The 72,089-nt window shown below is 38.5% G+C and overlaps 1 protein-coding gene, 1 long non-coding RNA gene and 1 pseudogene across 2 annotated transcripts; 1 reads left to right on the top strand and 2 right to left on the bottom strand.

The window, feature by feature from the left end:
- Window positions 1–7,212: 7,212 nt before the first annotated feature.
- On the bottom strand, window positions 7,213–14,104 carry LOC115977892 (ABC transporter C family member 10-like). Its single transcript, XM_031099920.1, has 11 exons — window positions 12,038–14,104; window positions 11,500–11,820; window positions 11,317–11,403; window positions 10,522–11,109; window positions 10,279–10,443; window positions 9,561–9,855; window positions 8,734–8,948; window positions 8,328–8,633; window positions 7,972–8,035; window positions 7,662–7,901; window positions 7,213–7,574 (listed from the first exon to the last, which is right to left on the bottom strand). Exons 1-11 carry the CDS (start codon window positions 14,102–14,104, stop codon window positions 7,450–7,452), a joined length of 4,473 nt encoding a protein of 1,490 aa, XP_030955780.1. The 3' UTR covers window positions 7,213–7,449.
- Window positions 14,105–17,803: 3,699 nt separating this feature from the next.
- LOC115978427 lies at window positions 17,804–18,529 on the top strand. The gene is made up of 2 exons (XR_004088713.1): window positions 17,804–17,976; window positions 18,221–18,529. It is a non-coding gene; the product is annotated as an uncharacterized LOC115978427 (long non-coding RNA).
- A 16,803-nt stretch (window positions 18,530–35,332) lies between these two features.
- Window positions 35,333–71,361, bottom strand: LOC115963133 (annotated as a pseudogene).
- Between the last annotated feature and the right edge of the window lie 728 nt (window positions 71,362–72,089).

Genomic DNA, 72,089 nt, shown 5'->3' with positions numbered 1-72,089 from the left:
AAATAGACCAGGTAGAACAGGGACCATTGGTGTGGATAGACCAGGCAATCATATATGCCGTATACTAATAAAATTCAATCTTTATCTCAAAAAAAAAAAAAAAAAAAGATTCAATCTTTATCTCAAAAAATTAAAAATACTCAAAGAATCATCCAGCCATTATAAAGGTTCAATCATTATCTCAAAAAATTAGAAATAAAAATTCAGATAGACTCTAACTTGCATCCAGCCATCAAAACAACCATATAAACTCACCAAGACAACAATATAAATGCAGAAAAATTATCAAACATCAAATAAGATAAGCATAAACAAGTTTTATGGATATACCTCTATTTGGCAAGATAGAAACAGAGATGTCTTCTCTGAACCTTCTGTGAAGCTTTTTTTTTTTGGTTAAAATCTGTGAAGCTTTGAACGTGGGCTAACTTTGTTTCACTTTTCCCTCTAAAAGGTTTTTTTTTTTTTTTTTTTTTTTTTTTTTTTTTTTTTTTTTTTTTTTTTTTTTTTTTTTTTTTTTTTTTTTTTTTTTTTCTAGTGCACTGCTATACCTCTACCTCTGTTTCTCCATTTCCCTCCAAAAAGTTTTTTTTTTTCCGGTTGAGTTAAACAAATCCTCTAGTTTAAGAGTTTAACCCCAGTTAAGTGTAGTGTTCACATTTTAAATGACGTGGCAGGTATTTGGCCGTTGATGATTTTAAAAAAAATCTTGTTCGTGAACTAGAGCCTCTCCATTTCAAAGGGAAATGGAGAGGATCTGGATCCATATTTTGGTGGCCTTCTGGATGGGAGAGAGAACTCACTTATATATTTTCATTTAAAAATTAGTTATTATTACTTTTAAGGCTTGTTATAAAATTTTGGGATTTTTTTTTTTTCAATGGGAGGCATTGGAACCCTTTTGAAAATGTTTGGAGGGTAAAATAATTATATTACATATTTTCATGCATTGTGTGGGTTTGCGACTGATAATATCTAAAAGCTAAAACGTAGTATTTATTATTACAACGCTCATTTAGAGTCACATCAACTAGCATTTTGGTCTACATTGGTCCACTTCAGTCCAATTTGGTCCACAATGGCCCTTTTTGTCCACTTTAGTCTCATTTGGTCCACTTCGATTAATTTTGGTTCACATTGGTCTATTTAGTCCAATTTAGTCATTTTTAGACCAAAGATTCATTTTTTAAGTATTGGGCTCAAAAATTAATTTTTTTCCCCTTAATTTTTGGGTTGAAAAGTATGAAATTTAATTCTACTTGGGCCAAACTCTTTAATTTTGGACTTAAATACAAGCAACATAGACATTAGAAATTAGAGATGGCCTTAAAAAAAAATTGATAAATATTTAAAAGATTATCATAAAATTCAAGTTTCAATAATATAGGCATTATACTTAATTATATTTGGAAAGAAAAAAAAATTCTACAATTCTATACTTATATGATAATTTAAACTTAATGTAAGAAGTTACATGTGTTCCATGAGTCCAAATCTTCTGTCCTACTCTTTCTACTCTACAAATAAAAACATATCATATGCCCATCTATTTAATTAAAATGCTAGATTTATGTCATTTTCATATTTCAATTATTTTCTTATTTAAATTTATAATGAGACTTTGATTAAAAAAATCATCATATTCCCACCGCCATCACCGCCAAACTTTGCTGTAGTGGCTGTCTTCGTCAACACCATTAACGCCTCTGGTCACAGCCATTTGCCGTCGCCAAGCTAATACCACCGTTCACTGTCCTCTTCAATTTCAAACAAATTTCACCTCTACCAATGAAACCAACCACTTCGTCCCTCTCATACCCAATAAAAATCCCACCCAGCATCAAAATGAACGTTATATTAAGGTGTCTAATTCATATTATTCAAGCCTTCAAACCAGCCTTGTGGCTCTCCAAAATAGATCTCTTCAAGTTCAATCCCAAACACAGTCCCATATATATACAAGGCCAAACTCTCAACCCAGAAGCACCTCTTGATCACAGTCACCTTTGTACAACAAACTTATGGGCAAGGCTTCTTCATTAGCATTGCTGACAAACTCTCCAAATTGAATTCAGATTCTCAACGATTGCAGAGCAAAAAAGGTTTAGAACTTTCCAGTCTTGCAATTCAAAGATTGAAGTTTTCTGGAATTTTTCAAAAGCTAACTTTGATGTGGGACCTGAGCCAATCACTGGCTTTTTTTTTAATGGGTATGATAGGACGAAGTGACCAGACCATGGCCATAGGGGTTGATGGTGTCGGCAAACTTTTGATTGTGGTTCCAGTGATTGACTGGTAGTGGGAATGCGTAGAGTTTTTTATTTTTTATTTTTTTTATCTTAGAAAATTGAAATAAGAAATGGCATAAATTTAGCATTTTAATTAAATAAATGGACATATAACATATTTTTATTTATGAAGTTTTGAGTGGAACAAGAAAAATAAGACAGAAGATTTGGACTCATGTTCCATAGAATGGAGGAGTACATTTTAAAAAAAAAAATTCTTAGATATATTCAAATTAATCATTATTATTTATTGTTATTGAAAACAAAATATATTATATTTTCAATTTCATAAAACTTATAAAAATAGTGGATGAGAAAGAGGAGTACATAATGTCTGTTATCATAGTGGAGCAAAAAGAGTGGGCAAGACTGAGTAGTTGATTTAAAATTGAAGGTTGTGCAAACGTGCATGTAAAGAAGCTTTGAGTTTGATTAAAGGTGAGTTTGGAATTAGCTTTAAGCTTTAACTTTTAACTTTTACGTATATCTTTTTAAAACCTCATTTTTTTCGTTTTTTTCTCACTTTTTCAATTTTTTCAAAGTATAAGTATATTTTAACTCATTTTCATAAAAAAGATTTCAGTAATAATCTAGATTAAGTTGTTTCCAAACAGATATTAAGTCAAGTGAGCTTAGCGGGGAACAAATGCAAAATTGTGCATAGGCTGGCTCAAAGTTTTCATGGAGGTCATTTAAGAACTAATAGAGGTAGAACTTATTTCGATAAGTATATATTTGTTTGACCTCATCTTTTTTTTTTTTTTTTAAGAGATAATTACAATATACTACTAATCTCATAGCTCGAACCCTCCCCCTTAGACCTTCGAGCACTTTATGCATGAAGAAGTACCAATTCAGCTACCAAGCCCTTGAGCTTACTTGGACATTGCTTAAGATGGGTGAGTTGAACAGAGAGTTATAGCTCAAGAACAATTAGAGTTTGAAAATCTTAAGGTAAGGGGATCCAGGGCTTCTTTATTAGTGTTATAACTTCTAAATTCAATTAGCCGATGTCTTATATGATGAGTGTATATGCTATAACTTTTTTTTTTTAAGAGGAAATTTATTTTTTTTACCAATTCAGCATATTTATTAAGTTATTATCTATATCAATATATATCTAAAAGCTGAAGTGTAACATATATTGTTGCTACGCTCCAGTTAAGCCACATCAGTGCCATATAATAATTAATTTTCTTTCTTTCTTTTTTATTTTTATTTTTACCAATTGCCATTTATTGACTCTCTTCTTAAATTCAGATGTTACTTTATCTCCAAATCTATCATGTGTCTCTCCATTAACTCAAACTCTTGAGATGCCACTATCATATGAAATTCTTATAGTCATCGATACTTTTATCTCCAAATCTGTCGTATGTCTCTTCATTAATCCAGACTCTTGAGATGCCGCTATTATATGGAATTCTTATAGTCATCGATAGATTGCAAACTCCTCACCTCCTCACTTCTTCTTCTTTTTTTTCTTTTTTTTTTTTTCCTATAAATTTTCAATTGTTTTCTCTTTACAAATTGATCAGTATGGTCTTCAATGGGATGGTTCCTTGAGTGTTTTTTCCATTCTTTCGGTCATGGCTCAAGTCCGTCTACCAAAACCCAATCAAATGAGTGCAAGAGACAAATAGTGACTCTAAAGCTTGCAAACGAAACTGAAGCAAATGAGAGGTGAACATTAGTAGCCCAAGTCCAAAAGGTATAAACTCACAATGAGTTTTGCTATTTGTATTATTCTTATTCTTTTTTTATTTATTCCCATCTCATTACTAGAAAAAAAAAGTATTTTAATTTTGGGATTTCATAATGAACGCAATTGAGTTTTCATGGTCTCAAAACTTCTTTTTCTTTTTCAAAATTGATTTGAGTTGGGCATTTGATCATGTTTGTTATAAATTGTTTCATGGTTTCCCTTCTCTAGACTGTAGGATTGTTACACTCAATATGTTTGCTATATTGTATGATAATTAACTTCAATGTGATGTTTTTATTTTGGTCTTTGTTTTATAGTAAGAGTGTTATTCATTTTCATCAAAGAGAAATTGCTATAGTTCTCTTTTTCCAATCGTCTTATATGTCGAAATAAATTTAATTTTTATCTCTGTTTCATTTGTCAATTTCTCAACAGATGTCAATGATCAAGACTCGCAATCACTGGAGGCTTTTTAATCTATTGAAGGTCATACTAGGTAACCATTCTTTTCTTAGAACCTTTTGAAGGAAAGGTGAATAAATTTGTTGCTTTTCTTGGGTGGCGCTTGATAATTTTCTTTTTATGGTTCAATACACATCAGCTATATTAGATTTTCATTTCTTTATACTAATAATTTGTTGTTTATTGTTTAATTTGATTGTTGTTGTCCCAGAAATTGTGGGAAAATGGAAGAGAAAAGAAAGTAGAGTTTGAATCTTACATTTTTTTTTTGTTTATCAAACTTGGGATGTAACAGTTAATTTTTTTTTTTTAATCTTAATTTTTTAAAGGAAACTCTAATCCTTCAAAGTATATCAGTTTAAGTAGACTATTGTGTTGTGGCTAGAATTTTTGTTTTTGGGATCTTAGTTGGCCTGTTTGGTTGACGAATAACTTTGGGGATTGTTTAGCTTATGAGCAATTTCTTGGTATTTTAGGAGTGAGGAAATTCAAAGAACTGAATTATTTTTCAATTCCATTAGTACCTAGCTTTATGCTAATTGTTGTGCAGATAGAAAACTAATTGGCTCTTGATTTTTGAATACCTATTTATAATACTGTGTACATGAACAATAATTGGGTTTTTAATTTTAGATTTTGAATTAAGCTATTTTTTTGAACAACTTGATTTTCTTTTTATAATTTTCTCTTCTTATTATCTAGAATACTATGTACATGAGTTTTAGACAAAACTTAACAATACTATTTCTTTTGAATTTTACTATTTCTTCCCTCATTAAACATAATATGATATAGTTGATGTGTTCCAATGAAGGCATAAACAATTACTATTTTTGGGGCATAGCAACTAATACAATTTGATAACTTCCTGTAGCCATTTGAAATTCATTAACTGGAATGTTAATATACATCTTCTCCGAGGCAAGAACAATTGGCCGAGTTTAGCAAGTTTGCCACCAACTTTGACCACGTTATGGCAATACAGGTGACTCACTTACTTACAATTCATATACGCACTATTTTGATTTTATGTGGGAATTCAGAACAATGACAATTGAGTGATTTGTATATGGACACAATGATAAATGTTTGTAGTGGAAATGGGTGGAATCAATGGCACATTACTATTTGACAATTTGGTCTTTGATGAAATTGATATAAGTGAGGGTCTATTAAATTTGATCATTTTGCTGAAGTAAGGTTTGTTTAATATGTATTTTATTTATTTACCTTATTGTAAATAAGTTTTTGTACATGATGATTCTAACCTATAAAACTTCACTTTACTTTTTTTTTTTTTTTGGTGGTCTTATTCTTTTCTGTTGACAACTAACTAGACATCACTTTAGGAATTAAAGATTTAGTAATTGGTACAAATGTTTCACCTCAAAATCTAGAAGAATTAAAATATGATACAATCTCATCATGGGAAGAAAAATAGGAAATCTAATGTTGTGCTGGCATGTCCCTCCATTATTGGGTTACAAATATCATATCTAAAAAAAAAAAAAAAAACCCAAAATAATATAATGATATATTTGTAGAGATAGAGAGTTGGAAAAAACTTCTAGAAATAGTTCAATTTTTTAGGAAAAACTATTTTCAATATATTTTAGAGAATAAATTATGGATTATATTATATTACAAAATAATTATATATTCCCACATATCACGTGGGTCTACGACTAGTGTATTATAATATTTGAGGAATACACTTCAATTATTAATGTCATTAGAAAAATGTAAAAATTTAGCTATTGTCATATTGTTTGTGTAAATTAAATTAGCAAATATTAAATTACTTTTCTAACTTATTAGCATAATTATTCTTTTCACATTCTTCATTGTGTGTGAAATTGTTTTCAATAGATTTTATTTGAAATGAGTAAGTTTCGATCACAATTTTCCACAACTTTTTTGCCACAATTCTAAGTGGCAAATTGTGAGTGGTAACCATCACTTACCCATGGACCTAATATTTTTTTCACCAATCATACTTTGCCAAGTCACAGTTGTGGCAAGAAGTTGTGAACTCTTAGCCGTTTCCATTGAATATACTTACAAAACAAGTTTTGCACAAGAGAGCACTTAGAGAGTCCTTGTGGTCCAAAAGACCTCTCTCCTTTTCTTTTGTTGTTGGCTATTTGAACAACTGAGAGAGTTTTGTTCTTGATCTAGGGCCTTTGTTTTGCATCCCCATGAAATTGCCAACATCATAAAAGAACCATGCCAAGTGCTCGATCAAATACCCATTGTATTTGTATGTATTAGCCTACTTATGTGAATCCCAGTTTGAATGTTTGTGAGATTGAAACCACATAGCCAAATGAAAGCAAATCACTATACAAAAAGACTACACATGTTCTACAACTATTGAAGGCAAGTGGGTCATTTGTAGAGGTTGCATAGAGTCAAGGCTAGCAAAGGTTTTGTAAGTTGCTGACGATATATTTTTTTGTGAATTTTCTATGAGACTATTTGCATCCTATAATGATTTTTCCATTGGAAATGTTTTCATTTGTTTTCTACATCGTGACCAATCCTTATGTTAGTATCTTTATTGCTTTGAGTCTTTGACCGTTGATTTGGTTTTAATATAAATATATATCTGTTGGGTATATGATTTTTATTTGTTGTGTTTAACTGATAAATTTATCATTGTTGCAAGGTTAAACATTGGCCTTAAACAATATTTTTTACTAAGAAACAGATATATCAACAATTTCATTCATTTCAAATGATAAGACGATTCATTTTGAAAAATACAAGGACTAACTTGATGCATAAGATTCATTGAAAAAGAACATGACATTTGGGTGATGTGTTTAGGAACCAAAGGTATATTTCAACCCAATTACTAACAAGGCCTGAAGAAATTGCACATGGGCATTTCCTAGCAGCAGCTTAATTTTGTATTTCCAATCACATGATGCACAGTCTTGCTAGGAAATTGAGAAAACTATTATACCCAGTTGTTGCATCTAGTAGGCTTCGTTAGAAATCTTCTGAGTAAACGCTTCCACTTGCAGAATGAGACCAATATTCCTTGACAAGCTGACCAAAAAGTGAACCCTCCTTGTTCATCAGCTTTAATGGCTCATCATACTCTGCTATTTTCCCTGTTAATGCAAAGTAATATATCAAATCCACTATAATTGAAAAGACGGTATAGTTCTTTTACAAGAACGCAGGGATACATCACTCACCATCGCTGATAGCAAGCACCTTAGTGCAGTCCATGACAGTTGGTATCCGATGGGCCACTGTTATTACAGTGCAGTCTGTGAATTCTGTTCGTATAGTTTTCTGAATTAGAGAGTCTGTTGCATTGTCAATTGATGCGGTGGCTTCATCAAGCACTAGTATCTGACTTCTCTTAAGTAATGCACGTCCCAAACAAAATAATTGTCGCTGTCCAAGGCTCCAATTTGATCCATCTTGCATTACTGCAATGTAGATTATTAGTTGTGATTTTCTAACCTAAGGATATGAAAACATACATACACAATTTCTTACCTAAGGAATCCAGGCCCTCCTTTTTTCCACAAATAGTCTCTCGAAGTTGACATTTTCCTAGAACCTGTAACACAATATAATAAATACTCTTGAGTTAATTAGCAAGAGTAAGCAAAGTACAACTGTTATTAGTTCTTGGATGTCGGTATGATGGGAATTAGTTTCCTTTAACCACTACAAGTTGACAGAACATCGAAATTGATAACATTTCCAGCAACCTGCCAGATGACTATAAATATTGAATCCAGCTATTATTAAAAGAGTGTAATAATAAAAAAAAGCATCTTAACAAGGTAGATTGCAATGCACAATTCTCAGTCCATCCTAATAATTAAAACAGGTTATAAAAACCGTACCTCCCATATTTCCTCATCAGTATGATTTGATAGGGGGTCTAGATTGTATCTCACTGACCCACTAAAGAGTGTTGGATCTTGTGGTATGATTCCTAGACGTGATCTTAGATCATGAAGCCCAATTGTAGAAATGTCAATTCCATCTATAATGATCATTCCCTCAGTTGGCTCCACCAGACGAAACAAAGCACTAATAAGAGTTGTCTTTCCACTACCAGTGAGGCCAACGATCCCAATTTTGTGCCCTCCTTCAAAAATGCAACTTATGCCCTGAAGAACTAGCGGAGCATTGGGCCGATACCTCACCTGATTGATGCCATATAATAATAACAATTACATTTCCATAATTCAAGAACTTGTTGATGTATAGAGTAATACTCTCTGCAATTTCTTTTCTTTGGTTTACCTTCAAATCACATATTTTCACTTGTCCAACCACAGGCCAATTGTGCATAGGTTGGTGACCTTCTATTTCTTCTGCAGCTTCACTAGGAATATGCATGTATTGTTCTAGCCTTTCTACAGAGGTAATTGAAGTTTCTAGCAAGCTCCAGTTTAGGACAAAAAAAACAACATATACATTTAATGACAGACCGTATGACAGTGCCATGCCAACATATCCTGCCATCACATAGTAAATGTTGGTCAGAAAATACAGTATAGATAGATTTATAAACTAGCCTCCAATATCAGTAATATAGCTTGCTCAATTATATTTTAGAAGCAAAATAAATTGTATCTTGTACTACCCATCCCTGATTTTATAAATCCCAAATTTTGTAGCAAGTCGGGCATGTTGCTGACGCAAAACCAACAGATGCCTTTGGTTGACTAAGCTAAAGGATGTGAGGGTATAACCATAAAGAAGTCAAGTTTCGGAGTGACTAATTCATGCAAGGAATCCTAAGGAATGCCCAAATGATAAAATAAAAAAGATGGAGGAGCTTCAGTTAAGATGGTTTGTACATACAGAAGAAGCAGATCACTTCTATTACTGGGAGAGAGAAAATGGAATAATGGTATTTTTAGTTGCAGCCTGTGTTGTAATTGTTCCAAGTGTAAAGGCATGGGTTGTATTACTGGTTGGAGGGGTTGGATTTACATGTTGCTTATAAGAAATGCATATCTAAAGCTTAGAGAATTGATAATCATGAGATGTAGTAGCACCGCAAGAATTTAACTGAAACATATAAGATTATTATAATTCAATTGGGTTAAGTTGATATTACTAACCAGAGGCAGAAGCTCCAAGATGAAGCAAAGTCATGGAAAGTGCTGAGAATGAGAGAACAATTGCACATAGAATTTCCACACGTTGGATCAGCCACTCGTTTGTTGAAAAATTATGAAAGCATGGACTTGCGTTTCTGTCAATAAGGTTCAAGTTCTTTACAAAGAACCGCTCCTCCTCTCCAAAAGCTCTAATTGTCATGGCTCCAGCAATGGATTCAGCAAGATGGCTGACGATTAAAGACTTGGTTGTACCATCTGTTCGCATCAATTCTTTTGCAGAAGCAAAGTAGTATCTCTATATTTCCGAACAAAAACAGGTTCAGTATTTATTTGTTGAGAAGGCTGCAGATAATAGGAAAAGGAAGACACCTCTGGATGTGGATGGAGATTTCTATTTTGTAAGTATTTCATTATGACATCAAAGAATGTGGTAAACATTCAGAAACATAGAAAATCCAGAGTTTTAACTTATGTCAGTTGACAACCAGTGTATTAGAAAATACTAACATCTTAAATGTCAAGCTATTGGAAAACCAAGTACTAAACCACCAATTGGAGAATTGAGAATGCACTGATGCCACACCCTAAGTAAATACATAGATCATGCAATATGTCAAAATAATTACCAGAGGCATGGACAAGGGAATGTTCCCTTTCAATAAATATAAAAATTTTGTGAAAGAATCATTCTGTTAATTGTTATTGGTGCGTGTATTACCTGTAACAGTATGGTCAGATAAACCATGGGAATTATGAGAAACAAGATTGGCCAGGTTAGAAGAGCTAATATTGCATAGCTAGTGTACATAAGCATAGATGCCCCAAGAGCGAAACTTAATTTGAAAGCCACATCAAGGTCGATGATAGTCAAATCAGACGATACCTAAAAAAGTAACCATTAGTGTAAGCCCAACTGTGTTTTTCTTAAGGAAAGCATATAACTTCAGTTTTGAACTCTTACCCGGTTGAGAATCCTTCCCAGAGGTGTTGAGTCATAAAACGACATTGGCGCCCGGAAAAGAGAGGTCATCAGTGTAGAAAAGATCAAACGCGATGCCCCAAAACTTAAAGTAACTACATAAAAGGATCTAAGAAACAAAAAAAGTACTAGGATACATGCAATCACTGAGTAAACTGTGATAAGCTCCACTCTATTTACATGAGAATCCTGGATGTGAGCAGCTAACCAGTAGCTTTGAATAATTTGAACAAATATGAATATGATATGGCATATGGTTGTCAAGGAGAAGTACAAAAAGCCGTTGTTCTTATTCAGATACTGTATGTAAGGCTTAAAACCAGTGTCTCCAGTTTCTCTTTCTTCTTGTTTAATCAATTGATCTCCTAGAGATGACATTAACTGCTTCTTGCTATAATTCTTCTTAATTTCACTTTTGGAGGGTTCAAATTTTCTAAAAGAAGCATACTTGGCTTGTCTCTCAAAACCAACAGTGTCATGGTGTACACTAACAAGATTTTGAAATTCTTGACTAGAAGCCGCCAACTCATCATATTTAGAAGCTCTTAGTATATCCCCCTTAGTCATAAACTGCCAACAAAATGAAGTTTATTTAGTCCTAGAGTTTTTCACTACACTTCCAGCAGATAATTGAAAATGTTTAGTAAAATTAATGGAAAATGAAATCTCAGTTATTTTCAAGGTATCAGAACCATAGTGGTGAAAGTAACCCCAACCAAAATTAATAAATAAATGAAAGACACAGAGAAAACAGCACAATTTCACTGGTATACCAACCAAAACAGAATCAAATGCAGGAAGGAAGTCAACTTGGTGAGTCACCAACAAGACTGTCTTCCTAGATAGAGCTCCCATCACATATTCCTGGACACAAGGCATATTAGATTTTTCTTTCCTTGAAAAAAAAATGAATAAAAGAGTACTACTAGAAAAATCCTATTGGATGTTAAAAATAATTACATGAAATAGTGTGGTGGAAGTATGTGCATCAACAGCGCTGAATGGATCATCCAAGAGATATACATCTGCATCCTGATAGAGTGCACGTGCAAGTTGAACACGCTGCTTTTGTCCACCGCTCAGAGTAACTCCTCTTTCTCCTATTTCTGTGAGATCACCATATGGAAGCATCTCGAGGTCTTTTATTAGGGAACATATTCTAAGCACTTCTTGATATCTAAGAATATCCATGGGGGACCCAAACAGAATGTTTTCTTGTATAGATCCTGTCTGGATCCAAGATGTCTGAGAAACATATGCTATCTTTCCATAGGCAGTAACCTGAAAATATAGATCCAGAAAGCTTTATTAACACTTTTATCGTATAAGAATTATGAAATCTACATGTAATTGATGCATAAATAATTAATCGGGAAAATATCGTATGCTCTAGATATTAGTAAGAGGGAGACCTAAGTCTCATGAAAAATTTAAAATATACAATTCTCTACTTGAGGGCTTAGTCTACTCCATGGATAAGGAATAAATGATTACTTACCATGCCCTTGATGTTTGGCACCTCTCCAAGAATTGCAGTTAGAAGGGTAGATTTACCTGATCCAACCTCTCCACAAATAGCTACCTTTTCTCCTGGTTTCACAAACAAGTTAATGTTTCTTAGTATGACATTTTCTGAATCAGTCTCCCAAGATATTTCACTGGCCCTCATAAATATGGAGTGCTCCTGCTCTTTCCCATTGCACTTTCGCCTTGTATTTCTGTTCTCCAACTCAGGCTCCTCAAGAAACTTGACAATTCGGGTTAATGAAACCTTTGCTTCAATGAACACTCCTGCAACATCAGGGATCATCCTAATAGGCTCCTGAACAATGCGTAGACTTGATAGGAACATGAATACATTACTAGTAGAGAGTGGAATTCCAAGGAAGTAGCATGACCAAAAGGTGGCAGTTGATACTAAAATCTGAGATGACCAAAATAAAGACACATAATGCCCCTTTTGTGATAAAACTGGTAGTATCCACTTGGATTCTTCTTTCCTTAACACTTCTATGACATTCTTAAAATGTTTCTCCCAGGCATACAACTTCAAGACCTTCATATTTGCAAGAGCTTCTGTAATGGCCTTTAGCCTCTTATCTTGTGCCACCATAAGCTTGGTCTGATATTTATGCTGCAATTTGGCTAATGGAGAAGTTGCAATCACAGTCAGTATGATTACAATTAAAGCTCCAACAGTTGCCAGCCCCATAGCATAGTAAACAATAGATAAAGCAATACATAGCTGAATGATTGTTGACCATATCTGATGGAACCAGTATGGGAATTCACCTATTCTATAGGCATCTACTGTGACATAATTCATTATCTGGCCAGGAGAATGAGTAACCTTAGCAGCATTTGAGAGTTGCAGTTGCTTTTGATAAATAGCTGCAGACAAGGAGGATCTTACCTGGAGACCAATCAATCTGGTTCGGAAGAACCATTGCCTCTCAGAGAATGACTCTAAACACTTTGCCACAAAGAGTCCTCCTGCCAGTGCATAGCCCTCATATTTAAAAGCTTCTTTGCCATCTGCGATCTCAATGAAGGCTTTAAGAAACAATGGACCAGTGGACACTGTGAGGACCTTGATCAATGCAAAAAATCCAGAAATTAAAATTTCTCTCTTATGGCAGGAAAATATTACAGAGAACATTGAAGGAGATTCATATGTTGCTTTCTGTTTCTGCTTGCTTAGTTGCTTCTTAAACATTAAGTAGCATGTTTGAGCCTGGTCTTCCTGCCTTAACTGCGGAATATCATTTTCCTCAAGAATTTTCTCTTTACCCTGCTTCATTAATGGATTCAACCACCAAAATGTCATAGTACTAAGAAATCCAGCTTTTGCAAAAGGAGTAACATTTTCATTAGAACAATTTTCACCTTTGGCATTGTCGTCTTCACTTTGCAAAGGTGCATAGGAAGTATCATAACTAAAATATGGATCAGTTTCCACAAGCTTGTGTCCCCGAAAAGCACACAAGAGAAGCAGGACTGCTCCTGGAAGGGACAAAATATCCAATATCATCTCCATAGTTGCCATTTTGTCCACAATAATAACCCAAAGAGATGAAAAGTAGAGGAATCCAGCATACATGAAGGCTACAATCGAACAAAGCTTTGCAGTTGTGGTGTGCTGAAGGCGTACGCTGTCAATAATTACTGTAAAATCCAGCATCAACCATGTGAACCCTTGGAATAGCATTTCTAGCCATCCATGCAAAGGTAAGATGGTTCCTGTTGCATTGAGTTCCTTATAACATATCCAAAACCCAGATCCCAAGTAAGCCAAACCCAGACCACCATTAAAAATGGCTGAAAAAATCAGAATTGGAGAGAAGCGTTTAGACTTTAATGGCTCTATTCTCTTCCTTAAGAATGTTCTAAACAGTACCAAATATACAAACATGAGGAGAAATAGGAAATTAACAGAAATGACCAAACAATTGTTGATGCATGTATTTGGATCGATTATGGATAGAAAACCATAACTGCATCTCTTTCCAACTTCACTTGAACACTCAGAATTCCCACAGAATACAGTCCAGAAACCCTTTTCCATTCCGATTCTTTCAGAGCAGAAGCTTCTAACAAGAAGCCTTATGTTGTTGATAGGCAATCCAATTTATAGAGCCTAGAAGGAAAGAACAATTAAACCGGTGAATAATTTCAACAAGTTAACAACCATTTCTTACAATATTACAAATAGGTTTTCATCATAAATTTCACTAATATTAATCCTACAAAACTATTTTTCTTTCATGTGAAATACAACCTTTCCTTTTCATGCTAGCTAACACTCAAATATGGAGTTTGTAGTTTAGTTAACCATGTTCTGATATGGCACTTTCTAAATGTCCTCAAGAGTATAAAGCCAATTCTTGTATATTATCCTAGTTTCAGTGAAAGCCAATTCTTTTATATTTTCCTAGTTTCAGTTTATTGTTCTAGAAATCCTACTCTTATTTGTACTACAAGTACTGTAATCCAAGGACTAATCCTCCTAAGTTGGAAGAAAAAAATGAGAAAGGAAAATTTGTTTGAGATTCAAAAGACATAATTACCCCTATTACCTCGTTATTTCAAACTACAATAATGTAATAATAGAAATTTACTTTAATATCTTTTTACTTTTCTATCCTTTCTGACAAACACATGTGATAGAAAACTAAAATCTTTTATATCTTTCTATTAATCTTCTCAACATTTTTCACTCTCTCACTTTTCCATTCTTTTAGCTTAAGATTAGCTTAGGGATAATCTACTATGTATGCTCTTCAACCGATTCATTGTAACACATAGAATTAAGGGTCTGTTTGGTTGAGGAGATGAAAAAATGGGAGAATAAAAAATGGTAGAAGGATAGAAAAAATTTAGTTTTTTCTCATGTGTTTTGGTTGGAGAGATGGAAAAGTGAGGGAAGAAAAACTCTTTTATTTTGTTGAGAAGAAAAATGAGAGGATGAAAAATATAATTTTACAAATTTGCTTTCATGCCCTTATTGGATAAAAATAAAATAAAATAAACAAATTAGAGGGAAAAAATGGACAAACCGAAAAAAAAAAAAAATCAAAACGAAAAACAAAATGAATGAGAAGTACTAGGGAAAAAAAATAAAACCAAAGGAATTTTAAAATAAATAAATAAAAGGAAACAAAAAAAAAAAAAAAAAAAAAAAAAAAAAAAAGAAAGAAGAAGAAGAAGAAGAAGAAGAGAAGAAAAGAAGAAGAAGAAGAAGCAAGAAAAGGCCAAAGAAGAAAACACACCAAAAAAAAAAAAAAAAAAAATACCCCTTGGGTCAAGTGGGCTTTTTGGTTTTTTTTTTTTTTTTTCTTTTTCATTTTTTCCCGGTTTTCACTTCTATTTTCTCCCTTTGGTGGGCTCAGAAAAATACACTCGGATTCCACCCGTTTTTCCCTTTTTAAAGTCCATCGAACCAAATTCTCCAAAAAAAAAAAAAAAAAAAAACATTTTCTCTCTCCTTCTCTTTCCTATTTTTTCTATCTTTCCTAAAATTCACCCAACCAAAAAACCCTACTAGTCACACAAAAATCTCCAACATTCTCTCTCACACATATCCTCCTCCTTACCTTTTCTTAATTTTTTTCAAATATGTTTGAACGTTTCCATCCAGTGTCATTACCAGTCACGCGAAAATCTATTGCATTTCCCTAACCATTTGACTCGCAATGTATTTTTCTTTTTCTTTTTTTTGCATTACAAAAATTACATTGCGACAGAGAAGGAGAGAGGAAGAGAGGAGAAGCAAATTTTCAGATGAAGACAAACAAAAACTTAGTACAGATAAAGCTTGCATTAAACAAATATACACCTAAAAATCCAAAACATAAAGCTGAAAATATAAGTTGAAAGTATGGTTAAGAAGGAAAAAAGTTTTACCTCCTAACTAGTTTGGAGTAAAATTTCTCCAACCACTATATTTACATATGCTTGCATTACAAACCAAGCAGGACAGGAAAAAAGAAAAGACAAACAAATTGTATATTTGATTTGTAAGTACGGAACTCTAAGAAGACAATGATTAATACTTGATTTACAAGAAAACCAGAAAATCTCTTCTTACCTTAAGGGAATCAACCTTCTTAACTGGCTTGCCCTTGAACTAACATGCAAGAAACTTACGTCCTGTTTTGCACAAGCTGACACCTTTGTTTTGCAGTGCATAAGTGTTATGGCTAGCTCTTGTCATGTTATATATAAAACCACTAACCCAACAAAATTTTACAGATTTACAGAGTGTAAATTTTATGAACCACGAGGAAGACAATAAGCATATAATATGATCCACGCGGAGGATGTTGATCATTACATGTTAGCTGGCAATCTGAAAACGTTGGTGAATCCATGTGACTTTTATTCCCTGTTTGTCTTTTTCTTTTACCTTACTTTTGGATAAATTATAAATTATTAGACATGGTTGTCTTGTGGGATTTTGTTTTTTTGGTCTCGTGGAATTCATTTCTCTGTAGAACTTTGAACTCCTAACTCGTCAGTCTTTCTAGACAATATAATGACAAAAGAGATTTGGATTTCACAGATCACAATATTTGACTTCTCTTAAATATTCTAAAGCAAACATCTCAAAGACTGACGAAAAAGAGCCATTTCCATTGTTTAGTAGTGTGGAAAACGAGGCAAGAAATAAACGTGGATGCCGTATTTTATCAAAGTTATGCTGGCGAGTGCAGTTAAAATATTAGTTAATAATTCAGTTAAAAAAAATTTTATAAAAAAAAAAAATTAATATTTTGATAGTATTTTTTATTTGTCTAAAATGAATTATTAATCAATATCCATAAAAAATTAAACTTCCCCAAATGAAAGGAAAATTGAAGGCAAATGAGGGTGCGGCTGTGGGAGTAAAGAATGTATGAAAATAGGGTTAATTGTACTTTTCTTTTCCCCTTATAGGTCACGCACAGTGTCCCTCAAAATTATAAAATCAACCACTATCCTTCCTAAAACTATTGGAAATAAGCAAATAGTTCCTGTTGTCCACTTTGCTCTTATTCCATATCGAAAATTGATTAAAATTCACTCCCTCCTGTTAAGGGGAGAATTGCCAATGACCCCAAAGTTAAAGGGGAAAAAGTGTAATTCACCTCTTTTCACTACTAGTCTAATAGTCTAATAGTAGAACGTAGGTCAAAATTGAAAATTAACACTATTTTTCAAATAATAAAAAATTAACATTATTTTTCAAACAATATAATTAATAGACACTATTTTCAAATTATATATATTACTAACATCTCGGTTTATGATCTAATCGTATCTAATGTGCCGTTTTTCCCATGCGGCATCTACTTGGGAAGAGACTTGATATATATATATATATATATATATATTGACTGAAAAAGGTAGAATCGGTATATTAAAATGACCAAAAGTACAACAATATAAAAAAGGGTCCTGCTAACCACAGGACAAAGGACACTAATCTATATATATATATAAAACCGAAGCTTTTGAACCTCCCACAAATTTCCACATCAGCACAATATTAAAAAAAAAAATCAGAAACCAAAAAAAAAAAAAAACTTTTCTAAATCCCAAAAAATACTTAAACGCAAAATCAGAGTAGCCCTTATAAACATATTTTTCCAAAACGGCAAATATATTTAAAAAAAATTCTACCCCAAACAAAAGAAAACCCAATTCTCTTCTAAAACTAAAAAACTAAAACCCGTCCTGCTCTCTGCCTCTGTCTTCTCAGAAACCCAAAAAACAAAACTCTTTCCTTCCTCCATCCTGCTCTCTCTTCTCAGAAACCCAAAAAACAAAACTCTCTCCTTCCCCCAAAATCAAAATCCAAAACTTAGATGAGAAAGAAGTAAGCGATCAAAGGTAGAGCTGATCAGATACAAAGAGTCTCGCACCCACCTTCAAGCGCCTCCCCTTCTATTGCTGCGGGTACCTGTTCTCTCTTTCAAATTCATTCATTGTTATTTGAATCTCTCTCTAATTTTCAAAATTCTTTTATTTTGTGCTTTGCAGTCCTAAATTGACACTTTTTATTTTCTGGTAATTCTCCAACTTCTTTTTATTCTAAATTTAATCCGTTTAGTTTAAAGTTAGGGTTTTCAAAATTTCAGTTATAGTGCGTGGTAGGTGTTTGATGCTGGGTCTCAGTTAATAAATCCTTATTGTTTGTTAGGTAGAGCTGATCAGATACAAAGAGTCTCGCACCCACCTTCAAGCGCCTCTCCTTCTATTGCTGCGGGTACCTGTTCTCTCTTTCAAATTCATTCATTGTTATTTGAATCTCTCTCTAATTTTCAAAATTCTTTTATTTTGTGCTTTGCAGTCCTACATTGACACTTTTTATTTTCTGGTAATTCTCCAACTTCTTTTCATTCTAAATTTAATCCGTTTAGTTTAAAGTTAGGGTTTTCAAAATTTCAGTTATAGTGCGTGGTAGGTGTTTGATGCTGGGTCTCAGTTAATAAATCCTTATTGTTTGTTAGGTAGAGCTGATCAGATACAAAGAGTCTCGCACCCACCTTCAAGCGCCTCTCCTTCTATTGCTGCGGGTACCTGTTCTCTCTTTCAAATTCATTCATTGTTATTTGAATCTCTCTCTAATTTTCAAAATTCTTTTATTTTGTGCTTTGCAGTCCTACATTGACACTTTTTATTTTCTGGTAATTCTCCAACTTCTTTTCATTCTAAATTTAATCCGTTTAGTTTAAAGTTAGGGTTTTCAAAATTTCAGTTATAGTGCGTGGTAGGTGTTTGATGCTAGGTCTCAGTTAATAAATCCTTATTGGTTGTTAAAAAAAAATAAAAAATCTACCAGCGAGTGTGAAAGAGAGACAAAGACAAGTCTTTTGATGTCGCAAGAGTTGTGATCTTTATAATATTTGACTGTAGCATCAGTAATTGGCACTAAGTTGCCAAGTTACCATCCTTCCTAGAATCTTCTCCATTTTGTTTCTCTCCAGCAAAAGATTCAATGTTTGATAAATATTGATATAAAGCTTCCAAAGTATTTTCACGATCAGACAAACTTAACCAAGTTGATCATCTGTTTGGGTGTTGAGGAAAAAAACAACAGTGAAGCAAAAGTAAATGGAAGCACAATCAATTGTGAAGGTTCCTTTTAGATACCTTTGTGAATTGTGAATTTTGCTTTGTTAATTGGGGATATCTGTATACTTGGGTTTTATATATCTATTTATATATAGGTTTGGCACAAAGTTTTCACATTATTGGACCCGACCCAAAACTCACCAGCAATAAGTATGCATATGGTATGTCCTAATAATTTTACTTCTATTATGTAATATGTTGAAGAAGGATTCTGCAGATGCAGTTAATGCAGAAACTGATATTGCTGTTGAAGAGCTATAAGCAGGGTGCTGTGCTACATGTAGTTCAATGTTAGGTAGATATGCTGCAAGTAGTTTAGTCTATTAAGTGAGCATGTGATGTGCACGTGACTTTGAAGTTAGTTAGTTATCTTTCAGTTAGTTGGTTAAGTACTCTGTTGATGTATATAATCAGATGATAGTGACCAATAATATTCAGATAAGCATTTTGCATCATTCTATTTTCCTAATTCCAAATCCTAATATAATACATATGGAAAAAATAAACTTATGGATTAAGTTTTGGGTTTGTGTTAAATGAGTTACTATAACTTAACAATGTATTCTTTGGTTTGCATTTTATGTTAGCTTTTGTTCATGAACTTCATGATCTCTAACAATTTCTCTTTCCAATTTCTGGGGATTGAGGTGAAATCAATGGGATTTGGGAAGTGGGTCTGTTTAATTTCCTGGATTTCCGTTGAGATTTGTTGCTGAGGATTTTTGTCTTTTGGGTATTTCTTTTGTTTTGATTTTGATTTGGAGAGACTTGGAATGGTGAATTGGTTGACTTGGAATGGTGCATTGGTTGTTTGGCACTGCATGTGTTTGTGTCGTTAATCTATTTGCTATGTATTGGACAGCTTCTTATAAGTTGTTTGAAGTGCACGAATTTCAGCTATACCATTTCATGATGCATTATGATCATTTACGTTTCATTTGATTTTTTATCACATAGAGGAGAAACTTTTTACTATAATTAATCTCTAATTTGTTTTAATTGGAACTCTTACAATACAAATATGTAAGTAAGTACATATATGTAATTGCAGGTACAGAGCTACAGCCATGCTTAGCATGCCATCAACCTCATTGAAATTTATGTTGCATAAAGGATATAAGAAAGTTGTATTGTTTTCACCTTGCAATGGCAAAGACAAGATTTAGCAAAATAAGTACAGCCTCCAAAGTTTTATTCAGCAAAAATATAATGTATTTTGATTGGTTTTGATTGGTTTATCATGTCAGGTAATTCTCCCAATTCTTTTCAAATTTGTTTTCCCAAATTATATCTGTTTGTCTCTCTATTTGTTTGTAAACTCCACCATTGAATCTCTGTACACCCCTATTTTTTCCTCTCTTTTTTCCATATGGATTTTTCTTTTATTTCGTTTGGTTCCCTATTGCTTGATTATTTTTCATGTTTTTTTTTGTTTGATGGGTTTCCTTTGGTTTTGGAGGATTGCAAGGAACACAACCTAGAAGGTTTTAATTCTTCTACTATTCCGTTTTGTTCCTTTTTCTACTATTAAATCAAAAAATCGGAACAAAGTTCTCCATTGTTCTATGGTTCATCATTTTAAGTTGTACTATGTTTTTTTTTTTTTTAATTTAATTTTTTTAATGAAAAAGTTGTACTATGTTGATAAAACAAAGTTTAGAAATTTAGTACTTTTATTGTTAATTGCTTCTTCGCTGAGATGTAATTGTTCTCAACTCTATAGGATTCTCTTCTTTTTTCTTTTTTTTTTCTTTTTTGGTTATGGTTTTTTTCCCTAGCCTGTGTTTATATTAAACATGTTGATGAAAGGGTGATTATTTACATTTAAAGCTTTTTTTTTAATGAGAATCACAAAGACATCTAAAACTGAAAAAGAAAGTTTAAACTCCTAGAGTTTAATTTATAGATTGCTTAAGTTGAACTTTATGCCCTAAGACTTTGGGGTTACACATCAATTTTTTCATCTTTGTTGAAAATCTGAGTTGGATCATATTTTGTTCCTGAACCTATTACTGTTTTAGAATCCAAATTTTGGATTGGAATCATGCTTTTCTATATTACTTGCAATTAATTTTTTAACTCAAATTTGTAGTTGGATTGTCATATCTTTTGCCTCACAAAATGTTAAATGTTGCAGGTGGTTTCTTTTACCCAAATTTGTGTTGTGGACTTTTATTATTGCCCATAATCCATCCTATGATCCTTGCTTGACACTTTTGAGGTTAGAAGAAAAGGAGAGAGCCCCCCTTTTTAAATTTTTTTATTTATTCCGTAGCTATTTTCAACCAGACAAGACTTGGTTTTTGGGCATTAATTGCAAGGCCATGAAAGTTCTTAAATTGAAGGATTTACATTGGCAACTGCTTATTCTTAACTTAAATTTGTTAAGATTCTCATCCCTTTTTTAGTCAATTTGTATTCTCCTTATATTTTCCCCCATTTTGCTCTTGGTTTAACATTCTGTACTATTATGGGTTAAAAAAAAAATTATAATATGCTTTGAGCCAAATTATAAAAATTATCCCGTGCATCGCACGGGTTAGCGACTAGTACAATATTAAAAAGCCACAGGACAAAGGAAACACAACTACAATATTAAAAGTCCCATGCCGCCCAACAAAAACAATATTAAAAGCTACAGGACAAAGAAAACACCAATACAATATTAAAAGCCCCATTCAGCCTAACGTGTTTATTGATTAGCAACTAGAGTTTGGTACTCATGCAGAAGAGTTGTGGCCCCACGAATTTGAATTAAAATAATGAAAAGGTAAAATTTGAATTAAAATAATGAAATAAAAGTATAAAGCTATAAGAGCATCTCCAGCAGTCTCTCCAAATTTTTGCCTAATTTTTACCTGTTTGGAGAATGAACAGTAACATTTAGCTTTTAGCTACCCACTTTTTCAAATACACTTTCCAACAGACTCTCTATCACATTCTCTATCTCATTTAAATATTATATCTTCATTCATTCTTTATTCTTTTTTTATCATCATTTATTCTTTCTATATTCATTATCAACAATTATATTTTTTAATGAAAAGTGTTATATTCACAACATTTTTCGCAATACTTTCACAAGAATCACATCAAAATCTTATGTGAAAAGTTGTTACTAGTTCTAATTTGAACCCACCACTGAAATTATATTTTTACTCACCAATATTAGCTAATTACTTAAAATTTATTGTGAAAATATTGTGAAAATATTACAATAAAATTTCTAAATGGTTATTTCTTATTCTTTTCCTTCCTTCCACCCACACGTTCCCTTTTATTTTTTATTTTTTTTCTCTTGGTTTTTCCTCCACCACACACGTATCCCACTATCTCCACCTACCCTTCTTTTTCTTTTTCTTTTTCTAGTTCATTCCGGATGGTAGCCTCCAGAATATCTCCACTTCTCCACTTCTCCCTCTCTGTTTCTTTTTCTTTCTTTCTCTTTCTCTTACACAAACACACAAATTTCTCTCCCTCTATCTCACACAAACAAATTCTCTCTCATACACACATAGATCACTGGCAGAGAAGTGGAGATTGGCGTTCTACACAGATCGGCGTTCTACATTTTTTTTTTTTTTTTTGGCTTGATTAGTTTTATTTTATTGCTCAGATTTCATTAGGCTTATGAGAAATATTGTTTTTGTGTTTCAAATCTTTCGATTGGGTTTTGTGTTTTTGTTTTGATTGTGGTATGTTACCGTTGAGATAGAGAAGCACGAGAGAGTGAAGAACAAAAGAGAAAAGGAATGAGAGAGAAAGAATTATTTTTTTATTCAACCGGGTATTATTTTAAGGGGAAATATTCTTTAGATGATGAACAGTAATTGCTACAGTGCTATCCATTCCTGGAGAGCTACTGTAGCAACTCTAAAAAAAAATTTGGAGTTGCCGAGTCTGTTGGAGTGCTTGTTTTGCGTGAATAGTGTCTGTTGCTCTCCAAAATTTGGCTTTGCCGAGTCTGCTGGAGATGCTCTAAGTAAGAGTCTTGATCTGCTCCAGGGCTATACATACTAGCCTGACACCCAAGACAAAGAAAAAAATAAAATCATCTTTACACCCATCCCTTCAAACAGTTAATGTGTCCGTTGGTTTGCCACTAATGTTTAATATTAATGCAGAAATGACGTAGCCTTGCGAAGGAAAGCTTTAGGTCTAGGCTGGAAGTCCTTAAATGTAAAGTGCTTTCTTTTGTTTGCTAGCACATAGAAATCAATGCGTAGGGAGCTTACTTATAAATTGAGTCTTAGAGATTCAATTTTTAGGTGTACGTTACGTAGAAAAAATGTCACATCAGATATGATTAGACCACGGAAATCGAGCTTTGAGATTCGATTTATAAGCTCAAAATTGAGTGTTTTAGACTCGAGATGTTAGAAAAAATATAGTTTTGTAACAGTGCCTACTAATTATATTAATTGAAAATCAGTGTTAATTCCCAATTTTGGGCCATTCTCCTCCATGGAAAAATATTTCGGAATCATGCCATCCAAATTAAGAACCCATAAGATGCATTTGTTATGTATTTACCACAACTGAAAAAGCTTCTTCCAAAATTCTCCTCTGTGAACGATCTTCTCAATGGAGCTCCAGACGAAAAACAAAAACATATATTCTTTTTGTTGGTTTTTTTTTTTTTTTTAAGAAAAATCCCCTCAGGGGTAGAGATCTTATTATTGCATCCTTAATAAATCAAGTTGGTACACCTCAAGAATGTCTGGTGGAACAAACTCCATCCAGACCAAAAAATGATAATTGGCAGCTCGTCTAGCAAGCTTGTGTGCCACACAGTTTCCTTCTCTAGTAATAGGCTTAATTGAAATGTGCGAAAAACAAGAAAATAAACGTTTGATATCCAACAAAACATGACCCAAAGCCGAATGATCCATGTGACCTCCATTAATAGAGGTAATAGTGTTTGCAGAATCTCCTTCCACAATCACTTTGTCAAAACCGAGTTCCTTAGCAAAAACCAAAACCCAGCGAGCCGCTAGCACTTCCACCATCTCCATCAAAGTAGGTAGTGGAATTTGTTGTAAGAGAGCAGTCATAGCTAATCCTTGTTCATTCCGAATTATAATACCGATGCCAGCTAGTCCATCCTGTCAGAAAACCGCTCCGTCGAAGTTCGCCTTGACACAAGTTTCAGGTGGTGGCCTCCAACGCACTGCACGAGCTGTCCTTGGTATCTTGGCTTGCGTAGGACGCAGCTACTGAAACTCTTGAAGAGCATCATAAGCCGAGGCCGAAATCTGTCCCAATGGAAGTGTCGTTTCACCCAGCCGGACTTTATTGCGCCGTATCCAAATTGCAGAGACTGTCAGTGCAAAAAGCTCGAAAGAGGTTTTTACAAGTGAAGCTCCATCAATGACTTCAAGAAAGGATGCGCAATGTACCGTGTCTGCCTTCAGTTGACCAAAATGAAACCATGTATCATTTAATTTCGGACAGGACCAGATCGCATGCATGGTATCCTTTGTGTATAGCTTGCATTCCTGACACAGAGCATCATCTAATACTTTCCTTTTGACAAGGTTAGCCCGAGTTGGTAAAGAATTGTTCCCAGCACGCCACATAAGGGACTTAACTCGGTTTGGAACTCGAAGACGCCAAATAGACTTCCACGCCATCGAAGTTTCCCCTTCATTTGAGCTGCCTGCTACCTCTGCTTCAGCTTGGTCCAATAATAGCCGGTAACCAGATCTGATTGAGAAGACCCCATCCCGATTGTGGGGCCAATATGGAATGTCCTCCCTATTGAACAAGCTAAGGGGAATGGCCTTAATGATTGCAGCTTCCTCGGGTACAAAAATCCTATCAATCTCATCCTCCTTCCAACACATGCTCTCATGATTTATTAAGCTATAAACCATCGCATCATCTTGGCCATCTACTACAGGGGATATAATAGCGCCTTGCCGAGGCCCAGGTAGCCAAGCATCACAATAAATGCAAACCTTAGAACCATTCCCTATCCTCCATTTTAATCCTCGCCTAATAACTTCTCTTCCCTTCAAAATGCTTCTCCAAGCAAAAGACCCTTTATTTTCCTTAACATCAAAAATGGTCCCATGCGGGAAAAATTTTGTTTTTAAGAACTTGAAGAATAGAGAATCTTGGTTTTGTAGTAAACGCCAAATTTGCTTGCCAAACATAGCATCATTAAACTTTTGGAGTTCCCAAAAATCCATACCTCCAAGAGATTTAGGCCTACACATTTTACTCCATTTAACCCAATGAATACGCCTTCTAGTGCCTCGTTGACCCCACCAAAACTTTCTAATCATAGCCTCAATCTCATGGCATAGTGTAATAGGAAGTTTAAAGCAACTCATAGAATAAGTGGTGATGGCTTGCACTACCGCCTTCAAAAGAACTTCCCTCCCAGCTTGGGATAGGAGTTTCTCCTTCCACCCTTGAAGCTTCTTCCAAACCCAATCTCTGATGAAGGCCAAGCTTGCTTTTTTGTTCCTTCCCACAAAAGATGGCAAGTCTAAATATTTTTCATACTGCTTAATTTCAGGAACACCTAGCAGGTCTTTGATGGAATCTTGGATCCCTCTATCTGTGTTTTTACTGAAAAAGAGAGTGGTTTTATCTCTATTCAGCTTTTGTCCGGAAGCTTCTTCATAAGTAGAGAGAAGGTCTTGGATGTGCATACATTCTTAAACTGAAGCTCTGCAGAAGAGTAAGCTATCATCTGCAAAAAATAAGTGGGTTAATCGAGATCCATTTCTACAAATAGATATGCCTCTAATCTCTCCAGAGGTAGCTACCTTAGTAAGTAAGCCATGCAAACCCTCAGTACAAAGAAGGAAGAGATATGGAGATAAAGGATCCCCTTGTCTCAGTCCTCTACTAGGGTGAATGGTGTGAGATGGCTCCCCATTAATCAAAATGGAGTAAGTGACAGTAGTGATACACTCCATCATAAGATCAACCCATTTACTATGAAAACCCATTTTTTCCAACAAACACTTCACAAAGGACCCTTCAACTCGTTCATAAGCCTTGCTCATGTCAAGTTTGAAAGCCATAAAACCTATATTATCATTCTAATGATTTTTCATGTAATGTAAAGTTTCGAAAGCCATAAGTATATTGTCAGTAATTACCCTGCCAGCTTGGAAAGCACTTTGGTTCTCGGAAACAATAAGCGGTAACAAAGGTTTCAAACGGTTAGCTAACACCTTCGAAATCAACTTGTAAATAACATTGCAAAGGCTTATGGGTCAAAATTCAGATATTCTTTTAGGATTCTTCACTTTGGGAATGAGAGTAACATAAGTGAAGTTAAACTCCTTAGGAATATGACATGAATTCAAACAATCCAAAACAACTTTGGAAACATCATCACCAATCAAATGCCAGAAGGATTGAAAGAAGAGAGGGGGCATACCATCAGGACCTGGAGCCTTAAGTGGGGCCATCTCCTTCAGGGCAATGTCAACCTCATGTCTTGTAAATTCCTTTGTCAAGCTAATATTCATATCTTCAGTGACCAAAGGTTGTATAACCTCCAAAACAGCATGAGCACCAGCTAGTCTAGAAGATGTAAACAAGCTAGAATAAAAGCCAAAAGCAATATCTTCAATCTGTGATCTATCAGTGCACCAAGAGTTGGACTCATTAAGCAATCCCACAATTCTATTACGTCGAAATCTTTGAGAAGCTTTATTATGGAAGAAGCGGGTATTGCTATCACCAGATTTGAGGTGCAAAGCTCGTGCTCATTGCTGCCACATCAAGCTTTCTTTGTCAAGCAACTCATTCATTTCAACTCTGAGAATTCTAACTGCTTCATAGTCAGCCCCCTGTGCCACCGCATATTCAGCCCTCTCTAAGAGCGTAAACTTCTCCTCAATCTGCTTCTTCACACTCCCAAAGGAACGCTTGCTCCATTCCACTAGCTTTTCCTCACAAAGCTCGATTTTCTCCAACACTAGCTGATAGGAAGAGTGTGGCATGTGGGTCATCCAAGCCTCCCTAACAGTGTTACCACAACCACTCTCTTTTAGCCACATGTGTTCGAATCTAAACAATTTGCACGGTTTGCCCACAATTCCTTCAGGCTTGACAATTATGGGGTAGTGATCAGAGACATTAGATCTAATACACCGCACCCGTGTGGCTGGGTTCATCGCAAGCCAAGCTTGTGTAGCTAGAGCTCGGACAAGCCTTTCCAAAACCATGCCGTCACCACGTTTGCCCCGCCAAGTATATTTTTTCCCCTACATACCCCAGGTCCATAAATCCACAATCATCCACAACTTCTCTAAAGTCCCTCATAGCTGATTCACTTCTCAAAGCCCCTCCAAGCTTCTCATGCGATAAAAGGATTTCATTGAAGTCACCGGCCACTAACCATGGCAAGCTGAATTTTCGGTGAAGGGTTCGCAATAAATCCCAAGTCTCATGCTTCCTCCCAGTTTCTGGCATCCAGTTTTCGGTGAAGTTTATATTACTATTACTTGCATATGACATTTTTATATCCACAAAACAAACCATTATGCATCGTTATACTTTTGCGACTAAACCAATTTTTTAAGAATGCATCGTTATACTACTGTGACTTAGTCGGACATTTTTTTTAAACACCGTGATAACAATAAGCTAGCCGTGAAAAATTTATACATGAAACCCCAATATTCCAAAATCCCAAAATTAATCAACCAAAAGAATTGGGTTACACTATCAAGCCAAAATTTAAAATAAAACCATCCTAAATTTGAAAGAGAAACCCTGAAATCCTTGCTAACATTGTCTTTGCACTCAGTGAATCAGTGATGTCAGGTTTTTCATTTTCGTGTCAATTAGGCCTGCTTGTGTGCCACCAATTCGATTTCATGCCGATCGGATCTATGATGGGTTTTAAGAGGAGTTTCGAATTAATGAGAGAAATAAGGGCTATTTATTGATTTAAGTTTTTTTTAGTAAGTTAAAAAAAGCTAAGGATTAATTACACTTATACCCCTAAATTATTTGGTCATTTGCCATCCCCACTTTAATTGGAGGGAGAGCCTTTTAATAATTTGGATGTTTAGGGTGTATTTGAATACCGCTTATTTTGCTGAAACTGAAAAATTATTGCCCAAAGTACTATAAATAAAGGTAAAAGTTAGTTAAAATAGTACAGTTAGGCTCATGAATAGTGCCAAAAAATGCAGTGGAGTCTATGAATAGTAACAAAAATAAGCTGAATAGTAAAATAATTTTAATTTTTTTGAGAGAGTTTCAACCTATAGCGTCCGCTCCTGATGATGCTCTTCATCATCAGACCAAGACACCAATTGGTTTTTGGTGTAGATGGGGATTGAACCCCAGATCTCTTCTTCAACCATCAGAGACTTTACCAGTTGAGCTAACTGGAACCCACTTAATTTTTAAGTACTACCCAAACGCACACTTAATATAATGTGAATTAAAAGATTCCGACTCCGCTGAATCTTACTAGCAAAGTGGGTGACGATGAGATATTTGCTTTTTTCCAATGGTTGAGGGGTGACATTGGTAATAATTTATAAGAAATAAGTAAGGCATAAAAATATCAATTTTCACCAGATTGTACTTTATTGTAAGGCGTAAATGCACTTTTAGTCCCTACATTTTGGCTTTTTTCCATTTTAGTCCCTACATTTTAATTTTACCACTTTTAGTCCCTAAATCAATTAACGCGTTCCATTTTGATCCTTTTCATTAGCCCACCAATAGAAATTGCTTAGGTGGCAAACTGATGTTGACGTGGCCAATTAAAAAATAATAAAAAATAGCTTCTAAATATATAAAAAAAAAAAAATTATTAATCAATTTTAACGAAATTAAAAAAGAAAAAAAATTAAAAACAATAAAATACATCAATTCAGATCTAATTCATTTTGAACAAGAACACAATCACAGATTTAAACATCAACACAAGAACATAAAGCACAAACCCAAAACCAAACACAAAAAACACATACTCAAATTTAAACATTAACACGAGATCACAAACACAAAGAACACAATAACAAACATAAACCAATTAAAAAGAGTAATTAAAAATTTTTCTTTTTTTTTCTTTTCATTATTTTCGAAAGAACAAAGTAACATGTTCTTCATGTTTTTCAAGAAAGAACATGAAGGTTGCCCAGAAAGTTAAAATAATCAATATTTTCTTTTCTTTTATTACATTTTCTCAGCAAATAAACATGCAAAAATTCATTCAAAATCCCTTTCCTCCACCGAATCCTCCAACAAATTAAACCCATAAACCCAGAAAAATAATAAAATCCACATGAAAAAAAACAAACCCAGAAATTTAAAATATAAACAATAGCAACCCGAAACCCAACCCGACATTGTTGTGCTCAACGTTTTTGGTCAATCGCCTCATCGAAACCCAAAAAATACCTTGCAATTCAAAGCCCAAACCAACAACAAACCCAACCAATGATCATCGATCTGACCAACCACCCAACTACTCCTGCAATTTGAAACCCATAAGAACAAATCAGACCACCAATCACCACCACTGTCACTAATCAGTCCATCAAGCCACTGCAACCCACACCAATGTCAAATCCATCCAACGATCCACCCCCACCGACCACCGGACCGACCACCGGACCAACCAACACTTCACAACCATTGATCCGAGAGAGAACTTTAGAGATTTTTCCAAATCCACGATCTGAGAGAGAGACTTTAGAGCTTTAAAGCTTTAGAAAGATGAAAGAGAGAGGGAGATTTTGGTCTAAGAAAGAGATCTTTAGGATTTTCGTTTGGGTAAGCAAACTCAGATCTACGATCTCTCTCTCTCGTCACCCAACCTCCAACCCAATCGGCTCCCTCCAACACAAACTGAGGTCCATCCATTAACAGCAACTCAATTCGTCCACTGCTACTCATTCCTCTCCTCATCGTGCAATGACTCATTCCTCTCCTCATCTTGCTTTCGAAGAGAGAGAGAGAGAGAGAGAGAGAGAGAGAGAGAGAGAGAGAGAGAGAGCGCTTAAGAGAGTTATTGTGTTCTTTGTGAATGTGATCTTGTGTTAATGTTTAAATTTGAGTTTGTGTATTTTGTGTTTGGTTCTAGGTTTGTGTTTTATGTTCTTGTGTTGATGTTTAAATCTGTGATTGTGTTTTTATGTGTTCTTGTTCAAAATGAATTATATTTGAATTGATGTATTTTATTGTTTTTAATTTTGTTTTTTCTTTTTTAATTTCGTTAAAATTGATTAATAAATTTTTTTATATTTAGAAGCTGACATGGCATTTTTTTAAATGCTAATTAAATTTTTTTATTATTTTTTAATTGGCCACGTCAGCATCAGTTTGCCACCTAAGCAATTTCTGTTGGTGGGCTAACAAAAATGACCAAAATGGAACGCGTTAATTGATTTAGGGACTAAAAGTGGTAAAATTAAAATATATGGACTAAAAGTGCATTTACGCCTTATTGTAATTAAGTTGGGTTACGTTGTGCAAATGTTGGTCATATGAAGCAGGGACGGTCCATTTTTTTATTTATAGTTATTATATATTTCATTTTTGTAGTTGGCCCCATTTTTTAAAACCTGAAGCCTTTCTTTTCCCCAATCAACCTAACTAGCCTAATTCAAATAACAACTATTTAACTCAAAAACTTAACAAAAACAATAAAAACATTCATAATAGTGATTGTATATTAGCAAAAAAAAACTATTTTATCACCAAAGAACTAAAAAATCATGTGTTATTGGAGAAGCTAAAAAATTATGAGTAGGTAATGGTTAACCACTTACAGTCTGCCATGTTAGAGTTGTGACAAAAAAGTTATAAAATAATTTGTGGTCCTAAAACTACTCTTATTTCCATGAAGGCATGTTAGGTATACCCGATAACATTGTCAGATTTGAGCAGTTACCCAACCCAAGGACTCAAAAGGACACATGGAAGGCCAAGATCTGAGGAGAATGGTGCTTAAATGGCATTAGAGAGTAGGAGCATGATTGTCAAAATTGCGATTTGGATTGTAGGATCGTACGATTTTACGATCTTAGCTCACCAAAACGTTTAGGATCGCACTAGAATCGTAAAAATGATAGGATCGTACATAAGATCATGTAGGACCGTATAGGATCGTAGAATCGTATGGGATGCTACTGATCCTAACAAAAACATTTGGTTTTTTTATGGAATAAATTTTTTTTTTTTATGAAACTTTTAAGGGTTTTTATTTTTTCATGTTGTGATGGTATAACTTTTTATTTTTTATTTTATAAAATTATGTTAACCTAAGTAAATATTTTCTAGTTTCTAGTTTACTTGTAATCAAAATGAAGAAATACTTCATTATTTCTAAATGAAAATTTTGATATTGGTTTTGCTGCCTTTTAAGCTATAATGCTATTAAATTTGTTTGATTAATATACTAATTTGTGTTCTAATATTACTAAAATATTTTTATATATATAATTTTATCAGTTACGCTTGTATTTGTATATTGATTGATTGATTTTTTTGAGCATGCTCTTTAATTATTGCTGAGTGGTATAACTTGAATAGTTGAGTGTGAAATTGTATCTTAATGTCTTTTGTAACTCTAGTATACAAATATATAATGTCTACATAGATGATGAAATAGATGATAATGATTAGGAATTTAGGACGGTGGTTATAAGAACTTTAGAATGAGAATAATTAAATGTTCACTTCACCTTAATATTCATTTTGCTTTTGGATTTCATATTGTAGTTAGCTAGTTTCCATTTGCTAACTTATTTTGGATTTCAAACTTGGAACTTAGAACTTGGAAAATATTTTCCAAATGTTTTGATAAATATTTTGGTATTTAGTTGCTAATTTAACATTTATTGAACTTTTTAGATACATTGGGTCAAAACTTAAATATATTTGTTTTGTTAGTAGAGACTTAGCGATATATAATATGCAAATTACATCATATGATGCAAATCTAAGTTTTTCTATAGATGAATTTATAATTTACGTGATTATTCAATATACAACACCAGTATTAGTATGTTTTTTTGCTTTAAATCTGAAAATATGTAAACTCTTACGATTCATGATCCGATTCTATAATTTGCGATCTCATCTACCTTCAACGATTCTACGTAGGAATTCAATTTTGACAACCTTGAGTAGGAGGCACTTTGGGCAGAAATCCTAGAAGAGAAAAAAATGGGGGAAATTTGCCATGTAATTTATAGACATGTAATCCTGGCTAGGACTGCCAAAAATTGCATTGCTAACTCTAAGGCTCCGCTTGGGAGTTCATAAGGGAAGGGAATGGAATGGAATGAAATGATCATAAAAGAATGGAAATGAATGGAATGGAATGGAATGTATTTAAGTAATGGAAATGAATGAAAAATAATGGAATGGAATGGAATTAAGTAACCTTGATTAGATGTTTTAAAATAAAGGAATGGAAAGAAATAAAAAGAATGGAATGTAAGTAATCTTATTTGAGAGCAACATAGAGGGAATGGAATAGAATCATTTTATGACAATATTACTATTAGACCCTTATTTTAAAATAAAGAATTTTATATATAGGGGTATTTTGAGAGTTTTAGTAAAAAAATCATTAAATCTAATTCTATTCCCTCCCATTCCTCCCAATTTCGGAGGGAATGAAAATTTGAGGTTTTAAAGAAATAGAGAGGAATGAGTGTTCCCTCCTACCTATTCCATTCCCTCCTACTTAAACTCCCAAACAAGGGAATGAGCTTTCCATTCCCTCCATTAAAACTCCCAAACAAGGGAAGGGAAGAATACTCTAAAATAATTCTTTTCATTCATTTCCATTCCATTCCATTCCCTCCTCCCAAGCAGAGCCTAAAGACTAGTACAATTAACAGTAAAATGGGCCTACCATCCTAAGCCCACGCATGGCCTTGCACCAATATAACTCAAGCAAGTGTTAGGCTTATTGTATGCATTTTTTAGAGTTAAAATTCTTCGTCCAAATATCTAGCGTTCGCCTAAAGCTCCCTCAAGCAAGAATTAAGAGTTCATTTGACTTAAATTTTGCCTGTTACCACTTTTGGAATACTCTAGTAAGAATCTCGCTTGAGCAAGACCAACATATGTAATACTATTTTAAATGGACTTTTATATGTTTTTACATTGTATTAAATTATATATACTTTTTACAAATGTATATAATATTGTACACATTTTGTGTCTCTACAATTTAAATTTATTTTACTAGTACAATATATACTAAGAATTTTCTATGTTAAATTACTCAGCATGTTGAGAAAGTATGGTTTGTATTTCTTTTTCTAAAAAGAATATATGATAGTGAAAGACAATTGACATTGAATATGGACATTTGTTAATGGTTGTTTAGGCTGCATTAAATATACTAAAATAGGAAAAAAATTAATAAATATTCTAAAGACACTGGTTTAGAAAGTATTTTTACAAACTTTTTATGAGAAAATAAAAAAGTAATTGATTTTTTTAACTGCTTTTTATATTTTCCATAAAAGTAATATTAAAAATTTCCTAAAATGGTGCATTAACGAATTTCCTAAGAGTACTTGTTAACCAAACTATTTTTTGAAAATAATGCATGTGTATTATAAAAGCACAAAAAAGTGATCACAACGTAGTACGTTGTATTAGATGCTTTCTTATAAAATACCCTAGGGCACCAGGTAACCATACCAAAGGTGGAGATTGAGTTTTTGTTGAGCTCGAGAGAAGGAAGCTTGACTCGATTTCAATAGGCAACTGGCAGAATTTTTAATAAATTGTGTGCCATCAACTAAGGGCATTCGCATCAGTGCTTATATGATAGAAAAGTGAGCACATTTTAGTCAATCAAGCCAAAAATTCACCCACGTGTTGTGTAAAAATATATGGTTGCTACACTAACAATGTAAGTTTACAATATCACTATTTGTTTTGCATTCAGTTTTTTATTCTCTCTTTGTATATCCCAGGCATGGAGGAAGAAAGTGAATGGTGATTTTTTTTTTGTGGATGCAAGAGAGTGAAGACGCGAGAGAGAGAACACTAGTTTATTTGTCTATGTATTCTGGCTTTTATATATTACCTACTTAACCAGTAACTGGTTTTTCATTAAAAATAAATAAATGGTCAAGATTCAAATGTGTAAAATCTATGGCCAAGATTAAAGAGGGTACCGTACTCCCTTTCTAGGCAGAACAACAAATATGAGGGAATGGGAAGCTGATCTCAGCAAAAAATATAGATTATTATCGGAAAAGTGGAACCAACGGTGGTGATGTATTCGGTTTTTTTTTTTTTTCACACTGTTGATTTTGTTTTTATTTTCATTCTTTTTTGTACCAGCCAATTTGCATTTTCGGGCCAAAATATATCTCGATATGGCTAAAATGCCCTGATATGGTCAGTATTATTTTTGTATTAGCTTAAGCCACTGGTATGACAAATATTGTACCGGGTTTTGACTCCTTTGGTTGGTCTACAACATGTGGCGCGGCCTTGTTACAGTAAAACTTATTTATGTTTATTTGTTTATGTTTTTCCTCTTTTCATTAAATTTTGTCCCTCAAATTTGCTTTTTTTTTTTTTTTTTTTTCGTGTAGGCTATCCAAGCTACTGATGAACCCTAGAATTTTTATTAAAAGAACTTCTTTAGGCTACAAATATTTCAAGGTCAAGGGACTGGTCTTCCTTATACTTTTTTTTTTTTTTAGTAAATCTTCCTTATACTTTGAATTGTCACTACAAACTTGCAGTGCATATATAACTTGAACCATGAGGTCCATGGCATATTCCTAACTTGATCGTTATGCTTGATTGGTTTAATTTTTTGGTGGATGCTCTCAGGTAGGATTGAGGTGGTCAGATTAGGTGGCTATGGCATTTTATTGGTGGTGGTCACAATTTGAGGCGAAAAAAAAATAGTAATTGTACAGGTCACAATCAAGATGGGTTCGTTTATCACAACTTTTCGAAGACAATGTATGTGGTAGGTTCTATATTACCTTATATCAAGACAACTTCAATTAATCACAAACCCATCTTGATCACAATACAAACATTGAAAATAACATCAACAAGAACCCATGAAAAATATTTCCAATATAATTGTATTCATCAAATCAAAGCCATCCCATTAATTTTTGCTTTGGAGCCCATTGAAAGGGTTCCCAAATTACATCAACCAAATAACTCATAATTAAAATTACAATCAAATTCCATAATAACTAAGCATCAAATCAACAACAATTTGGTCCAATGAAATAAAATCAGTACCAGTCTGGTGTTTCCAAGACACTTGAGAAGACCTTAATTCCATCAGCTTTAATGGCTCATCATACTCTACTATTTTTCCTGTTCATACAAAATTATCAATCACTTCCCCATATCATGACAAGATGGTATAGTTCTTTTACACTATGTTGGGAGTTATAAAAAGAAAGAAAGGTAATGGAATTGATGGATCATAATGGAAAGGAATGTAATATGATGTAATATCTCTTATTGTGTTTGGGAGTTTTTCTTTTCTTTTTTTCGGTTAAAGGGAGTTTATGAAAGAAGTGATAGAAAGGGAAGACATATATAGCTTTACTAGTATACCATTTGCCTTTCTTTATATCAAAAGATGAATATATTCGATATTTCAAATTTGTTTCATTAAGGCCCGTTTGAATTGAGGGGGGAGGAGAGGGAGTGGAGAGGAGTAGAGTAAAGTTGGATAAAAATAGGCTAATTCTGGGCCAAATCTACTTTACTCTACTCCTCCTCTCTCCCCCTCAATCCAAATGGACCATAAAGGACTAAGCGATGCTTCTACTTTTGTGAAGAATGTTTAGTAGAGAATGGGATGAACATTCCTTCCTTACCATTTCATTCATTCCTATAAAACTACCAAACAGGGAAATTGATGAAATATTCTTTAAAAATACCTTTAATCCATTCCATTCATTTCCTTTTTACCTTACCAAACATACTTAAGAATATCACTCACCATTGCTGATAGCAAGGACCTTAGTGGATTCCATTACTATCGGTATCCTATGGGCCACAGTTATTACAGTGCAGCTTTTGGATTATGTTTGTATCGTTTTCTGGATAATAGAGTCTGCTACATTATCAATTGATGCAGTGGCTTCATCAAGCACTAGTATTTGACTTCTCTTCAGTAATGCACGTCCCAAAATACACTTGATGACTAATTTGATCATATCCAAGAATATTTAAAAAAATATACACCCCTATTCCATAGAATACATGTAACGTATTACATTAAATTTAAATTATTATATAAGTTTAGAATTATAGATTTTTTTTTTCTTTTCAAATATAAGTACACTACTATATTATTAAAATTTTAATTTTAAAGTAATCTTTTGAATATTTATAATTTTTATTGCTTTTTTTAGTGCCCATATATTTGATTTCCAATGCCTATTTTGTTTGTATTTTTTAGTCAAAAACTAATGAGTTTGGCCCAAATAGAATAAAATTTCAAACTTTTCAACCCATAAATTAAGGGAAAAAAATTTATATTTTGAGTCCAAAACTGAAAAAATAAATTTTTGTACTGAAATGAACTGAAGTGGACTGAATGGACCAATATAGATCAAAATGGACCGAATTGGACCAATATAGATCGCATCATAAGGACCAAAGTGAAAGCAATGGACCAATGTGGATCGAATTGGACCGAATGAACCAAAACAGACCGAAGTGAAGTAGTGAACCAAAGCGGACCAAATAGACCGAATAGACGGAAGTGGCCTCACTTTTTTTTTTTTTTTTAAAGAAAAGAAACCGCAAGTATACTATCACGGATCCAAATCCTCTCCATTTCTCTTTGGAATGGAGAGTGTCCATTTCATGGACAGGATCTCTTTAAAATAAATCAACGATCTAAGAAATGCCACGTCAATTAAAATACAGAAACCTAACTCAACAAACGCAACTGTGGTTAACCAGTTCACTCAGCAAACCCATTTTTTCTGAAAATTTCAAAATCTCTCTCATCTCCATCTCATCTCCAAGCTTCACTCTCTCTCTCTTAACCCTGCTATTGCCGCTGCCACCATGACCCCGCGTGCCTAGCCACCGTTATCGTGCGGGCCAAGTCTCACACTAGTCCAGCATCGCCAGACTGCTCCATCGGCGCAGAAATTGCCTAGTAAGTTTTCCCTCTCTATGATTTTTTTACTAAAAAGCTTTGTTTGGTTGCTGGAAAAACGATGGAAAAAAAAAAACTATGATACTGCTATATATATATTTTAATGGTGCTGAATTTGGTTTCTTTTTTGTGTGGTTTTATTAGTTGTTGGTTTAAGCTTCGGGATTAAAATTTGTCAGAATGCTCTGCCATGGAATGATTAAGTTTGGCTCTACTTTGCCTAATTTCAAACTCTTGCTGCTCATTATCAGGACAAATCTTTCATCATCAAAATCTCATTTCCTTTTATCATTTTAGCTTGTTGGCTGAGTTAAACCTTTGATTTCATTGACAAAATATGGTTGATTTGATGCAAAAGGTGCTTCTTTGAATTTCTATCCAATTCCTGGTCGAACCACTTGAATTTTGTGCAGTAACAATTCTTTTTAAGTTTTACTTACCTTGCAGAAATTTCTGTCCCCAATAGTACTTGTGTATCGGTAGTATTTTGTAGTAGGGCTGTCCAGAGTACCCGATGACCCGCCAGAACCGACCAACCCGACCGGAACCGACCCGTCACGGCCGGACTGACACCTCCAACGGGTCGGTGACGAGTCCCAATCTTCAAAACCCGACCCCGGTAGGTCGAGTGGCGATTTCCATCCTCAAAAACCCGATCTACCCCACCCGCCCGACAAAACCTCAAAAAGAAGGCCGAAATCCGGCAATATTTGGGCTTCTCAGCTCCGATCCGGTCACGTTTGGCCTTCCTTTACGCAGATTCGCTCAAATCCTCACTCCGATAAGCTTAAATCCGGCGAATCTAGCCCAGATCTACTTAAACTCGGCCAAACTCCGGTGAGCTCGAGTCTAACTCGGCCAAATCTAGTTAGATCTCGGCCAAATCTCGGCCATATTTCCATAGATACGAAGGAACATCGGCCAAATCTCGTTAGATCCGGCCAGATCTGACGAGATCCGGCCAGATTTCGGCCAAAATCCAGCGAAATCGGAAAACTCGAAACCGACCGATTCACACCCGATATCTGATATGACCCGACCCGATTGATCTGGAATTGCTGACGGGTCGGTTGCAGGTTGAAATCTTCCCCACCCATGAAGGTCGGGTCGAGTCCGGGTTGGGCACAAACCCGACCCGGCCTAACCCGTGAACACCCCTATTTTGTAGAATTGTCAACTAAATTTTATCATAACATTTTTTGCAGCTTGGCATCATATTTCTACATTGCACCATATGCCCAATGTATCATAGCTAGCTAGTGCTTGACTTTTTAATTAACATATTACTTATTCTTAGAATTAGCTCTTGAACTGCTTTTGTTTTTTGGTAAGCATAATATTAAATAAAATATCCATTTCAGTTTACTTTATATGATTTCAATTGATCTTGTAATGATCGTATGCATCACATTATTAAATGGGCTTTTGAGTTGATAGGTCAAAATGCTTGTGTGAAGGGGGTTTGAAACATTGAACATTTGGCTTACTGCATATAAAAGCAGAAATATGTGTCATCTAAATTTTTGTTATTAAATGGTCTTTTATTGGACCTCAAGGCTCAGGCTTGATGCAATGTGCATGTAGGAACAAGCCTTTTTGAACTCATGTTCTTTTTACACAAAAGTGTTTGGAATTTTGCTTAGCTTCTTACCCAATTCCCTTTCAAATAGAAGGTATGTTTGATAGAAGATATTGCTTTTGTTCTTATGTTGGTTCAGTTTTTCAAATAGAAGGTATGTTTAATAGAAGATAATGCTTTTGTTCTTATGTTAGTTCAGTTTCATGACTAAGTATATGGACCACTTGAAGTTTGTCAGTGTATTTGCTAAAAAAATGTAGAGCTTTTGACTTGGAGGTATGGGTTTTTACGAAATTTTTCTTTGTGGATTTTTTTCCCTTTCTGATGTACATAATGCATTTGATTTTTCTTTTTGTAGAAAATGAGTTGGAGCAGCCTAACCTTGAAAAAGGTCTAAAGACGGGTACAAGTGTTGTTCAAGAAATCAAGTGCAAGCTTTATGCAAAGTTCCATGCACTAATTTTTGCCCATTTGTTTTGAAGAAAAGGTTTTGAAGTATCCCATGACTGATTGAAAAAAAATGTATCTTGAAGTTAGCAATGCAAAATTGGCTAATTTTCAGTTTAACTATTGATTGAGATTTGATATAATCTAGCTTGTAGGGCAACTTAGACATTTATTTGCAAAGTTTGTAGCAAATTTTTGATATTTTTTGTAATTGGCTTAGAAGATACTTAAAGATGTTGGTTTTGCGTGTACATGTTTGAGTATTTGTTTAGTTGAACAGTGATCATATATGTGATATATTATTAACATTATGAAAATACGTTTAATGAATTTCTATTTTCCGTGTAATTTCTTAGTAGTATCGTTTGAGGATGGCTGGGCCATTTTTAACTCTATATTTCGGCAAATTTTTTATTTCTTCGTAAGGGTAATTCCATATCTTGTAGAGTAATAGTATAAGAGATAGAAACATATGTAGAGACTTCAATCAAGTTGCGCACGAGTTAGCCCAACATCCTCACAGGACAAAAAGCTCCTAACTATGGAAGGGTGTTACTCCTCCTTTTATTTCTTTGTTAATCCAATCAGATGTATTGTAGTGCTTAGTCTTTTTGGTTCTGCTTCTGCAGATCCTTGTATGACTGTAACTCTCTTTCTGGTTTTAATGAAAATCAAGCCCACTTTCAAAAAAAAAACAAAAAAAAAGATAGAAATATAGACATATATAACAAGAGTTCTATTGAAATATACACTTGATTACAAAGGTCATAATATAATGATAATTCTGCACTACAAGTGTCTCCTACTTCTTGACTACACATTCCCGCCATAGTCTGCAATTTTCAGTCACTGACTCACAGCTTGATCACTTTGACTTGTCTCATGATATTCAACTTGCCCCACCCTTTCCTGGTATGATGTCTCTTCATTATATAAGTCCTTTTGATATCAAAACTCTAGAATCTGAAGTTTCATGACACAAGAAATGCAGTCCCATAGAATACCCGATACTTTGACAGTCTTTCCCCTCAAAGTAATTGATGATTCAAAATAACGCAGAAAGTATACCAAAGATTGATGAAACCTACAGGCAATATCCAAAAAATGCCAATCCTGCATATTATAAACTTCCCCATTATTTCCAACTGGTTGAACTATAATAATTAAGTAAAACAAAGAGCTTGTATTTTGATGATTGCTCACAACCCAATACCATGTTTTAAGGGGGTAAAAGAAAGAAAATAGTTAACGACAGATTGAAAGCCAAATTGAACATTCACAGTATCTTACATCTGAGTGTATGCATCCTCAAGCTAATATAATTGAACTTGTAACTGACAACGCTCTAAGCTTGAAAGGTGAATTAGTGCATTCATGCTTGCTTACTAGATAAAATTGTCAAATTTTTCCTTTTTCTTTACCCCTTAACCAATTAAAAATCAGATTGAGACGCAAAGAACTAAATGAAAAGTTATGATAACATAACAAATTGGAAGATGAGGCAGATAAAAGGAGAGTTTTCCCTAGTATATGCATAAACACTGATGATACTTCCTCCCCTGTAATTATTTTTCATAATAATACAAGGCTAATCGTACTAGGTGCTTAAAAAATCACCCATGCCTTTCTTTTATGTGGTCATTTTCACGTCTTTTTTCTTAACTTATGCAAAGCATATGGAGCATTTTGCAATAATTATTTCTTCACTCATCCTTTTATCTAGTAAGCAAGCATGAATGCACTGTCTTTGACTCTGTCTCTATCTCTTCCTATTTTCATTTTATTTTAGTTTTCCCTATTTTACTTTCATTTCCCATGCACCATTTGATTGATATGCTATAGGAACTTAAATTTCCTTCAAAAAAAAAAATCACATTTATCAAACCGTTTACTCATATAATTCCTCACTATCACTGTGTAAAAAATAATAATAAAAGAAAATAAAGTAGACCCTTTTCTTCAAATTTCAATTCAGCTTTTGACAAATTTTTGTGTAGCTAAGCTGTGTGTAAGTACCCAATTTGTTACGGTCCCAAGACAGTGTTGGGCTTGTACGAAAAGAGGCCCTCACAATATCATTTGTAGAGAATGGGCTTCAAAGGTATGGCCTTGGGCATAGATGATCTGCTTGGTAGTAGTTCTTATGGGAAATACTGCATGGGCGGGTTTTTTATTTTTCTAACTCAACCCCTTTTTTTTCTTTTTAAGCCGGAGTCCCCCCCCCCCCTGGAGCTTTATTTTCTTCCCCTTTTATACTGGTGCTCCATCCCCTTTTTTGTGTCCACGTGTTGATTTTACTTTTGAGGGTGCAGGCCTGTCCAATCGACCTATACCTAGAGTGGTTGGGAGTTGCTGGAAAGGTGCATGGGCATGGGCATGGGCCTGTCAGACGCCGAAGTCCGTATTACTGTGTTGGCTGCTTTTTCCCTGACCTTGCCCGCTACACTCAGTTTGCTCCCTTCTTTGGGCATTTAATGAAGTGCCGAGGAGGATGTCGTCCTCGGCAAATGCTCTCCTCGGCTTGGGCTGCGGGCCTTAAGATAAACTGGGCCTGGGCCGGGGCTACACTTCCTTTGGCCCCACAATAGCCCCTCAAAAGCCTGTTGCCCGACTTTTAGTTGGGGAGGAGGGTTTTGATAATGTTGGGCCTACATCATAGCCTGCTCTGATTCTGCACTCCATTAATATTTACATTTTCCATTTACACGGGGGAACGTGTCAAATTAAGAGGCACTCCTTCACCTACTCACGCGGGGTCCTTTGACACCCCTACACTCGAGGTTATCCTTCACGAGGATCTTTAGATCCTACGATCACGAATGGCGTTGGAACTTGATCCCACTATTCCTTGTCTGTAGCATTCTTTGGAACTCTGCGCAAATTTAAATATCTCCTCCTTTCCCTTTAAATAGGTAGGACAGTAGGTCACTCCTCTTACATACAAACCCATCAATCTTCTTCACAACCATAACCCTTCAGCCATAATCACAGTCTCCATACTTAGTGTTTCCCACCTTTAGTGCAATATGCTTAAGGCATGTGTAGGGGTGAAGAAACTACCCCCTCCGCAGAGGCGCCAGACTCCTCCAAAGCTCAAGGTGATGTGGTCTGGACAAGGTAGACACAGACTCAAGGTGATCTTCCATTTTGGTAAGATGGGGATGATATCTCCCTCTCTTTTAGCCAAAATCCGAAGCAAGTACTGGCCGCGTCAAATTCTTGACGCGTCAGAAGTAGGGTTTTCCACCATCAGCGCCGTCTGCTTTGTCGTATACGTGGTTCTACGGGGGCTCCTCCACCTCCAACTCTCTGCACCGTTTCTTCAGATGGTGTTAGCTTGAGGTCAAGTTCCCTGCACCTTTTCTTCACCGGTGCAGGCCCCAAGTTGGGTTCTTTGGCTGCCTGAGTTATGGGCATGTAAAAGTGTCGAGGAATAGTTTCCTTAGACAACATCTTGGAACAGCAGCCAACCTCTCCTCTGTGCTTCTTAGTCGGCTTTCTCTTTATTCCCTTGTATCTTCTCTTTTCGCTTACGTAGTTAGCTCTAGTATAAGCTTATTCCAGCTTTTCATTGTACACTGTACTATTCCTTTGTCTTAATAAAAGATGAGTTTATTTCTTTCTAAATATTTTTCCTTTCGGCAACAGTTACTTCGTGAATGAATGTTAAATATACGCTTGCCTTTGATGATACTTGGAGCAGAAAAATGCCTTAAAACAAACTCCTACTAGTTCGAACTTACGGACATTATCAAGTATAGAAATGGTAATCATCAATAAATTAAACTCTTGGAACTAACCGGGATAAAGGCTGACCGCTGCGCGATGCACGCTAGACCAATGTCCGAGAATGATAAACCCTAAATAATTCATCCGAGAGGGTAGCCGAGCAGTGAGGGACCTCAATTGTGTTTTTGGTAGCAGGTTGCTCTATATTGCATCAATCCCTTTGGTACTGAGGGTCCGAGGGTAGACTGTGGAATCCATTCAGTGTAGGGATCAACCCAACTGTTAACGGGGAATTCTCCTCGGATAGATTCTAAGGCCAATGTAACGTAGTTTTTTCTTTTAAGTAGTGGGTTTTCCCAGAGGCTTGGGTCCGAGGACCATACAAGGCCTTGGTTCTGTCCAAAACTTGTAGTTTGCCTCTAAGTAGTTAGTTTCCCCAGAGGCTTGGGTCCGAGGACCATACAAGGCCTTGGTTCTGTCCAAAACTTGTAGTTTGCTTCTAAGTAGTTGGTTTCCCCAGAGGCTTGGGTCCGAGGACCATACAAGGCCTTGGTTCTGTCCAAAACTTGTAGTTTTCTTCTAAGTAGTTGGTTTCCCCAGAGGCTTGGGTCCGAGGACCATACAAGGCCTTGGTTCTGTCCAAAACTTGTAGTTTGCTTCAAAGTAGTTGGTTTCCCCAGAGGCTTGGGTCCGAGGACCATACAAGGCCTTGGTTCTATCCAAAACTTGTAGTTTTGCTCGTAAGTAGTTGGTTTCCCCAGAGGCTTGGGTCCGAGGACCATACAAGGCCTTGGTTCTGTCCAAAACTTGTAGTTTTGCTTCTAAGTAGTTGGTTTCCCTAGAGGCTTGGGTTCGAGGACCATACAAGGCCTTGGTTCTGTCCAAAACTTGTAGTTTGCTTCTAAGTAGTTGGTTTCCCCAGAGGCTTGGGTCCGAGGACCATACAAGGCCTTGGTTCTGTCCAAAACTTGTAGTTTTGCTCGTAAGTAGTTGGTTTCCCCAGAGGCTTGGGTCCGAGGACCATACAAGGCAGAGGCTTGGGTCCGAGGACCATACAAGGCCTGGTTCAGTCCAAAACTTGTAGTTTTGCTCTAAGTAGCTGGTTTCCCCAGAGGCTTGGGTCCGAGGACCATACAAGGCCTTGGTTCTGTCCAAAACTTGTAATTTGCTTCTAAGTAGTTGGTTTCCCTAGTTGTTTCCCCAGGCTTGGGTCCGAGGACCATACAAGGCCTTGGTTCTGTCCAAAACTTGTAGTTTTGCTCGTAAGTAGTTGGTTTCCCCAGAGGCTTGGGTCCGAGGACCATACAAGGCCTTGGTTCTGTCCAAAACTTGTACTTTTGCTTCTAAGTAGTTGGTTTCCCTAGAGGCTTGGGTCCGAGGACCATACAAGGCCTTGGTTCTGTCCAAAACTTGTAGTTTGCTTCTAAGTAGTTGGTTTCCCTAGAGGCTTGGGTTCGAGGACCATACAAGGCCTTGGTTCTGTCCAAAACTTGTAGTTTGCTTCTAAGTAGTTGGTTTCCCCAGAGGCTTGGGTCCGAGGACCATACAAGGCCTTGGTTCTGTCCAAAACTTGTAGTTTTGCTCGTAAGTAGTTGGTTTCCCCAGAGGCTTGGGTCCGAGGACCATACAAGGCCTTGGTTCTGTCCAAAACTTGTAGTTTGCTTCTAAGTAGTTGGTTTCCCTAGAGGCTTGGGTCCGAGGACCATACAAGGCCTTGGTTCTGTCCAAAACTTGTAGTTTGCTTCTAAGTAGTTGGTTTCCCTAGAGGCTTGGGTTCGAGGACCATACAAGGCCTTGGTTCTGTCCAAAACTTGTAGTTTGCTTCTAAGTAGTTGGTTTCCCCAGAGGCTTGGGTCCGAGGACCATACAAGGCCTTGGTTCAGTCCAAAACTTGTAGTTTTGCTCGTAAGTAGTTGGTTTCCCCAGAGGCTTGGGTCCGAGACCATACAAGGCCTTGGTTCTGTCCAAAACTTGTACTTTTGCTTCTAAGTAGTTGGTTTCCCTAGAGGCTTGGGTTCGAGGACCATACAAGGCCTTGGTTCTGTCCAAAACTTGTAGTTTGCTTCTAAGTAGTTGGTTTCCCCAGTGGCTTGGGTCCGAGGACCATACAAGGCCTTGGTTCTGTCCAAAACTTGTAGTTTTGCTCGTAAGTAGTTGGTTTCCCCCGAGGCTTGGGTCCGAGGACCATACAAGGCCTTGGTTCTGTCCAAAACTTGTAGTTTGCTTCTAAGTAGTTGGTTTCCCCAGAGGCTTGGGTCCGAGGACCATACAAGGCCTCGGTTTTGTCCAAAACTTGTAGTTTGCTTCTAAGTAGTTGGTTTCCCCAGAGGCTTGGGTCCGAGGACCATACAAGGCCTTGGTTCAGTCCAAAACTTGTAATTTTGCTCGTAAGTAGTTGGTTTCCCCAGAGGCTTGGGTCCGAGGACCATACAAGGCCTTGGTTCTGTCCAAAACTTGTACTTTTGCTTCTAAGTATTTGGTTTCCCTAGAGGCTTGGGTTCGAGGACCATACAAGGCCTTGGTCCTGTCCAAAACTTGTAGTTTGCTTCTAAGTAGTTGGTTTCCCCAGAGGCTTGGGTCCGAGAACCATACAAGGCCTTGGTTCTGTCCAAAACTTGTAGTTTTGCTCGTAAGTAGTTGGTTTCCCCAGAGGCTTGGGTCCGAGGACCATACAAGGCCTTGGTTCTGTCCAAAACTTGTAGTTTGCTCGTAAGTAGTTGGTTTCCCCAGAGGCTTGGGTCCGAGGACCATACAAGGCCTTGGTTCTGTCCAAAACTTGTACTTTTACTTCTAAGTAGTTGGTTTCCCAAGAGGCTTGGGTTCGAGGACCATACAAGGCCTTGGTTCTGTCCAAAACTTGTAGTTTACTTCTAAGTAGTTGGTTTCCCCAGAGGCTTGGGTCCGAGGACCATACAAGGCCTTGGTTCTGTCCAAAACTTGTAGTTTTGCTCGTAAGTAGTTGGTTTCCCCAGAGGCTTGGGTCCGAGGACCATACAAGGCCTTAGTTCTGTCCAAAACTTGTAGTTTGCTTCTAAGTAGTTGGTTTCCCTAGAGGCATGGGTTCGAGGACCATACAAGGCCTTGGTTCAGTCCAAAACTTGTAATTTTGCTCGTAAGTAGTTGGTTTCCCCAGAAGCTTGGGTCCGAGGACCATACAAGGCCTTGGTTTTGTCCAAAACTTGTAGTTTGCTTCTAAGTAGTTGGTTTCCCCAGAGGCTTGGGTCCGAGGACCATACAAGGCCTTGGTTCAGTCCAAAACTTGTAATTTTGCTCGTAAATAGTTGGTTTCCCCAGAGGCTTGGGTCCGACGACCATACAAGGCCTTGATTCTGTCCAAAACTTGTACTTTTGCTTCTAAGTAGTTGGTTTCCCTAGAGGCTTGGGTTCGAGGACCATACAAGGCCTTGGTTCTGTCCAAAACTTGTAGTTTGCTTCTAAGTAGTTGGTTTCCCCAGAGGCTTGGGTCCGAGGACCATACAAGGCCTTGGTTCTGTCCAAAACTTGTAGTTTGCTTCTAAGTAGTTGGTTTCCCCAGAGGCTTGGGTCCGAGGACCATACAAGGCCTTGGTTCAGTCCAAAACTTGTAGTTTTGCTCGTAAGTAGTTGGTTTCCCCAGAGGCTTGGGTCCGAGGACCATACAAGGCCTTGGTTCTGTCCAAAACTTGTAGTTTGCTCGTAAGTAGTTGGTTTCCCCAGAGGCTTTGGTCCGAGGACCATACAAGGCCTTGGTTCTGTCCAAAACTTGTAGTTTGCTTCTAAGTAGTTGGTTTCCCTAGAGGCTTGGGTCCGAGGACCATACAAGGCCTTGGTTCTGTCCAAAACTTGTAGTTTGCTTCTAAGTAGTTGGTTTCCCTAGAGGCTTGGGTCCGAGGACCATACAAGGCCTTGGTTCTGTCCAAAACTTGTAGTTTGCTCGTAAGTAGTTGGTTTCCCCAGAGGCTTGGGTCCGAGGACCATACAAGGCCTTGTTCTGTCCAAAACTTGTAGTTTGCTTCTAAGTAGTTGGTTTCCCAGAGGCTTGGGTCCGAGGACCATACAAGGCCTTGGTTCAGTCCAAAACTTGTAGTTTTGCTCGTAAGTAGTTGGTTTCCCCAGAGGCTTGGGTCCGAGGACCATACAAGGCCTTGGTTCTGTCCAAAACTTGTACTTTTGCTTCTAAGTAGTTGGTTTCCCTAGAGGCTTGGGTTCGAGGACCATACAAGGCCTTGGTTCTGTCCAAAACTTGTAGTTTGCTTCTAAGTAGTTGGTTTCCCTAGAGGCTTGGGTTCGAGGACCATACAAGGCCTTGGTTCAGTCCAAAACTTGTAGTTTGCTTCTAAGTAGTTGGTTTCCCCAGAGGCTTGGGTCCGAGGACCATACAAGGCCTTGGTTCAGTCCAAAACTTGTAGTTTTGCTCGTAAGTAGTTGGTTTCCCCAGAGGCTTGGGTCCAAGGACCATACAAGGCCTTGGTTCTGTCCAAAACTTGTAGTTTGCTTCTAAGTAGTTGGTTTCCCTAGAGGCTTGGGTCCGAGGACCGTACAAGGCCTTGGTTCTGTCCAAAACTTGTAGTTTGCTTCTATGTAGTTGGTTTCCCTAGAGGCTTGGGTTCGAGGACCATACAAGGCCTTGGTTCTGTCCAAAACTTGTAGTTTGCTTCTAAGTAGTTGGTTTCCCCAGAGGCTTGGGTCCGAGGACCATACAAGGCCTTGGTTCTGTCCAAAACTTGTAGTTTTGCTTCTAAGTAGTTGGTTTCCCCAGAGGCTTGGGTCCGAGGACCATACAAGGCCTTGGTTCTGTCCAAAACTTGTAGTTTTGCTTCTAAGTAGTTGGTTTCCCTAGAGGCTTGGGTCCGAGGACCATACAAGGCCTTGGTTCAGTCCAAAACTTGTAGTTTTGCTTGTATGTAGTTGGTTTCCCCAGAGGCTTGGGTCCGAGGACCATACAAGGCCTTGGTTCTGTCCAAAACTTGTACTTTTGCTTCTAAGTAGTTGGTTTCCCTAGAGGCTTGGGTTCGAGGACCATACAAGGCCTTGGTTCTGTCCAAAATTTGTAGTTTGCTTCTAAGTAGTTGGTTTCCCTAGAGGCTTGGGTTCGAGGACCATACAAGGCCTTGGTTCTGTCCAAAACTTGTAGTTTGCTTCTAAGTAGTTGGTTTCCCTAGAGGCTTGGGTCCGAGGACATACAAGGCCTTTGGTTCTGTCAAAACTTGTAAAGTTTGCATTCTAAGTAGTTGGTTTCCCAGAGGCTTGGGTCCGAGGACCATACAAGGCCTTGGTTCTGTCTAAAACTTGTAGTTTGCTCGTAAGTAGTTGGTTTCCCCAGAGGCTTTGGTCCGAGGACCAAACAAGGCCTTTGTTCAGACCAAAACTTGTAGTTTGCTTCTAAGTAGTTGGTTTCCCTTGAGGCTTGGGTCCGAGGACCATACAAGGCCTTGGTTCAGTCCAAAACTTGTAGTTTGCTTCTAAGTAGTTGGTTTCCCCAGAAGCTTGGGTCCGAGGACCATACAAGGCCTTAGTTCTGTCCAAAACTTGTAGTTTGCTTCTAATTAGTTGGTTTCCCCAGAGGCTTGGGTCCGAGGACCATACAAGGCCTTGGTTCAGTCCAAAACTTGTAGTTTTGCTCGTAAGTAGCTGGTTTCCCCAGAGGCTTCGGTCCGAGGACCATACAAGGCCTTGGTTCTGTCCAAAACTTGTAGTTTGCTTCTAAGTAGTTGGTTTCCCTAGAGGCTTGGGTCCGAGGACCATACAAGGCCTTGGTTCTGTCCAAAACTTGTAGTTTGCTTCTAAGTAGTTGGTTTCCCCAGAGGCTTGGGTCCGAGGACCATACAAGGCCTTGGTTCAGTCCAAAACTTGTAGTTTTGCTCGTAAGTAGTTGGTTTCCCCAGAGGCTTGGGTCCGAGGACCATACAAGGCCTTGGTTCTGTCCAAAACTTGTAGTTTGCTTCTAAGTAGTTGGTTTCCCTAGAGGCTTGGGTCCGAGGACCATACAAGGCCTTGGTTCTGTCCAAAACTTGTAGTTTGCTTCTAAGTAGTTGGTTTCCCCAGAGGCTTGGGTCGAGGACCATACAAGGCCTTGGTTCTGTCCAAAACTTGTAGTTTGCTTCTAAGTAGTTGGTTTCCCCAGAGGCTTGGGTCCGAGGACCATACAAGGCCTTGGTTCTGTCCAAAACTTGTACTTTTGCTTCTAAGTAGTTGGTTTCCCTAGAGGCTTGGGTCCGAGGACCATACAAGGCCTTGGTTCTGTCCAAAACTTGTAGTTTGCTTCTAAGTAGTTGGTTTCCCTAGAGGCTTGGGTTCGAGGACCATACAAGGCCTTGGTTCTGTCCAAAACTTGTAGTTTGCTTCTAAGTAGTTGGTTTCCCCAGAGGCTTGGGTCCGAGGACCATACAAGGCCTTGGTTCAGTCCAAAACTTGTAGTTTTGCTCGTAAGTAGTTGGTTTCCCCAGAGGCTTGGGTCCGAGGACCATACAAGGCCTTGGTTCTGTCCAAAACTTGTAGTTTGCTTCTAAGTAGTTGGTTTCCCTAGAGGCTTGGGTCCGAGGACCGTACAAGGCCTTGGTTCTGTCCAAAACTTGTAGTTTGCTTCTAAGTAGTTGGTTTCCCTAGAGGCTTGGGTTCGAGGACCATACAAGGCCTTGGTTCTGTCCAAAACTTGTAGTTTGCTTCTAAGTAGTTGGTTTCCCCAGAGGCTTGGGTCCGAGGACCATACAAGGCCTTGGTTCAGTCCAAAACTTGTAGTTTTGCTCGTAAGTAGTTGGTTTCCCCAGAGGCTTGGGTCCGAGGACCATACAAGGCCTTGGTTCTGTCCAAAACTTGTACTTTTGCTTCTAAGTAGTTGGTTTCCCTAGAGGCTTGGGTTCGAGGACCATACAAGGCCTTGGTTCTGTCCAAAACTTGTAGTTTGCTTCTAAGTAGTTGGTTTCCCCAGAGGCTTGGGTCCGAGGACCATACAAGGCCTTGGTTCTGTCCAAAACTTGTAGTTTGCTTCTAAGTAGTTGGTTTCCCTAGAGGCTTGGGTCCGAGGACCATACAAGGCCTTGGTTCAGTCCAAAACTTGTAGTTTGCTTCTAAGTAGTTGGTTTCCCCAGAAGCTTGGGTCCGAGGACCATACAAGGCCTTAGTTCTGTCCAAAACTTGTAGTTTGCTTCTAAGTAGTTGGTTTCCCCAGTGGCTTGGGTCCGAGGACCATACAAGGTCTTGGTTCTGTCCAAAACTTGTAGTTTTGCTCGTAAGTAGTTGGTTTCCCCAGAGGCTTGGGTCCGAGGACCATACAAGGCCTTGGTTCTGTCCAAAACTTGTAGTTTTGCTCGTAAGTAGTTGGTTTCCCCAGAGGCTTGGGTCCGAGGACCATACAAGGCCTTGGTTCTATCCAAAACTTGTAGTTTGCTTCTAAGTAGTTGGTTTCCCCAGAGGCTTGGGTCCGAGGACCATACAAGGCCTTGGTTCTGTCCACAACTTGTACTTTTGCTTCTAAGTAGTTGGTTTCCCCAAAGGCTTGGGTCCGAGGACCATACAAGGCCTTGGTTCTGTCCGAAACTTGTAGTTTGCTTCTAAGTAGTTGGTTTCCCCAGTGGCTTGGGTCCGAGGACCATACAAGGTCTTGGTTCTGTCCAAAACTTGTAGTTTTGCTCGTAAGTAGTTGGTTTCCCCAGAGGCTTGGGTCCGAGGACCATACAAGGCCTTGGTTCTGTCCAAAACTTGTAGTTTTGCTCGAAAGTAGTTGGTTTCCCTAGAGGCTTGGGTCCGAGGACCATACAAGGCCTTGGTTCTGTCCAAAACTTGTAGTTTGCTTCTAAGTAGTTGGTTTCCCCAGAGGCTTGGGTCCGAGGACCATACAAGGCCTTGGTTCTGTCCAAAACTTGTACTTTTGCTGCTAAGTAGTTAGTTTCCCCAAAGGCTTGGGTCCGAGGACCATACAAGGCCTTGGTTCTGTCCAAAACTTGTAGTTTGCTTCTAAGTAGTTGGTTTTCCCAGTGGCTTGGGTCCGAGGACCATACAAGGCTTTGGTTCTGTCCAAAACTTGTAGTTTGCTTCTAAGTAGTTGGTTTCCCTAGAGGCTTGGGTCCGAGGACCATACAAGGCCTTGGTTCTGTCCAAAACTTGTAGTTTGCTTCTAAGTAGTTGGTTTCCCAGAGGCTTGGGTCCGAGGACCATACAAGGCCTTGGTTCTGTCCAAAACTTGTAGTTTGCTTCTAAGTAGTTGGTTTCCCCAGAGGCTTGGGTCCGAGGACCATACAAGGCCTTGGTTCTGTCCAAAACTTGTAGTTTTGCTCGTAAGTAGTTGGTTTCCCCAGAGGCTTGGGTCCGAGGACCATACAAGGCCTTGGTTCTGTCCAAAACTTGTAGTTTGCTTCTAAGTAGTTGGTTTCCCCAGAGGCTTGGGTCCGAGGACCATACAAGGCCTTGGTTCTGTCCAAAACTTGTAGTTTGCTTCTAAGTAGTTGGTTTCCCCAGAGGCTTGGGTCCGAGGACCATACAAGGCCTTGGTTCTGTCCAAAACTTGTACTTTTGCTTCTAAGTAGTTGGTTTCCCCAAAGGCTTGGGTCCGAGGACCATACAAGGCCTTGGTTCTGTCCAAAACTTGTAGTTTGCTTCTAAGTAGTTGGTTTCCCCAGTGGCTTGGGTCCGAGGACCATACAAGGTCTTGGTTCTGTCCAAAACTTGTAGTTTTGCTCGTAAGTAGTTGGTTTCCCCAGAGGCTTGGGTCCGAGGACCATACAAGGCCTTGGTTCTGTCCAAAACTTGTAGTTTTGCTTCTAAGTAGTTGGTTTCCCTAGAGGCTTGGGTCCGAGGACCATACAAGGCCTTGGTTCTGTCCAAAACTTGTAGTTTGCTTCTAAGTAGTTGGTTTCCCCAGAGGCTTGGGTCCGAGGACCATACAAGGCCTTGGTTCTGTCCAAAACTTGTAGTTTTGCTCTAAGTAGTTGGTTTCCCCAGAGGCTTGGGTCCGAGGACCATACAAGGCCTTTGTTCAGTCCAAAACTTGTAGTTTGCTTCTAAGTAGTTGGTTTCCCTAGAGGCTTGGGTCCGAGGACCATACAAGGCCTTGGTTCAGTCCAAAACTTGTAGTTTGCTTCTAAGTAGTTGGTTTCCCCAGAAGCTTGGGTCCGAGGACCATACAAGGCCTTAGTTCTGTCCAAAACTTGTAGTTTGCTTCTAAGTAGTTGGTTTCCCTAGAGGCTTGGGTTCGAGGACCATACAAGGCCTTGGTTCTGTCCAAAACTTGTAGTTTGCTTCTAAGTAGTTGGTTTCCCCAGAGGCTTGGGTCCGAGGACCATACAAGGCCTTGGTTCTGTCCAAAACTTGTAGTTTGCTCTAAGTAGTTGGTTTCCCCAGAGGCTTGGGTCCGAGGACCATACAAGGCCTTGGTTCTGTCCAAAACTTGTAGTTTGCTTCTAAGTAGTTGGTTTCCCTAGAGGCTTGGGTTCGAGGACCATACAAGGCCTTGGTTCTGTCCAAAACTTGTAGTTTGCTTCTAAGTAGTTGGTTTCCCCAGAGGCTTGGGTCCGAGGACCATACAAGGCCTTGGTTCAGTCCAAAACTTGTAGTTTTGCTCGTAAGTAGTTGGTTTCCCCAGAGGCTTGGGTCCGAGGACCATACAAGGCCTTGGTTCTGTCCAAAACTTGTAGTTTGCTTCTAAGTAGTTGGTTTCCCTAGAGGCTTGGGTCCGAGGACCATACAAGGCCTTGGTTCTGTCCAAAACTTGTAGTTTGCTTCTAAGTAGTTGGTTTCCCTAGAGGCTTGGGTTCGAGGACCATACAAGGCCTTGGTTCTGTCCAAAACTTGTAGTTTGCTTCTAAGTAGTTGGTTTCCCTAGAGGCTTGGGTTCGAGGACCATACAAGGCCTTGGTTCTGTCCAAAACTTGTAGTTTGCTTCTAAGTAGTTGGTTTCCCCAGAGGCTTGGGTCCGAGGACCATACAAGGCCTTGGTTCAGTCCAAAACTTGTAGTTTTGCTCGTAAGTAGTTGGTTTCCCCAGAGGCTTGGGTCCGAGGACCATACAAGGCCTTGGTTCTGTCCAAAACTTGTAGTTTGCTTCTAAGTAGTTGGTTTCCCCAGAGGCTTGGGTCCGAGGACCATACAAGGCCTTGGTTCTGTCCAAAACTTGTAGTTTGCTTCTAGTAGTTGGTTTCCCCAGAGGCTTGGGTCCGAGGACCATACAAGGCCTTGGTTCTGTCCAAAACTTGTAGTTTGCTTCTTCCTTGACTTTAAGGGAATGAAATCCTCGGCCGAGCCCCTTGAACCATCTATGTGGCTGACGCTATAAGTGTAGCCCCTAGTCAAGGATCATAGCCCCTATCAAAGCTTTACACTAGAGCACTGTAAGTGGCTGGTAGAAACGACACGGGTATTGTCTCAAACCATCATCTATGCCAAGACACAAACCTCCCCACAGACGGCGCCAATTGTAAGTACCCAATTTGTTACGGTCCCAAGACAGTGTTGGGCTCATACGAAAAGAGGCCCTCACAATATTATTTGTAGAGAATGGGCTTCAAAGGTATGGCCTTGGGCATAGATGATCTGCTTGGTAGTAGTTCTTATGGGAAATACTGCATGGGCGGGTTTTTTATTTTTCTAACTCAACTCCTTTTTTTTCTTTTTAAGCCGGAGTCCCCCCCCTGGAGCTTTATTTTCTTCCCCTTTTATACTGGTGCTCCATCCCCTTTTTTGTGTCCACGTGTTGATTTTACTTTTGAGGGTGCAGGCCTGTCCAATCGACCCATACCTAGAGTGGTTGGGAGTTGCTAGAAAGGTGCATGGGCATAGGCATGGGCCTGTCAGACGCCGAATTCCGTATTACTGTGTTGGCTGCTTTTTCCCTGACCCTGCCCGCTACACTCAGTTTACTCCCTTCTTTGGGCATTTAATGAAGTGCCGAGGAGGATGTCGTCCTCGGCAAATGCTCTCCTCGGCTTGGGCTGCGGGCCTTAAGATAAACTGGGCCTGGGTCGGGGCTACACTTCCTTTGGCCCCACACTGTGAATTTGTGATTCTCGTTTCCTTTGGAGTTCTTGAATTGGAACCCATTGTTTTTATTAGCAAGAAGATTGTGTTTTTCTTTTTTCTTTTGTGGGTTAAAATATTCTGTAACGTTTCTGGGATTGTTGAACTTTGTTTCTGAGACACTAAAAGAGAAGGAAGAAACTTGGGTGTGGTATCAAAAATATAACCCATAAATCCCATTGCTTTAAGAACAAATTCAGATAAAAAAAATCCATAAATCCCCCAAAAATCTGAAACACCCCACCAAGATTAAAACCAAAAGCTTAAAAAAAAGTTAAAAAAAAAAAAAAAAAGAACACACACACCACACAACAGAAACCATTCTAAAAAAAAAAAACCAAATTCAGCACCAACAAATCAATCAAAAAATAGCAGTATCATATTTTTTTTCCCTTCATTTTTCCAACAACCAAACAGAGCTTATCAATAAAAAAATAAAAAATAAAAATTAGAGAGAGAAACTTACTGGGCAGTGGCTGTTCTAGCAGAGCAGTTTGATGATGCTGGTCTATGAGATGTGGCCCCCGTGACAAAGGTGGTTTGGAACGAGGGTCATGGTTGCAGCGGCAATGGCAGGGTTGAGAAAGAGTGGAGCTTGGAGATGGGTTGGAGAAGAGAGAGATTTAGAAAAAAATTGTTTAGATCAGGTGGGTTTACTGAGTAAAGGTTAACCATAGTTGAGTTTGAGCATTTTAAGTTTTAATTGACGTGATACTTTTTAAACCGTTGTTTTATTTTAAAGAGATCCTGTCCATGAAATGGACACTCTCCATTTCAAAGAGAAATGGAGAGGATCCGGATATCACGTCATAGATCCAGAAACTCAAGAAATTGACCGAGGATAAATACTGGTTTTAGTGGCCAAGTAAAATTACTTCATGAACACTCCACCACAAAGACAATCTCTATTCTCACATTGATATTGATGAGGTGCAAAACTCGTAAGTCTCAGGAGGCAGATGGAATTCCCGTTGGCGTCTGATTCTCTTCAAGAAGGATGGTCACCGGTGTGGTGCCTGCCACAACGTCTCCGATGCCAAAGTTAGAGCAATCAAGATGTTTATAGAACTAGCAGTAAGAAGTGTCTTTTCAGAATTGTAGTATCGTCCCTTATGCTGCGAAATGTGAGAGTTTTATACCTGTGAGCTAAACTGCTAGCCGTTGGAGTGTAAATGCTCTTCTTTCATAACGCCTCAAGCCCAATTATGGGGCTTTTATTAGTCCCCAACGGTCTGCTTTACTGGTTTCGTAACTGCCCAAGTTATTTACTAGCACCATTGAATGACTTTCATTTCCTCGTCGTTGACGGTTTGTTCGTCATCAGGGGATATCCTCGTCATTACTGTAGCCTCGTCACTACAACGTGTTCTCGTCGATCCCATCAATTGCCCCCCAGGTTCTGTGGTCATCAGTGACATGTCGTGAGGATCACAGAAGGTGAAAAAGTCTCGTTCATTGAGTTGTCTGTGACGCTTGGGGTTCCGCTTCGAATTTAATGAGGGATGGCAGCGTGGTATGGAACGTGGCCACGTGGCATCTACTAATTGGGGGTATTAATGGCATGCCTCTTGGGTTTCCCGCTGCTTTTCAGTTTCCTTGGGTTTTTGGGTTTTTAAAAAACTTTTCCTTTCCTTCATTCTGATTTTTCCCCTTTTGTTTTGTTTCTACTATCACTCCGATCTCCTTCCGGTGACTTTGACTTTGCTCCGGCGACAAATTTCTCCGGTGCCACATTTTTTTCGCCCTCGACTGTTCCTTTTTCCAAGGTACGTTGTTTCTTCGATTCCTCGATTTATTTTCTTCACGAGCTCTTTATAAATTCCTGATTTTTCTTTTGCTGTTTTTGGGTTTAGGCGTTTTAGGATTGGGTTCCTTTTTCATGGTTAGTTCCTCTGAGGTTTGGGTAGCTTGCCCCTCAGTTTCTTTCTTTTTTGCTCGCTTAGGGGCGGCCTTGGGTGTCTCTGGGGACTTTTTTCCTTTGATAGGGGATTTTCTTTTCGAAGGTAGTGGGTTGAGTGTGGTTCTGGGGGAGCTGTCTCCAATTTTAGGTCGGTCATTGGCTTGGTTTGAAAGAGAGACGAGGAGAATGTCGGAAGTGAGATCTAGTGAGTTAGACACCGGGTTGTCATCTAGCGGTGGTCCGATCGAGGGTGATACAGCCGTCTCTACCCCTCGTCAAGTTAGGGCTTTTTATGCTCTCAATGAAGAGTGTGGGCTGGACGTTGATACAGTGGCCAGGTTTAGAGATAGGTTCCAGTTCCCTGCACGGGTCCGGGTTCGTCGGCCTAGTCCTGAGGATTGGGCTTGCCATTTCTTCCCAGGTGAAGTGTGCTTCTATGAGGCTGCTTTTACCTTCGGGCTTAGGTTTCCCGTCCATCCCTTGGTGATGGAGCTATTGGATTACTTTGGCATTGCCCCTGGGCAGCTCATGCCGAACTCCTGGAGGATAGTCATTAATTGTATGGAGATTTGGCTGGCCGCCAACGAGGATTTGATCAAAGTGAGTGAGTTCGTCCATATCTATCGTTTGAAAGAATCAAAGGAGTTTGGGTATTACAAACTAGTCCCTTGGACGAGGAGGACTAGAATCGTTAAGGGTCTAGCCTCGTCATTCAGGTACTGGAAGTCCCGTTTCGTTTTCGTGTCAAGGGATGACTTTGAGACCCCTTCCAGCGAGGCTTGGGGTGATATCCCAAGGTTACTTCGTCGGTGGGGAACCCCAAATTTAGGTGCGTCTATGTTCCTTCTCGTCTGTTTATTTTTTGTCTTGCATGCTTGGTCGTCATTAACCACTTATTCATTTCTTTGTGCAGTAAAAAGGCGTCCCAAGTTGAAGAGCAAATACCAGGAACGTCTTCAAAAGGCAATCAAATACTCCCAATCGATTGAGAGTTGGGACGACCTCCTGGACCACGGACACTTGCTTTCTATTGTTTGGGCCCGGATCCATCTCCCTACGTTTTGCGCAGCATCAGCATCGAGGAGAAGAAGAGTAAGTGTTTTGCTTCGTCCAGCCTTTAATTGCGTATTCTTTGGATTTCTTAACACTTTTTTTTTTTTTTTTTTTTTTTTTTTTTTTTTTTTTTTTTTTTTTTTAGAGATGACTACCAAATTCAACAAGGACATGTATGCCAAAATGAGAGCCAAGAAGGACGAACCCTTGGCTAGCATCGGCAAGAAAGTAGTTCGCGTGACGGGGAAGGGTCCATCCGCCGTGGATGCTACTCCGATTGTCCCGGGGGTAGAGGATGCCCGAGTAGCTTCGCCTGCCACCTCTGTCGAGGAAATCCCAACTCCATCATCAAAGAGGCCGAGGCTGTCAGCCAAGGACAAAGAGAAGGAGAAAACAGGCTCGTCCATATTTGATGACGAGGGTGTGGCTGTAGAGCGGGCACACAACATTGTGAAAGCTGAGGACCTGAAGGTCTTTTCTAGGATTCTTGTGAATGTCGTCGCGAGTCAGCACGTCCACAAGATAATGCAGGTAAGGCTGTTCATAACTTTTTCCTTGGTCTCCTCTTTTATTATTATTTTTTTTACTGACGTTCTTATCTTGCTTCGTTAGGTGTTGGGGGAGAGCCTCCATCTGGCTTCTGAGTGTCTTACTCAGGAGGCTAGGGTGGCCTCCTTGACCTCTAGGATGGAGGCTCTGGAGAAGGAGAATTCAGCTTTGAAGAAGGACCTTATACAGTCGATGGACGAGTCTGCTACCTTGAAGGAGAAGGTCAAGGCTCTTAACTCTGACTTAAGGGTTGAGCGTCAGCTGAATCTGGAGAAGGATGACTAGCTTCAGGCGACCAAGGAGAAATTGAAGACAGTTGCTGCCAGGTCCGTCGAGGCGTTTCAGCAGACGGAGGAGTATTCCACTATACTTTTCAGTTGGTATTTCAAGGGATTCGAACTCCTCCGCCGGTACCTCGTCAAGTACCCTACAGGGGTTGATCTGCCAAGTCTAGATCTAGAAGTGGTGGATCAAGTGATGGCTGCTGACGAGGCTGCCCAATCTTCTGCTCCTGACAGTGATGCCCCTGCTGCTGACGATGCTCCTATCGCTGAGAACACTCCGGCTGCTGCCGACACTGTTACTGACGCCCCAAACGCCCGAGCCTGATCCTTAGGAAATTTATCACTTATATTTGCCTATTATGTTTTAGGCCCTTTTTTTTTTGGTGATGTAAAAAAATTTTTTGTTTTTATTTCCATTTTCAGAACAATACTTTTTGGTCCTGTTATGAGAACAAGGATAATTGCCCTATGTTTTTGGGCTTTTCTATGATTTAATGTTTATCTGCTTCTATTGTTACACTGTTTATCTATGTTTGTGCATATGTACGTGATTTAGCATAAACTTCTTAGCGTACCTTGTACTTAGCTGGTACTTAGTGCAAATTTCTTGTGATTTGCTCGTCATCCTTTATCTTTTGTTGTAGATGTCTATCCTTCTTCTTTTTCTTTTTGCTCTTTTCCTTTCTGGTTCGCCAGTGTCCTTAGTTCATTCAGTGGGACTTTGCTATTCGCGTGTCCCTCGTCTGTGATTTACATCCGTCTTGGCGGAATCTTATCACTTAGCCTTTTTTATGGTGACTTACATCCTATTAAGGAATCTCGTCACTTAGGGCTTCGTCTGTGATTTACATCCGTCTTGGCGGAATCTTATCACTTAGCCTTTTTTATGGTGACTTACATCCTATTAAGGAATCTCGTCACTTAGGGCTTCGTCTGTGATTTACATCCGTCTTGGCGGAATCTTATCACTTAGCCCTTTTTTATGGTGACTTACATCCTATTAAGGAATCTCGTCACTTAGGGCTTCGTCAGTGATTTACATCCGTCTTGGCGGAATCTTATCACTTAGCCCTTTTTTATCTTATTCGTTGGTGTTGTCGTCAGTGACGTACTGTCGTCAAGGTGGACTCTTGTTAGTTTGACTCACGATTGACTGGACCTGTCTGCATAAAGACATCAAGGGATAAGAAATTTTTATTGAATTCAAGAGCGACTGCCTTTGTCTATTACATTTACTGGTGGTACTTTTTTAAATGCTCAATATTCCATGGTCGAGGGAGCCTTTGTCCGTCCATGGTTTCCAGGTGATAACTTCCTTGTCTTGAGTAGTGAACGACTCGGTAGGGACCTTCCCACGTAGGACCTAGCTTTCCCTGGGTAGGGTCTTTAGTTGCCATGGTGGTCCTGCGTAGGACGAGGTCTCCTATGTCCAGGCGTCTCAGTTTGACCCGTTTGTCATAGTATTCGGCCATTTTTCTTTGATACCTCGTCATCTTGCTGGATGCGTTGACTCTTACTTCGTCTAGACAATCTAGGTTCAGTCGTAGTTCGTTGTCATTGATCTCTTTGTTGAAGGTTCCACGCCTGATACTTGTGACCCCTACTTCGACTGGGATTACTGCTTCTGTACCATAGGTAAGCCTGAAGGGGGTTTCTCCCGTTGGGGTTCTGGCGGTGGTTCTGTAAGCCCATAGGACATTTGGTAGTTCTTCTGGCCAGGCACCTTTCGCATCGTCCAGTCTGGTCTTGATAATCTTGAGCAGCGTCCGGTTCGTCACTTCCGTCTGTCCGTTTGCCTGAGGATGCCCTGGGGATGAGAACTGATTCTTGATCCCAAGGCTTGAGCAGAATTCCCTGAAGCCTTGACTGTCGAACTGCCTTCCATTGTCTGATATGATCGTCGAGGGAATCCCGAACCTGCATACTATGTTTTTCCACACAAAGTTCTGGATCCGAGCCTCAGTGATCGTTGCTAGGGCCTCTGCTTCAACCCATTTTGTAAAATAGTCAATAGCAACAAGAAGGAATTTTACCTGACCTTTACCTTGGGGCAGAGGACCGACGATGTCGATTCCCCATTGTGCAAATGGCCATGGGGAAGCTATGGTCGTCATTTTCTCTGCTGGAAGCCGCTGCACATTCCCGTATCGTTGGCATTTGTCACACCTTCTGACGATGTTAGCAGCGTCCACCTGCATGGTTGGCCAAAAGTATCCTGCTCTTACCACTTTGTTTACTAGGATTTGGAGCCGGCATGGTCGCCACAAATTCCTCCGTGTACCTCCTCCAAGATGTATTTGGCCTCTTCCTCGTCGACGCACTTCAAGTAGGGCATTGAGAAGCCTCTCTTGTACAAGACGTCATTCAAGATCGTGAATCTGGCTGCCCTCTTCTTGATCTTCCTGGCTTCTTCAGTGTCTTGAGGTAGGTGCCCGTCCTGGAGGAAGGATATTATGGGCGTCATCCAGGTGTCTGTGCTTTGGATGGAGAACACCGCCACCTCTTCAATACTCGGGTGTTTCTGGATCTCTATTGCCATGTCTGTGCTCGTTTCCCCTTCTTCTGATGACGCTAGTTTTGATACTTCGTCGGCTCCAATATTCTGGCTTCTTGGTATCTGGACGAACTCCACTGTGTCGAACTCTTGAGTTAGTTGCCTAGTCAGTTTAAGGTATTTCTGCATCCTTTCTTCCTTTGCCTCGTACTCCCCACTGATCTGTCCGATTACCAGCTTTGAATCACTTTGGATCAGCAAGTTTTTGGCACCAAGAGCTTTCCCAAGCCTCAAGCCCGTCAATATTCCTTCATACTCGGCTTCGTTATTGGTGGCTGGGAACTTCAGTTGAACCCCATATTTCATCACTTCTCCGTCGGGGGTGGTTATGACGACCCCTACTCCCCCTCTCTTTTGGGCTGACGAACCATCTGTCTGTATTGTCCATTTATCAACTTCGTCTGTAATTCCATCTTCGTCTGGCAGAGTGAATTCAGCGATGAAGTCAGCCAGAGCTTGTGCCTTGATAGCTGCTCTTGGATGGTACTCGATGTCAAATTGGCTGAGTTCGACTGCCCATTGGACCATTCTCCCTACTACTTCTGGTTTGTTCATTGATTTCTTAATTGGTTGATCCGTCATCACAAGGATAGGATTTGATTGGAAATACGGCCTGAGCTTGCGCGAGGCTACTATAAGTGCAAACACGATCTTTTCGATCCTTGGGTACCTGAACTCAGCTCCTTGAAAGGCTTGGCTGACGTAGTACACCGGGAGTTGCTTCTTGCCTTCTTCTCTAATCAAGGCTGCGCTTACTGCCGAGGCTGACACTGCCAGGTATAAGTATAAGTTCTCCCCTCCTTTGGACGGGCTCAGGAGAGGTGGACTGCTCAGGTATTGCTTCAGCTCTTGGAACGCTACTTCGCATTCGTCGGTCCAAGCAAAAGCCTGCTTGAGGGTTTTGAAGAAGGGTAGGCATATGTCTGTGGCCCTAGAGACGAACCTATTCAGGGCTGCTATCCTTCCTGTAAGTTTTTGTACGTCCTTGACGGTCTTGGGTGAAGCCATGTCGATGATAGCTCGTACTTTCTCTGGATTTGCTTCTATTCCTCTCTGGGAAACCATGAATCCCAAGAACTTTCCCGAGGCTACTCCAAAAACACATTTGCTTGGATTCAGCTTCATCTGGTGTTTTCTCAGGGTTGCAAAAGTCTCCTCCAGGTCGTCCAGGTGAGCGAGCTCCTCCTTGCTCTTAACGAGCATATCGTCCACGTATACTTCCATGTTCCTGCCAATCTGTTGGCTGAACATTTTGTTTACCAATCTTTGGTACGTAGCTCCAGCATTTTTCAACCCAAAAGGCATCACCTTGTAACAGAAGAGTCCTTGGCTTGTGATGAAGGCAGTCTTCTCCTGGTCTTCTTCAGCCATCTTTATCTGGTTGTACCCTGAGAAGGCGTCCATGAATGTCAGTAGCTTGTGTCCGGCGGTGGAGTCCATGAGCTGGTCTATCCTTGGTAGAGGGAAGCTGTCCTTTGGGCATGCTTTGTTCAGGTCGGTGAAGTCTACACACATTCTCCACTTTCCGTTTGCTTTCTTTACCAGGACGACGTTGGCGAGCCATTCTGGATAATATACCTCCCGGATGAATCCAGCCGTCAAGAGTTTGGTTACTTCCTCTGCTACTGCCTGATCTCGTTCTGGAGCGAAGGTTCTTCGTCATTGCTGAACGGGCTTCCTGTTGGGGTCCACATTCAGCCTATGCTGGATGACTTCTGGAGATATGCCTGGCATGTCCTCGTGACTCCATGCAAAGACATCTAGATTCCCCTTAAGGAATTTTATGAGTCTCGTTCTCATCTCGGGGCTTAGCGTCGTCCCTATCCTGGTCGTCTTGTCCGCATTTCCTTCTATCAACTCTACTGCTTCTAGGGTCTCCATCCCGTCCTCCTCTTTTTCTTCAATCGTCCACGTGTGGTTCTCCTTTTTTGCCAGTACGGCCTGATAGCATTCCCTTGCCAGGACTTGGTCACCCTTCACTTCACCCACGCCGCTGTCTGTTGGGAATTTCACCTTCAAACAGTAGGCTGACGTCGCCGCCTTCCACTTGTTTAGGGTGGGCCTCCCAATGATGACATTGTAGGACGAGGGGCAATCTACCACCAGGAAGTCTACTTGTTTGGTCAACTGCAATGGGTAGGTCCCTGCCGTCACCGTCAGAGTCACTATTCCCCTGGGGTAGACCCTGTCTCCACTGAAGCTGACGAGCGGAGAGTCAAAAGGACGGAGCCTTTTTGGATCTAATCTCAACTGTTGGAAGGCTGGAAGGTAGATGATATCCGCTGAGCTCCCGTTATCAATAAGGATCCTTCTGGTATTGAACCCTTCAATATTCAGCACTATGACCAGGGGATCGTTGTGAGGCTGCTTTACTCCCCTGGCGTCTCCTTCATTAAAGGACATGTCTTGGTATGTTCGTCGGTGCTTGGACGGAGGCATGGTGTGGACACTGTTCACCTGTCTGTGGCATGCTTTTTTGAGTGATCTAAACGATCCTCCTGAGGATGGTCCGCCCGCGATCGTGTTTATCTCCCCGATCACTTTGCGTGGAGACTGGGACGGATGGTCGTCATCCCGAGTAAAGGATTCTTGTTGGGTCCTGTTGTCGTCTCTGAACTTGCTATATTCTCCTTTCTTCACATATTTCTGTAACTTTCCTTTCCGTATTAATTCCTTTATTTGTTCCTTCAGGTCTCTGCAATCTTCTGTGTTGTGGCCGTGGTCTCTATGGAACCGGCAATATTTGTTCTTGTCACGTACGTTGGGGGACGAGTGTAATGGCCTGGGCCATTTGAGATAATGCTCGTCCTTGATCTTCGTGAAAATCTTGTCAACAGGCATAACCAAAGGGGTAAATTTTACCTGACGAGGATTTTTGTCGTCTCTCCTTCTATTCCCGTCGTTGTTCCGACGTTCTGGTCTGTCTCTCTTTTGCCCTCTGCGGTCGTCTTCTCCTTTGGATTTGTCCCCTAGTCTGTCAGTATCTTTTATGGCAGCTAGAGCATCTTCCGCGTTCATGTACTTTTGTGCCTTCAGGAGCATCTTAGCCATTGTCTTCGGGGGGTTTTTTGCAAGAGAGGCCACAAGGTCTCTGGATCTCAAACCTGCTTTGAAGGTCGTCAGCTGCACCTTGTCATCAGCTTCGTCCACTTCCAGAGTTTCCCGGGTGAATCGCTTGACATATGACCTCAGAGTCTCCTTCTCTCCCTGTCTTATGGTGAGTAAGTAATCTACTGGTCTCCTTGGGCGTTGTCCCCCTATGAAGTGGCGCAAAAAAGCACTACTCAGCTGATCGAAGTTGTCTATGGACGAGTTTGGCAGCTTAGTAAACCACTCTCTTGCAGCTCCTTTGAGAGTCGTAGGGAAGGACCGACACAATATCTCGTCAGGTGGCTGCTGGAGACCCAGAGTCGTCTTAAAGGTATTAAGATGATCCTGAGGGTCCTTGAGTCCGTCAAATGGCTCTAATTGAGGCAGGCAAAACTTTGACGGCACGGGGCAATCAAGTACTGCTGCAGTGAAGGGCGAATCTGTAGCCCTTATCATTTTGTCTACGCTCCGGTCCGTCTTTTCTTTGATAGCGCTCCTTAGTTCGTCCATCTCTTTCCTCATTTCCCAAAGAAGATCTGAGTTCTGTTCGTCCGGAGTAGTTGGTCTCCGGGGGGTTTCCCTCTGCTGGCTATCCCCCTCTCCCTCCGTGTTACCCTTGGACCGGTTTTCTTCCTGTTGAGCTTGTTGAACCTGCTGGAGCCGCAGCTTCATTTCCTGGTTCTGTTTGGTGAGTTCTTCAATGGTGGCTGCAAGGGCCTGGACTTGCTGGGCCAAGGCTGCTGAGTCTGGGTTGGATTCCATCTGAATGTAGAGGGTTGATGGGAACTACGCTCTCAGATATGAACCTGAAAATATCTTCCCCACAGACGGCACCAAACTGATGAGGTGCAAAACTCGTCAATCTCAGGAGGCAGATGGAATTCCCGTTGGCATCTGATTCTCTTCAAGAAGGATGGTCACCGGTGTGGTGCCTGCCACAACGTCTCCGATGCCAAAGTTAGAGCAATCAAGATGTTTATAGAACTAGCAGTAAGAAGTGTCTTTTCAGAATTGTAGTATCGTCCCTTATGCTGCGAAATGTGAGAGTTTTATACCTGTGAGCTAGACTGCTAGCCGTTGGAGTGTAAATGCTCTTCTTTCATAACGCCTCAAGCCCAATTATGGGGCTTTTATTAGTCCACAACGGTCTGCTTTACTGGTTTCGTAACTGCCCAAGTTATTTACTAGTACCATTGAATGACTTTCATTTCCTCGTCGTTGACGATTTGTTCGTCATCAGGGGATATCCTCGTCATTACTGTAGCCTCGTCACTACAACGTGTTCTCGTCGATCCCATTAGATATAATATCAACAACAACAAGATCATCATCAAAATCTGGTCAAATCCAAATCCAAACTCAAAATTGACCGGACCAAAAAGAGCCCGGATTCATAACCGCCAGCACTCATTTCCGCCATAATGACCAAGCTCAACATTGCCTCCATCCGCTCCGCCGCCTCCACGTGTACAACTCTCTGCACCTGGGCCTCTCACATCCTCTCATTTCATTTAAAAGCAACTTAACATGGTACATTGCTGTACTAAAAATTAAAATTGGTAAATAAAAACCTTACCTCCCACATTTCCTGATCAGTATGCCACTAAAGAGTATTGGATCTTGTGGTATGATTCCCAAACGTGATCTTAGATCATGAACCCCGATTGAAGAAATGTCAATGCCATTTTCTAATAATCATTCCCTCAGTTGGCTCCACCAAACGAAACAAAGCACTAATAAGTGTTGTCTTTCCACTGCCAGTCCTCCCAACAATCACAATTTTGTGCCCTCCTTCAAATACACAACTTATCCCCTGAAGAACTAGGGGAGCATTGGGGCGATACCTCACCTGATTGATGCAATGTAATAATAATAATAGTTAGTACATTTCCATAATTCTAGAACTTGGTGATGGATACTTTTTTTTCTTTTTTTCTTTTTTTGCAATTTGTTTATGGTTACCTTTAAATCATACATCTTCACTTCACCAACGACAGGCCAATTGTGCATGGGTCGATGACCTTGTATTATTTCTTCAGCTTCACTAGGAATATGCATGTACTGTTCTAGCCTTTCTACAGAAGTAATTAAATTTTCTACCGAGCACCAATTTTGGACAGAATAAACAACGAATAGATTTAATGAAAGACCATATGATAGTGCCAATCCAATAAATCCTGCAAGCAAATTATTGGCAAAGAAAATGTTGGTCAGAAAATGCACTAAATAACTTAAGTTCAGAGAAAATCCAATTAAATTTTAATTGGATTCTCAATTTTGTGCCACGTGTTCCATTTGATTTTTAATTTTTTGCCAAATAAATTATTAAGTGTAAAAATTGAAGAGTCTAAATCCAATTAGATTCTAAATTGGATTTCAATTTGAGTCTAATTTTCCGCCACGTGTCCATCTAAGTTTTTAATTTTTATGGCCTGTGAATTATTAGGTGTAAAAACCGAACAATTAAATTCTAAATTTTATATATATATATATATATATATATATATAATGAGAGACCATTACATATTTAGAAATGTATGGTTTAAAAAAAAAAATCTGATATCATATATAATTTGAATATTTTCTAAATAAAAAAAAAAATGGTATAATTTGAATCGTATATTTATGATTATTTTTGGACATTTTTATAATGACTATTTTTGGACATTTTTATAATAAAAAAGAGGCCATTTTCAAGGGTAAAATATTTTAAAAATTGGGAGCCTAAACTTTGACACACCCCTGGTATCAACAAGGATATGACATTTGTACTAAAAATAATCACGTGTTAATCTAGTGCAATGTCTAGTATTGCCGTGTGCTTGTACAGAAACCTTAATGGGGTAAATAGTACTACACACAGATATTGCACACTCTGCGTTGATAATCCAGAAATCCAGGAAAAATGAAATCCATGACTTAAGAGAAAAAATTGGGGGTGGTTGAGAGGCGAGGAACCAATAGCCGCGAGACACCCGTCAGGTGTAGGCAGCTATTCCTACAAACCTCTCATGGACTATGTCAACTTGGGAAGTTTTTCACGATGTGCATCGGCACTTCTTTTTTGAAACCGCACGGGGGAAGTGTTACCGGATAAAGCCCCGCATCAAGATCCCCATGCAACATAGGGAGAGGGTTTAGGGTTTAGACGAGCGCGTGAAACTCCCAGCCCTCACCCCCGAGGGTTGTTAATGATTTTTCAGATTATTGTATATAAGCAGTTAAACAACTTCATACGAAATCCATGTGGGACTCGTTTTCAAATGCTTTCAAAATAATCCACGTACTTCTCCACGTTTCAATACTCGTTGCTCTTCTTGGCAACCCTCTCTCCTTGCTCTGCAGTCAAGTTTTCCCTTGTGCTGTCCGCCTTTTTGATAGCTCTAGGACCTTCCAAACACAACTTTGCACAGATCTATACCCAAGTCTTTAACCTTTTCAATCCATCCATTCTTGAGACTTGTTAATATATATATATATATATATATATGATAAGTACCGTTTGATTTGGTTAGTACATATATTGATGAACTAGTATCATTAATATAGCATGGTCAGTAGTGGACTAAGCTCAAAGAAGTGAGGCTAGAAACATTAAAGAATCCAACTTTTGGTATGAAGATTTCATGTGAGGAATCCTAGGGAATGCCCAAATGGTGACAAATGAAGGTGTGCACCACGAGAATGTAACTAAAGCATGATTATAGCAATACAATTGGGCTAATGAAGCTGATATTACTAACCAGAAGAAGAAGCTCCAAGACTAAGCAAAGTCACAGCAAGTGCTGAGGATGAGAGAACAATTGTGCACAGAATTTCCAGACGTAGGATCAACCACTCATTTGCTGAAAAACTATGAAAGTATTGAGTCCCATTTCTGTCAATAAGGTTCAGGTTCTTTAAAAAGAACCGTTCTTCCTCTCCAAAAGCTCTAATTGTCATGGCTCCAGCAATGGATTCAGCGAGGTGGTTTGCAATTAAGGACTTGGTGGTACCATCTGTTCGCATTAACTCTTTTGTGGAAGCAAAGTAGTATCTCTATATTTCCAAATAAAAACAAGTTCAGTATTTATTGTTGAGAAGGCTGTAAGTAATCAGAGAAGAAAGGTACATCCAGATATGGAAAGAGGTAGATTCCCTGTTAAGATCACATAGTCTTGCAGTTATTTCATTATTTACAACACCAAAGAATGTAGTAACCACACTATGTGCGTTCAGAATCATAGAAAATCCATAATTTCATGGAACACTATCCTCTACATTTCACTTGAAATGTTGATCTGGAGAAAGAGTCTATTTCGTAAGTAAAATTTTATTTCCAGTTCTAATAGTGTATAGAGTCCTACATCATTTAAAACTTTAAATGATATGACACAGTATAGACCTTTAGAGACAGGGACAAGTGAATGCTTTCTTTCAATCAAATAACCATTGAAAGAATCATTGTGATCATTTTATTGGTGTGTGTATTACCTGCAAGAGCATAGTCAGATAAAACATTGGAATTAAGAGAGACAAGATTGGCCAGGTTAAAATAGATAATATTGCATAACCATTGAAAGAATCATTGTGTTCATTTTATTGGTGTGTGTATTACCCGCAAGAGCACAGTCAAATAAAACATTGGAACTAGGAGAAACAAGATTGGCCAGGTTAAAATAGATATTATTGCATAGCCAGAGTAAGAGATAATAGCTGCCCCAAGGGCAAAATTTAATTTGAAAGCCACATCTAGGTCGATTGCTGTCAAATCAGATGACACCTACAAAAGTAAACACTATAAGTCCAACTGAGTTTTTCTAAAGCAAAGCAAACAAATTTTACTTTTGAACTGTTACCCTGTTAACAATCCTTCCCAAAGGCGTTGAGTCATAAAAGGACATTGGTGCCAGGAAAAGGGAGGTCAGCAGTGTAGAAAAAATCGTCTGTGATGCCCCAAAACTTAAAACAACAAAGTAAAAGGATCTAAGAATCTGAGAGATAATTAGAATACACCCAATGATTGAGTAAATTGTGATCAGTTTTACTCTATTAACATGAGAATCCGGTATGTGAGTAGCCAACCAGTAGTTTTGAATAATTTGCCCAACTACGTATGGGAGATGGAATATGTTTGCAAAGGAAAAGTACAAAAAGCCCTTATTCTGCTTCAAATACTTAAGGCTTGAGACCAGTGTCTCCTGTTTCTCTTTCTTCTTGTTTAAGCAAGTGATCTCCTAAAGATGACATTAATTGCTTCTCATTATAGTTCTTCTTGATCTCACTTTTGGAGGGTTCTGATTTTCTAAAAGAAGCATATTTTTCTTGCCTCTCAAAACCAACAATGTCATGATGTGCATTGACTAGATTTTGAAATTCTTGACTAGAAGCCAGTAACTCATCATATGTAGAAGTTCTTAGTATTTTCCCTTCAGTCATAAACTGCCAACAAAATGGAGTCTATTTAGTCCAAGAGTTTCTAACAACACTGATAATTGAAAATGTGTAGTAAAATTGGAAATGATATCTATCAACTTTTTTTAGGTATCAAGACCAGAGTTAAGAAGTACAGGGGAGAAAGTGCCCCCAACCCAGAAGGTAAATGGATACATAAATGAAAGACACTGAGAAAACAGCATAGTTTCACTAGTATACTACCGAAACAGAATCAAATGCAGGAAGGAAGTTGACTTGGTGTGTCACCAACAAGACCGTCTTCCTAGATAGAGCCCCCATCACATATTCCTGGCCACAAGGCATATTAGATTTTCTCTCCAACAGCAAGAAAGAGTACTAGTAGCAAAAACCCATTAGATAAAAATTTTAAAAATTATTAAAAAAAAAAAAGAAAGAAAAAAAGAGAAACTATCACATCAAATAGTCTGGTTGCAGTTTGTGCATCAACAGCACTGAATGGATCATCCAAGAGGTATACATCTGCATCCTGATAGAGCGCACGTGCAAGTTGAATGCGTTGCTTTTGTCCACCACTCAAACTAACACCTCTTTCTCCTATTTCTGTGAGATCACCATATGGAAGCATCTCAAGGTCTTTTATTAGGGAACATCTTCTAAGCACTTCTTGATATCTAAGCATATCCATGGGGGACCCAAACAGAATGTTTTCTTGGATAGACCCTGTCTGGATCCAGGATGTCTGAGAAACATATGCTATCTTTCCCTTAACGTTAACCTAAAAATAGGCCCCAAAGCACTATTAAGAACTTATATATCTACACTGATGGATGCATATAGTTAAGCAGGCAAATACAGAAATTTAGTAGAGGGTAACAAGAGAAAATGAAGGAAAAATATCATATTCCTCCTAGGAAATTTGCTACCTTAGTCTCATGAAAAACGTAAAATATACAATGCCATGATGAGGAATGAAATAATTACTTACTATGCCCTTGATGTTTGGCACCTCTCCAAGAATTGCAGCTGAAAGGGTAGATTTACCGGATCCAACCACTCCACAAATAGCAACCTTTTCTCCAGGTTTCACTACCAAATTTATGTCTCTTAGTGTGGCATTTGCAGAATTAGTCTCCCATGATATTTCAGTGGACATGATAAATATGGACTGCCCAAGCTCTTTCCCATCACACTTTTGGCTTGTACCTTTGTTCTCTAACTCTGGCGCCTCAAGAAACTTCACTATCCAAGTTAATGAAACCTTTGCTTCAATAACACTGCAACAACATCAGGGATCATCCGAATGCTCTCCTGAACATTGCGCAGAGTTGCTAGGAACATGAATACATTACTAATAGAGAGTGGAATTCCAAGGAAGTAGCATGCCCAAAAGGTGGCAATTGCTGCTAAAATGGGAGATGACCAAAAAACATCAAATAGTACCCCTTTTTTGTGTTAAAACTGCAAGTATCTGCTCGGATTCTTCTTTCCTTAACCCTTCTATTGCATCCTTAAAATGTTTCTCCCATGCGTACAACTTCACACCTTCATATTTGCAAGAGCTTCTGTCATGGCCTTCAACCTCTTATCTTGTGCCACCATAAGTTTTGCCAGATACTTGTGCTGCAATTTAGCTAATGGAGAACTCGCAACCACCGTCAATATAACTACAATTAAAGCTGCAACAGTTGCTAGCCCTATAGAATACCAGATGACAATTAATGCAAGACATAGTTGGAGATTTGTTGACCATATCTGATGAAACCAATATGGGAATTCACCTATTCTATAGGCATCTACTGTGACATAGTTCATTATCTGGCCAGGAGAATGAGTCACCTTAGCAGCATTTGAGAGTCGGAGTTGCTTCTGATAGATTGCTGCAGAAAGAAAGGATCTTACTTGGAGCCCAATCATTCTGGATCGAAAGAACCATCGTCTCTCAGAGAGTGACTCCAAACACTTCACCAAGAAGAGCCCTTTGGCCAGTGCATAACCCTTATATTCAAAAGCTGCTTTGCCTTCTGCAACCTCAATGAAGGCTTTTAGAAACAATGGACTGGCGGACAGTGTGAACACCTTGATCAATGCAAAGAATCCAGAAATTAAAATTGCTTTTTTTCTGGCAGGAAAAAATAGCTGAGAACATTGAAGGAGATTCATATTTTGCTTTTTGTCTCAGTTTGCTTAGTTGCTCTGTGAACATTAAGTGGCATGATTGAGCTTGGTCTGCCTGTCGTAACTGTGGAATATCAACATCCTCAAGAATTTTCTGCTTACCATGCTTCATTAATGGATTTAACCACCAAAATGTCATAGTACTAAGAAATCCAGCTTTGGCAAAAGGAGTAACATTTTCATTAGAATCATTTTCACCTTTGGCATTGGCTTCTTCACCTTGTAAAGTTGCATAGTAAGTATCAAGGTCCAAGTCTGGACCAGTACTGTATCTCTTTGCAACGTCACTTGAACACTTAGATTTCCCACAGAAAACGGTCCAGAAACCGTTCATCACGCCTTGCCTCTATCAGCTGAAAGTTCAAACAAGACGCTTTATCTGGTTTAGCGGCAATCAGATAGAGCCTAGAAAATTTTTTTCAGGGACCAAGTTGAATATACAATAAAAATTCATGGCAAAAAAAAAAAAAAAAAAACTTTATTTCATAAATTAATTTTAATTGAGCAAAATTTTATCATACATTCCTTTCTATATTACTATTTTTAGCACCACAAACAACAAAATACATGCTACATCAATGATGGCATAGTTAAAAATTTTAACAACCTTGCTACAGTAAACTGCAATAGTTGGCAATCTTTGGCGGTTTACTATAGCAACAAAGACAAATATATATATATATATATATATATATTTGTTTATTATTTGTCTCTCTCTTCTCTCATTAAAAAATCATTTTCTCTCTTTCTTCTCTCTCTAGTCTTCTCTCCTTCTTTCCTTCTCTCTTTTTCTCTCCAGCACTCCCCCTATCTCCCACTCGACTAAGCCTTTCTTCTTTTCGTGGTGTCTCCTAGTTCGTTGAGATCATCGGTGTGAGTTCGTGGTGGTGGGCCGATGTGGGTTTGTGGTGTGGGTCGGGTTTGTCTAGGTTTATGTGGTTGGGTGGTTTGGATCAATGGTTTTAGTGGTGGTGTGGGTTTGTGTGGTCCAGTTGTGTTGATTGTGTGGTATGGGTTTTGGCTTTGGCAATGATTGGATGGTTGATTGGCTTGTAGTGGCGG

Source organism: Quercus lobata, chromosome 2 (assembly GCF_001633185.2).
Source record: "Quercus lobata isolate SW786 chromosome 2, ValleyOak3.0 Primary Assembly, whole genome shotgun sequence".
Lineage (NCBI taxonomy): Eukaryota > Viridiplantae > Streptophyta > Magnoliopsida > Fagales > Fagaceae > Quercus > Quercus lobata.
The sequence above is the reverse complement of the archived record's forward strand: the minus strand, read 5'-3'. Positions and strand labels throughout refer to the sequence as shown.

Coding starts and splice junctions, on each gene's coding strand:
- LOC115977892 (XM_031099920.1), bottom strand. CDS start 14,104: ATGGAAAAGGGTTTCTGGACTGTATTCTGTGGGAATTCTGAGTGTTCA. Junction 11,821..12,037: donor TGCCAAACATCAAGGGCATG/GTAAGTAATCAT, acceptor CTATATTTTCAG/GTTACTGCCTATGGAAAGAT. Junction 8,949..9,560: donor TCTTGGAGCTTCTGCCTCTG/GTTAGTAATATC, acceptor ATGTGATGGCAG/GATATGTTGGCATGGCACTG.